Below are 70,323 nucleotides of genomic sequence, written 5' to 3'. Positions count from 1 at the left end.
CATAGGAGTAATACTTCGTCCAAAAATGGTGATAAACATTAAGGGATGAAGGAGAGGGTCAATGCATTAATGGTGGTGGCAACTTTAATTAATAGCAGGAATCGCCTTTCAAGCTGCAATGAACCCACCTGGAGGGGTTTGGCAAGACGATTCTAAAATTGACTCTGGTATTGACCCTGTTAACTCTTGCTTATTATCTTGATCATATGTTTGACCGTGTAACTGAAGATTTGGATAGTTATATAGAAGACAACTTGCAATATTCTAAAGGGGGACAGTATTCTAACATTATAAATTTAGTTGGTTCTCTTACGAGTATTATTAGTTTTGAAAACAATATGTACTCCGGTTTGGCATATAATGGTTTAATTTTGGAAGATTTCGCGTTTAAAGATATTATTTCACACTACTACATCGGTGTGTTTCGCAGTTGCACACCCTTGCTATGTGGATCGGGCGACAAACTCAGAGGATTTTTTTCTTCGATTTCAATTCTTAAATTCAATTTTTTCAGGTGATTTTCGTGAATTTATTTCAATAATTGGTGGTTTATTGTGCTGATAGATTCAATTTGTTTTGTTGTTTGTTTCTGATCAAATAATGGAATCTGGTTTGAACATGAATAAAAGTGGGTTTAGTTTTTTTTCTTCTGAATTACGGGAAACTAGAGTTGAAGATAAAATTTCATCAGAAATTCCATCTTTATACATTTCGGATGAAGATATTGATAACAGTTTGGATGAATGCAAAATTTAGTCTTATTGGGAGATCAGATTTTGTGAAGGTTAAATTTGATTTTGTAGAAGAAACACTTAGAAAACAATGGAAAACTACAAGAAATTACCAACTGATCCCTCTTGGAAAAGGTTTTTTCATAATCAAGCTTGAGAATGAGGTGGATATGAAATATATTTGGAATGGTTTTTGGAGGGTGAACTCACAAATTCTTAAGCTGAGATTATGGGAACAAAATTTTAACCCTGCTGCTCAGAAATCTACAACAGCTTTTGTGTGGGCAAATTTTCCTGGTTTGGGGATTGAGTACTGGAAGGAGAAGATTCTAATCTCTCTAGGTGATGCTATTGGAAGAGCAATCAAAGTAGATGACACAAGTCTCAAAAGAGAGGTAGGATATTATGCAAGTGTGCTGGTAGAAGTGGATTTAGCAAATCCTATTACTCACCATGTTCTAGTAAAACCAAAGTATGGAAATTTTGAGCAGGAGGTGCAGATTCCAAAAGTACCCAGTTTCTGTAACCATTGTAAGGTGGTTGGACATATGATTTCTGAATGTAGAATTATGAGAAATGTGGCTGAACCAAATGGGTTAGAAGATGAGGGACAACATTTTATTCAGAGAACAATTTGGAAGACAAAGGAGAAGAAGATTCAAACACCAATTGGTTTTGATATTTGTCAGAATCCTACACCCAAGCGTAAGGAAAAGGTGGATGAATTCCCTCAAAATGAAGTCATGGTGAATTCAATTATAAACCTAGAGGTGTTATTCAATGAGGAAAGGAATGAACCTACAGTTAGTACAGGTAAATTTCATGCTTTACAAAATTTGATGAATAATGATTTTCCTCCTTTAAGTGTTAATAAAATCTTGGATGCTGCATCAAGTAGTACTTTTGTTCTACAAAAAGTTTTAGTGGAGACTGAGAAGGAGGTTGGTGTTCAAGAATTTGTTAAAAAGGTGATCAAACCAAAGAATATAAGTCTAATAACAACTAGAAAACAAACTACACAAAATTTGGTGAAAGAAAAGAAAGGGGTGAGGAGCCCTAAAGCTTCTCAATCAAATAGTTCTAATTAAGGTTATTTTCTTGAATGTCAGAGGCTTAAGGAGATTTAGGGCCAAAGAAAATTTAAGAAGTTTGGTGAAAAATTTTAGTCGTACTTTAGTTTGGGTGGTGGAGCCAAAGATTAAAGGGAATTCAAAGGACTGTAAATGTTTAAAATTACCAGGAATAAGCCACAAGTTAATTCATAACTCTGTCAATGAGGGAAAAGAAAATATACGGCTATTTTGGAGTGCATCAGTTACTGAGCCTACAATGGTGTCTATAACAAATCAAGTAATTACTGTTAATGTTGGAGGGGCTCTAATTTCTGGTATTCATGCTACTTCTCTGGCTATGGATAGAAGGGAGTTATGGACTGAACTCATAAATATTAGTAGTATGGATTTACCTTGGTTATTAATTGGGGATTTTAACACAGTCTTAAGTGTGGAAGAGAAAATTGGAGGGAGATCACCTTTAAGAGTTGAAATGCAAGATTTCCATGAGGTGCTGAATTTTTGTGATCTTGTGCAAGCTCCAAGTACTGGTCTTCAGTTCACATGGTGCAACAATAGGACAGGTGGAAAGAGAATTTTATGTACACTTGATAGAGATCTTTATAATGTTAAATGGATTGATAAATATCCAGGTTGGTGTTATCAGGTGGGTATAAGGAGTATCTCTGACCATAGTCCTTTATTGGGATCAAATGTATGCATTCCTAAACCAAAAAATGTACCATTTAGAATTATTAAAGTCTGGATGGAGCATAAAGATTTCAAAAGGGTGAAACTGAAGTTTGGAATGCTGACATTCAAGGTAATCCCATTTTTGTGTTTATGCAGAAGTTGAAATTTTTGAAGATCAAAATTAAAGAGTGGAATTGGAGTGTTTTTGGAGATGTCAGAGTAAAATTGGGTGAAGCAGAAAAATAAGTGTTGAAGGCAACTATAATTTCAGATAAAGATCCCAGTAATACTCGGCTCTTAAATAATCGTGTGGTGGCAAGGGGAAAACAAGAAATTTTACTGCAACATTAGCAATCAATATTACATCAAAAATCAAGAGTGAATTGGATTAAATATGGAGCAGCAAACACTAGATTTTTCCATACAAATATCAAAATCAGACAAGCCATAAATACAATATCAGAACTAGAAAGTGATAATGTGTCTATCATTAGTGACCAGGAGATGATTGCTTGTGCTTTGGAAAGTCATTTTAAGGAAAAGTTCAAATTCAAGGAAGTAGTTTTTAAAGAAGGTATTTTTGATGCTATCCCAGAATTGATAAATACTGAGGATAATAAGATGCTGGAGCAAATACCTTCAGCTCAAGAGATTAAGGAAGATGTTTTTTCACCGAATGCTGATAGTGCACCAGGCCCTGATGGCTTCCCAGGCTTTTTCTACAGATTTTCTTGGGATATTATTGGTGATGGAGTGATAAAGGCCATTCAATACTTCTGGAGGAAAGGTACCATACCTAGAGGTTTGAATTCAAATTTTCTATTCCTGCTTCCAAAAGTTACATGTGCAAGAAGACCAAACCAATTTAGGCCTATTGGCCTGAGTAATTTCAGATTTAAAATTCTTACAAAAATATTAACAACAAGGATGTATGGGGTGATGGGGAAATTGGTGTCAGAACACAAGGTTCTTTTATTAAGGATAGATGCATACAAGAGCAAATTGTTTTGGCATCTGAAATGGTGAATGAACTTGATACAAAGAGGAGAGGTGGAAACATTGGTTTGAAATTAGATATTACACAAGCCTATGACTCTTTAAGATGGAAGTTTCTCTTTGAAGTTATGAAGAAGTTTGGTTTTTCTCAAATATACATAAATTGGTTATATCAGTTATTCATGTCAGCAAGAACATCTGTATCACTTAATGGTGGCCCAGTTGGTTTTTTTGAGGTGAGTAGAGGTTTGAGACAAGGTGATCCACTATCACCTGTCTTATTTGTATTGGCAGAGTATGTTCTGATTAGAAGTCAAAGTAAAATGGTTGCAGAGAATAAAATAACTCCTATGGTTAATTACAGAGGTGTTCATCCTACTCAAATTTTGTTTGCAGATGATGTTTTTCTTTTCTTCAATGGTCATAAAAGTAATATACAAAAGGTAATGAAGCTTCTTAGTGACTATCAAGTTTCTTCTGGGCAAGTGGTTAATCCAATGAAGAGCAAGCTTTTTGTGGGAGGGGTAACTGAAGCCAGAAAGCAACAAATAGCAAATGAAATGCAGATGAGCTTATCCCATTTCCCTGATAAATATTTAGGTGTAATTTTAAAACCTGGTGCAGTGAAATCAAGTAATGTATGGGGGGTGGTGGAACAAATTCAGAACAGACTGGCAGGGTGGATTGGGAGAATGTTATCCTTTAAAGATAGATTAACTCTTGTTAAATCAATTTTGAGCAGTATCCCAATTTATAACTGTTCAGTTTACAAGTGGCCAATAAGTGTGGTGAAGATATGTGAAAGACTTATAAGAAATTTTCTATGGACTGGGGATCCATATGAGAGGAAAATAATAACTTTGAAATGGGAAGAAACCTGTACACCAATGGATGAAGGTAGTTTAGGAATCAAAAGAATTGAAGTAATAAACAAGGCATTATTAATGAAGTTTTCATGGAAAATACAGAATTCTGAGGCAGAATGGGCAAGGTTTATGAGAGAAAAATTTACAAATAAAAATGGTGTATGGATTACAGGGTACAAAAAATCATCTGTCTGGCCTGGTTTGAGATGGGTGATTGAGTAATTAAAGAAACATACTAGATGGATAGTTGGATCAGGTGAAAGGGTCTCAGTTTGGAATGATACTTGGGTAAAATAAAAGCCTTTGAATGAGCTTTTTATTGAAGATGAGTATATGTTACAGAATAAAAATATGACTGTTGCTGATTTGATATCTAATGGTGATTGGCTAATTCCAGCTAGGATGTTGCAATATTTTAAGGTGGAAGATTTTCCTGTTCTTTCTAGAAAACAGGATATGAGGGTGTGGACTGGAACAATGTCAGGAGACTTTACAGTTTCATCTGCAGTGGAACTGATTAGAGATCATTATCCAAAGAATTTATGGACAAAATCTTTACGGCGTCCTATTTTACATCCCACTACAACAAGCAATGTGTGGAAGATGGTGAGGGGGGTTTGTGCAACTGATGACAAAAGACAAAGAAAAGGTACTCATTTCACCTCTAAATGTTACTTTTGTAGTGAGAATACAGAATCTATAGAACACATTTTATGGTACTGTAATTTCAGCCAACTCATTTGGAAGTGGCTTGGTGGAGTTTTCTTATTCTGCAACCCTAGCTCTTATGAGGAGGTGATGAACTTGGCCAAAACTAAAAGTGATGTTTTGAAAGAATTATGGATTCTTTTAGTATCAATAACAATGATGGAACTGTGGTTTCTAAGGAATAGAATATGTTTTGATGAAGAAAAAGTTGACCTGTACAAATTTAAAGGTAGTGTGATTCAGTGCACTACAGAATGTGCAGTGAGACTCAGGAGTTACATGTGGGATTGCAGCTATGACTATATGATTTTCAAGTTTTTTGATTTGAAGATACAACCAATAAAAGTACAGAGAATTATTGAAGTAATATTATTTCTCCCAACAATAAATGAAACACTTATATGTTGTGATGGAGTTGCAAGGGGTAACCCAGGTGTTGCAGGTTGTGGCTTTGTGAGCAGTGGTGAACAGGGGGAATTTATATATGCTGAAGCAAAGTGTATTGGAGTAGCAACAAATTTCATTGTTAAACTGATGGCCATTGTGGAAGCTACTGAATGGGTATCCAAAACAGTAAGTTAAACTTGCTTATCAGTTCTGATTCACAAGCTGCAGTGAGTGCATATAGTGCTGGTAAACTTCCTTGGTTCCTTAAGGTAAGATGGAGTAGAATAAAGGAACAAATAATGAGTTTGAGGTTTGTATATAGCCTGAGGGAAGTGAATTTTTCTGCTGATGCTATGGCAAAAAGGGGGCAGGGCTAGAAAGAGGGGTAAAAGTTAGCTATACCACTAAACCTAGTTTCATCCCAGCTTTAGAGTCACCTGAAAAAATCTATTACAAATTTTTTTGATTTTTGTTTTTGCTAGGCTTTTTGGGCCTGGGTATACGTGGTTTAGTTTTGGTTTGTAATTTTTCTTTTTTTTTAGAAAATATCCTATGTAATTACTTTGGTGTAAATTTTCTCTTTGTTTAGTGATAAATAAAATTGATTAAGCAAAGAAAAAAAAAACCTTGCTTTTAACTGCCTCCCCACTGCCACCAAGTTAGATTTCTTGTTTAGTTGATTTGCATTTCAATAGGATGTATTGCCTTCGGGTATGTCTATATTACAAGCTATGTTTCCAGATTTTTATATGGAAGCAGATAATACTTTTACTATACTCCAAGTTATCTTCGGAGGCTGCTGCATTTTGGGAGTTGGTCTCTGTCATATACCCATATTGTTAGTCGGGTGCCCTTATCCTAGTTTGGGTGTGTTTATCCTATTCATGTGTTAGGCGTGTCCAATGGCCTTGTATTTGTAGCTCGACTGTCATTAGATACCTATGTTGAATTTATCCAATGAATTTTTCTTTTAAAATATCCTTCTATTATCTCTCAGTTCTTCCTTCTTACTTGAATCTCTTCTTGATTCTTTAATTCACCCCCTTTGTAGTGTAGATCACTACAAATAGGTATCAGAGCATCTTTTTCTGGATTTATGATGGCTAAAAAAATAGCCATTGAAGAACTTACTAGGAAGATCAATGAGCTTACTAAAGCTCAGGTTGATTCTAATAAGAAGATGAATGAACTCACCAAATATCAAAGTGATTCTTCAGTGAAATACGATGCAGTGATGAAATCGGTTACAGATATTAAACAGGCTCAGATTCGCTCTACTGCTGAGTTCATGAGTGCGACTAATGCTGCTTTTAATGCTCAAATGGACCGTTATATGGAAGTTTCATGTAGAAGGAGCTCAAAGCAAGCACTTCTAATGGAGTTTTGGGTCCTCTACCAACATGAAACCAAACTAATTCAGGTGATAAAATCTTACAACCTCATTATTTGTTTACAAATAAGGAGCAAAATAAATTTCAACAACCTAGACCTAAGATACAGTTTCCCAAATTTGATGGTACCAACCCAGATCGTGGATCAGGAAGTGTAGAAAGTTCTTTATTATGCCTAATATGTCAGACCATCAAATAGTTAATCTAGCTTCCATGTATCTAGATGGAAAGGTTGATGCTGATAAGCCTCATTATGTTTCCAAGTTGCACAAATCCATCTATGGACTTAATCAAGCCCCAAGGACATGGTATGAAAAACTTTATAATATTCTTCTTTCCTTGAATTTCAAGTCTTCTGATGTTGATCCATCTCTCTTTGTTCAAATAATTGGAAAGAGAATTATATTTTTTCTGGTGTATGTGGATGATATCATCATCACTGGTAATTCAACTGATTTAATGAGCTTAGTACTATTTGGGTACACACTTTCCAGTAAAGAATTTGGGTGCTCTACATTTTTTCTTGGGTCTAGAGGTTAAGAGAAATGCATCTGGCTTATTTCCCTGTCAACCAAGTATGCTTTGTATCTTCTTGAAAAAACTCAAATGGTTGGTGCCAAGCCTTGCTCTTCTCCAGCTCTTCTTATGGAAAATTGACTGCTACTGATGGTGACGTGTTGGATAATCCAACTGAGTACACATCCTTTGTTGGAGCATTGCAGTATTTGACTTAGACACGCCTAGAAATAAGTTTTGATGTAAATCAAGTGTGTCAATTCGTGCATCAGCTTACTACTGTGCATATGTGTGCTGCTAAAAGAATATTGTGCTACATCAAAGATACTATTGATCATGGTTTGTTTCAAAGGTCTTAAAGCTCTACAAGGTTTTAGTGATGCTGATTGGGCTGGATCACCAGATGATCGCAGATCTACTAGTGCTTTTGCATCTTCTTTGGCCATAATCCTATTTCATGGAGTGCCAAGAAACAATCCGCTGTGGCAAGGTCAAGTACAGAGGCAGAGTATCGTGCTCTTGCACACACAGCTGCTGAGGTTGTTTGGGTATGTCAACTTCTTCAAGATTTGCATATATTTCTACCTATCCCACCTTTGTTACATAGTGATAACACCAGCAGTATCCCAACTTTGTTACATAGTGATAACATCAGCAGTATCTCTCTTGCTTCTAAGCCAGTATTTCACCGTAAGTGATAACATCAGCTTGCCGATATTTTTACCAAAGGTCTTCTTGGTCCTAGATTTCAAATGCTCAAAGACAAACTTCATATTCACAACTACAAAGATCTTTGGAAGGTTCAGTTTGAAGGGGGGTGTTTGTCTATGTTGGACAGTCTGTAAACATGACTTTCTGTTGCTTAACTGTAACTATCACTGTCTAACGTGAGCGGTCTATTACACGTGTTCATTATTGCTTGGTCAGTAATTGTGTGGTGATGAGTGTCTTTAATGAGGTATTATGAATACCTCTTGTCTGTAAGTCTCTCTCTGTGAGTTTGTTTAATGAGAAACATATTATCTTTATCTTGAACCTGACATGCATATCCGGACGGATGATCACATAACAGATGTGCAAAATTTTCCATGTTGGGGGTATGTCTATACATTATATCAACAATTTTTGGGATGAATCCGAAAAATGTTTTGCTCTTAACTTTTAGGAAAGCTTTTTTGGCGATTCTAGCTCCATGAAAGATTCTCGTCGTTCTCACCCTTCCTCTTCTAGATTTGATCCTTCGACAAATGGCTACTGCTGTTTTTCCATGGGATTTCCTAAACATCAATTTCTTCTCCTAAAGTGATTCCCAGAACTACTACGGATAATTCTACATCTGGAGCAGAAACAACTAGGGTTTGTGCTAAACCTAGTTTTGCCTCCATACTGACAAACACACAACCAGAAGTTTGTGTAGATCAATTACCTAAACCTTGCCTTAAAGGTGATACCATATCAATCCGGATCTCGGAGGATGAATACCAGAAGGGGGTGGAAGATTGTAAAAATTGTTTTATTGGAAGATTAACTCTTCCAAAAGGGGCGGATCCTCTTAAAACTATGGATCTATACAACAAACTCAATCTTATTTGGCCTGTGAATATTCGATGGAGTTTATCATCATTAGGAAGAGGTTTCTTTTGATTCAAGTTTTCATTGGAAGGTGTTGGTATGCATAAGATGTTATGCAGTCAATATTGGATCTGCATAAGATGTTATGCAGTTAACTAAAACAAATTAAAGAAGAAACACAGTTTAACGTGGTTCGGCTATAGCCTACGTCCACGGGAGAAGAATGATTAGGGTTTCTTATTATCAATGGAGGTTTTACAAGAAGTGTATATATATATCCTATACATGCCACATATTCGTATAGATAGCAACATATCTAGAGAATATTTTCTTGCAGTGTAAGCCAATCATAAATAGAGAAACCAAATATTCTCCTTTGTTCCAACACTCCCCCTCAAGTTGGTGCGAAGATATCAATGGAGCCCAACTTGGATAGAATTCCATTGAATTGCTTGACAGGTAAACCCTTAGTAAAAACATCTTCCAGTTGCTGATGACTACGAACGAAGGGAGTGCATATTACTTTGGCCAATACCTTCTCTCTAACAAAATGACAATCCACTTCTATGTGCTTTGTACGCTCATGAAAGGTGGGATTTGATGCGATTTGTATCGCTGCTTGATTGTCACAAAACATCTTAGCTGGCTGAGGTGACAGCAAACCTAAATCTTTAAGTAATGCTCGCAGCCAAACAATCTCACAAGTTGTTGAATCCATGGCTCTGTATTCTGCTTCAGCACTTGATCGAGAAACAACATTTTGTTTCTTGATTCTCCATGTAACCAGATTACCACCAAAGAATATGCAGTACCCTGTTGTTGATTTTCGATCAACTGGACATCCAACATAATCAGCATCTGAATATGCTGTTATACAGTAGCTAAAAATTGAATAGGCTTCATTCTTTGTCATCAAAACTCCTCTTCCTGGTGATCCTTTTAAATAATGTAGAATCCTAGTTACTGCATTTAGATGTTTAACACGAGGTGTATGCATATAACGACTGACTAAGCTTACTGCATGTTCTATGTCAGGTCTGGTAACAGTGAGATAAATTAACTTACCTACTAACCTTTGATATGACCCAATATCACTTAACACATCACCATCATTATTAAGTTTGTTGCCAATTTCTGTAGGAGTATCACAAGGCTTTACTCCCATTTTTCCTGTAGCCTTCAGCAGGTCCAACACATATTTTCTTTGATTCAGAAAAATACCATTCTTTGAGTAAGCAACTTCTAATCCCAGGAAATACTTCAGTATTCCTAAATCCTGGATGTCAAATCTGGAATGAAGCATTGCTTTAAGATTTCTAATTTCTTGTTGATTGTCTCCTGTAATCACAAGGTCATCAACATACACTAGAACTATAGTTGTACCAAGATTACTTCTTTTAATAAACAAGGAAGAATCGGCAGAGCTCCTTTTGAACTTATTCTGGATGAGTACTGAACTTAGCTTTGCATACCATGCACGTGGTGATTGCTTTAAACCATATATTTCCTTCTTAAGCTTGCAAACCATATTTCTCTCTCCTTCTCGAGGGTGTCCAGGTGGTATACTCATATACACCTCTTCTTCTAGATCACCTTGTAAGAATGCATTCTTCACATCCATTTGAAAAAATTTCCAATCTTTATTAACTGCAAGAGACATAAGAACACGAAAAGTATTCATCTTTGCAACTGGTGCAAAAGTTTCTGTGTAGTCTTCTCCATATATCTGAGTAAAACCTCTTTCCACTAATCTTGCCTTATAACGCTCAACAGTTCCATCACTTCTGTATTTAATTTTGTACACCCATCTACATCCAATAGTCTTCTTTTCGGGAGGCAACTTGACAATACTCTATGTATTATTTACATCTAAGACACGTAACTCATTCTCCATTGGTGCACTCCATTTTGGATTAGACTTTGCTTCATTATAGTTTTTAGGTTCTTTATGACTGAATATAGCACTTAGAAATGCAGAGTGTGAAGAACCTACATGATCATAAGTTAAATGTGCTTGTATAGGATACGCAGCGAAATGATATGTAAATAAATCTTTGTATTTCTCTGGAGCCTTCTTCTCACGACTTGAGGTTCTGAAATTTGGTACCACTGGTTGTGGAACCATAACCTCAGTTTCTGGAACTTGATGCGGCACATCTTGTAGTCCTGTATTATCATCAGTAACATTCACATTATTGTCTGAAGCTTCTTCATGAACTGCTTCATTATGCACATCCAACACTTCAGTAGGTAAGTCCACTAACTCTACCCCATCACCATTATCTCTGTGGGAATATGTTGCAGTAGGTATCTCATTAATAACTGGAAGTGGGGCCAAATATGTATAACACTCCCCCTGAGACCGACTGCCAGAATCACACTGAAAATAAGCCACTGTTTCATCAAACACAACATCACGAGAAATCTGTAGCTTTCTAGTGGGTGGATGATAACAAATATATCATTTCTTTGTAGAAGAGTAACCAAAGAACACACACTTAGTTTCCCGTGAATCCAGTTTATCACGATGCTTTGCCTGTAAATGTACATAACACACACAACCGAAAACTCTAAGATGAGAATTGTCAGGCTGATGATGTTTTAAAACCTCTAATGGAGATTTGAACTCAAGCACATGACTAGGCAGATGATTGATCAAGTAAGTGGACGTCAGAGAACCATGAGACCAAAATTTCTTTGGAACATGCATCTGAATCATAAGAGCACGGTTGTTTCCAGAATATGACGGAGTTTCCTTTCAGCAACATCATTTTGCTGTGAGGTACCAACACATCTAGTTTGATGGATAATACCATGACTACGCAAATAACCTGGAATAGGGCCTTTGACAAACTCAGTTCCATTATCGGATCTAAAAATTTTAACATGTGCATCAAATTGGTTGCGGATCATACAATGAAATTCCACAAATACAGATGAAACTTCAGTTTTGGATTTGAGTAAAATAGATCCATGTAGCACGTGACCAATCATCTATAAAGATAACGAAATATTTATACCCATCATAAGCATCAATCGGAGCAGGACCCCATAAATCAGAATGAATTAATTCAAAAGGCATTGTAGCTCGAGTCACAGAGTTAGGAAATGGAAAACGAGATTGTTTAGAAAACTGGAAAACATCACAGACTTGAGACTGAACAGAAAAAGTGGGAAAAATCCTAGACAAAACACGACTAGAAGGATGTCCAAGTCGTTGATGATAAAGAAACTGCGGAGTTGATCTGTGAGTGAGACATGCCATGTCACTAGAGCGTAACAGGTACAATCCATGAGAAAATATGCCTCTACCAATCGTCTTCTTCGTCTTTCGATCCTGAAAGATGACCGAGGTAAGGGTAAATGTAACATCACAATTCAGAGAATTAGTGATTTGACCAACAGATAACAATTGAGTAGGAAACGAGGGAACAACAAGTGCATTAGATGGCGGACAATCTGGAAAAAAAATGCACTTTCCCACTGCCCAACACAGGAGCAGTAGAGCCATTAGCAACAGACACATTTTTATGAGAGCTGCGAATAAATGCATAAACCGACGAAGGATCATTTTCCATATGATCTGTAGCTTCTGAATCAAGAATCCAAATGAGACGGTTGGAAATAGGCGTAGTAAGAAAGGCTAGAAGATTACCTGAAGTATGGTTGGCCTTGCGCTCATTCTTATTACTCAACTGGTGAAAGAAATCCTTCAACTGGTCTATGGTAAAGGATGAATTGTCAGCTACAACATCTCGAGCAAGCTTATTGATAGACGCATTTATGTGTCTAATATAGCTCATTTGTATATATTGTTAGTGCTCAATTTTGTACTTATTTGGTTATTTTATTTATTTGTAGGTGTTTTTTGAAGAATAAGGATTTGCGGCGAAATTGGCTGAAAATGCGGCGTTTGGACCTCCGTTGATAGAGTACCGGAAGCGCCCCAGAAGTGTACCGGAAGTACCCCAGAAATACCCCGGAGGAACCCCGAAAAAAGTGCGGAAAATGCCCCAGAGGACATTTGCTATACGGACCCTTGATTTTGGATAAGGGGTAACCTAATTACTAAGGGGTGACCCATTTCCAGGCATCTGCTAAAGGGAGACCAGCCACAGATAAGGGGAGGTCAATTTCTCAAATTTAAAAGCAAATTTTGGCGGGAAAATGCATGCATCGTCTGGCAGATTTTGGTTCGATTATTGGAGGAGTTTTAATGCGATTAAACACCGTAAATCAGTTGGGATAATCCTGTTAGACCTAAACAGACCCTATGCAAGTGATTGGGCTGATCGAATTGGGCTGGAATGGCCGGGAGAAGTAATCAAAGTCTCAACAGAGAGACGTGCTCTGTTTCGAGTTCAGGAGATTTTTGAGAGATTTCTGGAGGACTTTGACGCTGGATTAACATGTACATGGTCTTATTCAAGTCTAGGGAAGAGTTTGGTAGCTATTTTATAGCTAACAGCACGTGAAAAAGCTCAACAGAAGCGACTATTCTCTCAACAGCGCAGAGAAGAAAAAGAAAGAAAAAGTCGGAATTTATACGAGATATTTGGGGTCTGTGGGATATATAAGAGTTGTTTCAAGTCATAAGAGGAGTTAGAAACCCTTAGGAGAGAGTTTAGAGTCCAGGAGAGCCGAGGAGAAGCAATTATAGAGGAGACAACGCTGCTGCTGCTGCTGCCATTAAAGCTTCTGAAGAACACGAAGAACAGACTCGCAGAGACAGTCGTTCTTCAGCAGACTTATTTCAACACCCAAGTGTCGTAGTTCAACAGCGTTATATATGTATCGTTTATAAACGACAGTGGTCATCTTTGTAACAGTCACGCTGTAACGTTTATACAGCGTTGCAAACTTCTCTTTATCACCATATTCATCAATAAAAACACCTATTAAGCAATTTTGAGCAAGTTTTTGATATGAGGAGCTAAACCCCTTAGCCAAGGCGACGGAGGAAGCCATTGGTCCTTATTTATGGTATAATTCTAACTTTATTATTTATTTGCAATATTATTATTTGATTATTTGCATGGGATTGAATTGAAATATTAGTTCTTATTGAATAGTTGTGAATTAATTTGATGAAGCATGCTGGGTTTTAAATACTTTTGATGTTTTACACTCGTTGATTACAACTATTACTTCAAGAATATATTTGAGGCAAATATTAGAATTATTTTTAAAGATAGAATTGCATGATTTTTATTTAGAGTTTATCAATTAATGGATCAATGGTGGAATCCTAGTCTTGGTATTTTTCTCCAAAAGTTTGAACTATTTTATTTATTTGCATGTTTAATTTAAATCTATAAAAATTGTTTTCTTCACAAGTCTGAAAAGACCCAGTTTTTACCACTACTACAATCACTATTTAAAAACCATCACTTATTTTTGTCAAAATTATCTTTAAGATGAGGATAAATATCCCAACAACGATCCTTGGTTTGACCAGTTTTATTACAATGATCACAATGAAAAAATTCTCTCTTACCCTTAGCACGAGAAGTCTTGTCCTTATCAAATGGCATGGCTCTTCGTTTATCATCTCTAGAGCTCAGAAGAGCACTGGATTCAGCAGCATCCAGGTCTACAATGCTTTTAGAAACAGGATTCATAACTTTCTTGCGTGTCTCTTAACGTTGCACAGTCGCACAGACACTAGACAAACTTGGCAATTCAGCACTCATGAGAATAGTGCTTCTAAGAGATTCATACTCTGATGTGAGGTTACTGAGCACATCAAAAAATTTATCCTCCTCAACCCTCTTTAAGAGAATTTTGGCATCAGTTGTATGAGGATGATATGTATCCAGTTCATCCCACTTCCTTTTTAAATAACCAAAATGCTCAGTAAAACCTTTTGTACCTTGTGTAGCCTCAGCAATCTCACGCTTCAGCTCAAACACCCGAGCAGCATTATTCCGTAAGCCATACAGACTAGCAACAGACGTCCACAAATCCTTTGCAGATTCTGAAAACGAGAAAATTTCCGAAATATGTGGTTCCATCGACTGGAGAAGCCACGTGCGAACCAGTTGATCATCTGCAATCCAATCTTCATACTTTGGATCTTTAGCATCTGGACAAGTACTATTCTCACCAATATACCCAGACTTTCTTTTACCCCCAAGAGCAAGAGCAGCAGCCCTAGACCAGCTGACATAATTGACATCATTCAGCAAGACAGAGGTTAAACGCGAACTAGTATTATGATCTGATTGTGCCATAGTAAACACACAGAGAAACGAAACTTGATTACAGAGAAACGGCCAGGATCGTTAACGATCCCCTGATACCATGTTGGTATGCATAAGATGTTATTCAGTATGCATAAGATGTTATGCAGTCAATATTGGATCTGCATAAGATGTTATGCAGTTAACTAAAACAGATTAAAGAAGAAACACAGTTTAACGTGGTTCGGCTATAGCCTACTTCCACGGGAGAAGAATGATTAGGGTTTCTTATTATCAATGGAGGTTTTACAAGAAGTGTATATATATATCCTATACATGCCACATATTCGTATAAATAGCAACATATCTAGAGAATATTTTCTTGCAGTGTAAGCCAATCATAAATAGAGAAACCAAATATTCTCCTTTGTTCCAACAGAAGCTGATGTTCTTCGTGTTCGACCAGCTGGTGCAGTTCATCTAAAACTTGACATGATGCATCTTCGCACTTGGATACCTGATTTCAACCCTATGAATCAAAATCAGACGCTGGCTCAGGTATGGATCAGAATATACGATTTAGGGATTGAATATTGGAGAAAGAAAACTCTATTCGAAATTGCTAGTGTTGTTGGCACTCCCATGAAGGTTTATAATGCCACTTTAACTAAGCAATTTTGTCACTATGCTCGTGTATTGGTTGAAGTTGATTTAGATGAGACTTTACATGAGAAAGTTTTAGTGGAAAGGGGTGGATTCGCTTTCTTAGTTCCAGTAACGTATGAAAAGAAGCCTGCATTTTGCACACATTGCCGCGCAATAGGGCATGGGCTAGGAGAATGTAACAAGAGAACTGGAAATGTTTCTTTGGCTCCGGCCAAGGCAACTGAACCTAAAAAACCTTATGCTCTTAAAGCACCACCTGCTGGTGTTAAGTCAATTAATAAAGGTGGTATCACTAACTTTAATGATGGCGATAAATCTACCAATAATGTTACAGCTAGCGTTGCCACTATGCAACAGCCAAGTATCAGTGAAGTTCAAGAAATTTGTCATACAAACGTTGAAAGGGATGCTACTCAACTGGTTGGTGATAATTCCAACAATGAGGATGCCAATACAATTTCTGGACAGGAAAAAGTTCAGGAAACTCTTCCTTGTACCGGTGGATTCGAAGCAAACTTGGTGGGGGTCGAGGGGAACAACACTACTTCTGCGACTGATCTTGTTGTTTCCACTCTGGAAGTTGGTGCCACTGTTAGCAACATGGAAAAGGAAGCGATGGTTCCTAATGTTCCATCTCTACAAGGTGTTACGGCTATTGATAGCACTTTGGAGGCTATCATCGACTCAGCGATTCGGGAAGCGACTGATAAATTAATAGATTCGGCTGCTGAGGTAATTGTGAACGAGAATGATGATGACAATGTCAGTGTACACACTATCAGTGAAAGTGATAAGGAAGTGCCTGACGATAACCAATCAAGTAAACCAATCTGTATTCTGACTCATCAGTTTGTAGTAATTTGGCGAGAGTCAAATCTGATCACTATCCCTTGTTATTTGAATTCACAAAGGGTGACAAGACTTTTGCGTCATCTTTCAAGTTCCTTAGCATGTGGTTACAACACCCAGATCTCAGAAAGCTAGTCCAGGAGGAATGGCGAACAGTTTTCTATGGTTGTCCTATGTACGCTCTGATGCAGAAGTTAAAACATCTCAAAGGTGTGTTGAAGGCTTGGAATAAAAACGTATTTGGAGATACTAATCGAGCTGTGGACAAAGATAATCATGAGCTGGAGGTCATTCAATCGAAAATGGTAGTTGAGGATTACTCAGATGAGCTTAATATACAGGAATTGGAAACTTCCAACAATTTTGTGCAAGTTCTGAATATGCAGCGTACACATTGGAGGGAAAAATCAAGGCTGCAATGGGTTGCTGATGGCGATGCTAATACAGAATTTTTCCACAAATATGCTAAGAGTCGTGCATCCACGAATAAGCTCTCTCACTTGAAAGTTGATGGGAATCTGACAGTTGACCATGATGTTATTTCAGAACATATAATTGGATATTTTAAAGATCTCTATGATGGTAATTAAAACTGTGTCGAAACTGATTTTATTGATAAGCATGTTGACTCTTGTATTTCGGCATCAGAGAATGCCTCGCTTACTCTTACGCTTAATATGCAAGAAGTTAAAGACGCAGTTTTTGGTATGAACGCTAGTGGTGCCCCAGGTCCAGATTGTTTCGGTGGCATCTTTTTCACAAGCTTTTGGGATATTGTGGGTGAAGATGTGCTTAAATCAGTTCAATTCTTTTTTGAAAATAATTGGTTAGTCCCTAATGTGAACCCAAATCACATTGTGCTGCTTCCTAAAGAGTCCGGAGTAGATCTAATTGAGAAGTTTCGCCCTATTGCTTTGGTAACTTTCACTTCAAGATAATAGGTAAGGTTTTGGATACCAGATTAAGCCCTATAGCAAGCAGAATTATCTCTCCACAACAATGGGCTTTTCTAAAAGGAAGGAGCATTTTCGAATGCATCGCTCTGACATCTGAAGCTATCAATTTATTAGATCACAAATCTTATGGGGGTAATATGGCTTTAAAGTTTAACATCAAGAAAGCTTTTGATACTTTGGACTGGATGTTTTTATTAAAGACTTTGAAAGCCTTTGGTTTCTGCTCTAAATTTGTGGACTGGATACATACCATTCTGCAGTCGGATAAGCTTTCTATAATTGTAAATGGTAAGGACATGGGATACTTTAGCTGGAATAGGGGTGTTCGCCAAGGGGATCCGTTGTCTCCAGTTTTATTCTGCATTGCTGAAGATGTACTTAGTCGTTGGATTAGTCGGCTCCTGGATGAAAGACTAATTCATACCATCTCATCTCCTAGAGGTACAATGGCTCCTTCTCATATATTGTACGCTGATGATATCATGGTATTTTGTAGAGGTACCAGACGTGACATTGACAATTTAATGGGTTTGTTCGAAGATTATGGTGCTTGCTCTAGGCAAATAATTAGCACCTCTAAATGCACATTATTTACGAGTAAACATATAATTTCTAGAGCTACCCTTATTGCTGGTCACTATGGTATCCCTATGGAATCTCTTCCATTTCGTTATTTGTGTGTTCCTATTTTCCAGGGTAAACCTAGAATGAGGTTCATTCAGTCGATAATGGATAGAATTAAGCAAAAATTTGCTACCTGGAAGGGCAAGTCTCTTTCTGTGATGGGTAGAGTGGAATTAGTGAAGTCTGTAATAGTAAGCTCCTCATTATATAGTTTTCACGTGTATGAATGGCCAAAAGCCTGTATTCATACTCTGGAAAGCTGGATGAGAAATTTTATTTGGTCCGGTGACATTAATACTATGAAACCTACCACGGTTGGTTGGGACAAAATGTGTTTGCCTACTTCTGAAGGTGGCTTAAACATCAAGTCTTTGGTAAGCTTGAATCATGCTACTCTAATGAAAACTACTTGGAAAATCATGACGGGAGACACATACTGGTGTTCGTTTATTAAGGCTATATTTTTACTAAGTAGTTCTTACAAGAAACGTATATTCGTCGTCAATGGGAACGCATTAAGGTTTCTATTTTTTAGCTAGTTGGAGATGGATCGAAGATTGACTTCTGGCGAGACAATTGGTGTGGCGCCTTGGGTTCCTCGATAGTTGACTATCTAGAGCTTGACGTCACCAACATTCAAAATATGGTAGCTGATTTTATAGTGAACGGCAACTGGGTCATCCCAGATTACATGCCATAACTTCATGGAGAGACGCAACAAAACATCCATGAGACTCCTTTTGCTTTGCATACTGAGGATAAAATGATTTGGACGCATAGCAATACAGGTGGAGTTACTATGAAGACGGCGTTTGAGTTTTGTAGGCCTAGAAGACCCATCGATATTGATTTCTCAGATCTTTGGGATATTAAAACACCACCCAGGACAGGAGAGCTGCCGTTGTTTGGAAGTTATTACATAATCGTGTACCTACTGATGATATAGTTCTCTTTTCAGGAATTAATTACTTCGGAAAATTTCTGTAACCTCTGTACAATACCGAATTATGGCGAAACTCAAAAACATTTGTTTTTTGAATGCTCGTACGCAATTGGTCTATGGAATTGGTTGGGCAGTATTTTCAATGTGCTTCTAGATGCAACTTGTTTTCGAGATATGTTTGTGTTGGAACAGAGAAGAGTATTTAGTTTCTCTATTTATGATTAGCCTATACTGCAAGAAAATATTCTCTAGATATGCTGCTATCTATATGTAAGATATGTGGTATGTGTAAGCTATATATAAGTCTTGTAAAAACTCCATTGATAATAAGAAACCCTAAGTCGTTCTTCTCCCGTGGACGTAGGCTATAGCCGAACCACGTAAATCTGTGTTCTTTCTTCTACCTGTTTAATTAACAACATGGTATCAGGGGATCGTTAACGGTCATGGCCATTACTCTGTCATCAAGTTTGTTTTCTCTGTGTGTTTCCTATGGCACAATCAGATCATAATACTAGTCCGCGATTAACTTCTGTTTTGTTAAATGATGTCAATTATGTCAGCTGGTCCAGGGCTGCTGCTCTTGCTCTTGGGGGTAAAAGAAAATCTGGGTATATTGGTGAGAATAGTACCTGTCCAGATGCTAAAGATCCAAAGCATGATGATTGGATTGTTGATGATCATCTGGTTCGCACGTAGCTTCTTCAGTCGATGGAACCACATATTTCAGAAATTTTCTCGTTCTCAGAATCTGCAAAGGATTTATGGAAGTCTGTTGCTAGTCTGTATGGCTTACGGAATAATGCTGCTCGGGTGTTTGAGCTGAAACGTGAGATTGCTGAGGCTGAACAAGGTACGAAAAGTTTTACTGAGCATTTTGGTTATTTAAAAAAGAAGTGGGATGAACTTGATACATATCGTCCTCATACAACTGATGCCAAATCTCTCTTGAAGAGGGTTGAGGAGGATAAAATCTTTGATGTGCTCAGTAGCCTCAAACCAGAGTATGAATCTCTTAGAAGCATTATTCTCATGAGTGCTGAATTGCCAAGTCTGTCTAGTGTCTGTGCGATTGTGTAGCGTGAAGAGACACGTAAGAAAGTTATGAATCCTGTTTCTAAAAGCACTGTAGACCTAGATACAGCTGAATCCAGTGCTCTTATGAGCTACAAAGATGATAAACGAAGAGCCGTGCCATTTGATAAGGACAAGAACTCTCGTGCTAAGGGTAAGAGATAAGTTTTTCATTGTGATCATTGTAATAAAAGTGGTCACAACAAGGATCGTTGTTGGGATATTTACCCTAATCTTAAAGCTAATTTTGACAAAAATAAGCTTGCTCGAGCTGCTGTAGCTGATAATTCATCCTTCACCATAGACCAATTGAAGGATTTCTTTAACCAGTTGGGTAATAAGACTGAGCGCAAGGCCACACATGCTTCAGGTAATTTACTAGCCTTTCTTACTACGCCTGTTTCCAACCGTCACATCTGGATTATTGATTCATGAGCTACATATCATATGGAAAATGATCCTTCGTCAGTTCATGCATTTATTCGCAGCTCTCATAAAGATTTTTCTGTTGCTAATGGCTCTACTGCTCCTGTGATGGGCAGTGGGAAAGTGAATTTTTTTCCAGATTGTCCGCCATCTAATGCACTTGTTGTTCCATCGGTTCCTACTCAGTTGTTATCTGTTGGCCAAATCACTAATTCTCTGAATTGTGATGTTACATTTACCCCTACCTCGGTCATCTTTCAGGATCGAAAGACGAAGAAGAAGATTGGTCGAGGCATATTTTCTCATGGATTGTACCTATTACGCTCCAGTGACATGGCATGTCTCACTCAAAGATCAACTCCGCAGTTTCTTTATCATCAACGACTTGGACATCCTTCCAGTCGTGTTTTCTCTAGGATTTTTCCCACATTTCCTGTTCATTCTCAAGTCTGTGATGTTTGCCAGTTTTCTAAACAGTCTCGTTTTTCATTTCCTAATTCCGTGACTCGAGAAACAATGGCTTTTGAATTAATTCATTCTGATTTATGGGGTCCTGCTCCAATTGATGCTTATGATGGGTATAAATATTTTGTTATCTTTATAGATGATTGGTCACGTGCTACATGGATTTACTTACTCAAATCCAAAACTGAAGTTTCATCTGTATTTGCGGATTTTCATTGTATGATACGCAACCAATTTGATGCACAGGTTACAATTTTTAGATCAGATAATGGCACTGAGTTTGTCAAAGGCCTTTTTCCAGGTTATTTGCGCAGTCATGGTATTATCCATCAAACTAGCTGTGTTGGTACCTCGCAGCAAAATGGTGTTGCTGAACGGAAACTCCGTCACATTCTGGAAACAACTCGTGCTCTTATGATTCAGATGCATGTTCCAAAGAAATTCTGGTCTCATGGTTCTCTGACGGCCACTTATTTGATCAATCGTCTTCCTAGTCGTGTGCTTGAGTTCAAATCTCCATTGGAGGTTTTAAAACATCATCATCCTAGCATCTCTCATCTCAGAGTTTTCGGTTGTGTCTGTTATGTACATTTACAGGCAAAGCATCGTGATAAACTGGATTCACGGGCAACCAAATGTGTGTTCTTTGGTTACTCATCTACAAAAAAAGGATATATTTGTTATCATCCACCCACTAGAAAGCTACAGATTTCTCGTGATGTTGTGTTTGATGTAACAGTGGCTTACTTTCAGTGTGACTCTGGAAGTCGGTCTCAGGGGGAGTGTTACACAGATTTGGAACCACTTCCAGTTATTAATGAGATACATACTGCAACAGATTCCCATAGAGATAATGGTGGTGGGGTAGAATTGGTGGACTTACCTAATGCAGTGTTGGATGTGCATAAAGAAGCAGTTCATGAGGAAGCTTCAGACAATAATGTTAGTGTTACTCATGATGATACATGATTACAAGATGTGCCGCATCAAGTTCCAGAAACTGAGGTTATGGTTCCACAAGATCACCAACCAGTGGTACCAATTGTCAGAACCTCAAGTCGTGAGAAGAAAGCTCCAGAGAAATACAAAGATTTCTTTACATATCATTCCGCTGCGTATCCCATACAATCACATTCAACTTATGATCATGTAGGTTCTTCACACTTTGCATTTCTAAGTGCTATATCCAGTCATCAAGAACCTAAAAACTACAATGAATCAAAGTCTAATCCAAAATGGAGGGCACCAATGGAGAATGAGTTACGTTCCTTAGATGCAAATAATACATACAGTATTGTCAAGTTGCCTCTTGGGAAGAAGACTGTTGGATGTAGATGGGTGTACAAAATGAAATACAGAAGTGATGGAACTGTTGAACGTTATAAGGCGAGATTAGTGGCAAGAGGTTTTACTCAAAGATATGGAGAAGATTACACAGAAACTTCTGCACCAGTTGCAAAGATGAATACTTTTCGTGTTCTCATGTCTATTGCAGTTAATAAAGATTGAAAATTGTTTCAAATGGATGTGAAGAATGCATTCTTACAAGGTGATCTAGAAGAAGAGGTATATATGAGTATACCACCTGGACACCCTCGAGAAGGAGAGAGCAATATGGTTTGCAAGCTTAAGAAGGCAATATATGGTTTAAAGCAATCACCACGTGCGTGGTATGCAAAGCTAAGTTCAGTACTCATCCAGAATAAGTTCAAAAGAAGCTCTGCCGATTCTTCCTTGTTTATTAAAAGAAGTAATCTTGGTACAACTATAGTTCTAGTGTATGTTGATGACCTTGTGATTACAGGAGACAATCAACAAGAAATTAGAAATCTTAAAGAAATGCTTCATTCCAGATTTGACATCAAGGATTTAGGGATACTGAAGTATTTCCTGGGATTAGAAGTTGCTTACTCAAAGAAGGGTATTTTTCTGAATCAAAGAAAATACGTGTTGGACCTGTTGAAGGCTGCAGGAAAAATGGGAGTAAAGCCTTGTGATACTCCTACAGAAAATGGCAACAAACTTGATAATGATGGTGATGTGTTAAGTGATATTGGGTCATATCAAAGGTTAGTAGGCAAGTTAATTTATCTTACTGTTACCAGACCTGACATAGCACATGCAGTAAGCTTAGTCAGTCGTTATATGCATACACCTCGTGTTAAACATTTGAATGCAGTAACTAGGATTTAACAGTATTTGAAAGGATCACCAGGAAGAGGAGTTTTGATGACAAAGAATGAAGCTTATTAAATTTCTAGCTGCTGTATAACAGTATATTCGGATGCTGATTATGCTGGATGTCCAGTTGATCGTAAATCAACAACAGGGTACTGCATATTCTTTGGTGGTAATCTGGTTACATGGAGAATCAAGAAACAAAATGTTGTTTCTCGATCAAGTGCAGAAGCAGAATACAGAGCCATGGCTTCAACAACATGTGAGATTGTTTGGCTGCGAGCATTACTTAAAGATTTGGGTTTTCTGCCACCTCAGCCGGCTAAGATGTTCTGTGACAATCAAGCTGCGATACAAATTGCGTCAAATCCCACCTTTCATGAGCGTACAAAGCACATAGAAGTGGATTGTCATTTTGTTAGAGAGAAGGTATTGGCCAAAGTAATATGCACTCCTTTCGTTCGTAGCCATCAACAACTGGCAGATGTTTTTACTAAGGGTTTACCTGTCAAGCAATTCAATGAAATTCTATCCAAGTTGGGCTCCATTGATATCTTCGCACCAACTTGAGGGGGGGTGTTGGAACAGAGAAGAATATTTAGTTTCTCCATTTATGATTGGCCTATACTGCAAGAAAATATTCTGTAGATATGCTGCTATCTATACGTAAGATATGTGGTATGTTTAAGCTATATATAAGTCTTGTAAAAACTCCATTGATAATAAAAAACCCTAAGTCGTTCTTCTCCCGTGGACGTAGGCTATAGCCGAACCACGTAAATCTGTGTTCTTTCTTCTACCTGTTTAATTAACAACAATTTGCTATTATTCGAGCTTACAATAGTAGTTACCAAATTAAGAAACTTTTATGGGCAACAATGATCAATTGTTTATGGTTGATTTGGTATATAAGGAATCGGTTGCGTTTCCATCATGATAATTAGTATTCAGCAAGCAGCTATGAAACTGAAGGGTTTAATTAGTGAATCTGGTAAGATTGGAGAGGGTCATATGAATAATACTTTAGATGATCTTTATATTCTCAGATTTTTCAAGGTTAAAGGCATAATAGCTCGTAAAGCTCCAAAGATTATAGAGGTGAATTGACAGCCACCTCTTTATGGATGGATCAATATCAATGATGATGGATGCTCGTTTGACAATCCTGGCCTTGCTGGTTGTGGGGTGGTGTTTCGTAATAACAATTGTCTAGTGGTTGATAGTCTCACACAATCGATTGGTATGGATACCTCAGTTTCAGCTGAGTTCTGGGGTGCCATCTTTGCATTTAGGATTGCTCGTTCAAGAGGATTGTCTCGTATTTGGTTCGAATGCGACTTGATGCATGTCATTAAAGCTTTATCGGACTATTCTCTAGAGCCTTGGAAACTAGCTGTTCATTGGGCAAATTACATGAAATTCTTATCGACTATACAATTTAGGTACTCTCACATTTATAGAGAGGGTAATGCGGTGGCGGATTCATTAGCAAATTGGGGAGCAACCACGGGATCTCATTGGTGGGACGAACCTCTTGATTTTATCCAATCAGCTGTGGGTGTTGACAGATCAAGTTTGTCTGTGTTTCGATTTTATCCAATCAGCTGTGGGTGTTGACAGATCAAGGTTCGTCTGTGTTTCGTGTTCGATAACTTGTAACATTTTTCTTTATCTTTTCTCTTTTTTATTTTTTTGAGGTTCTGGTCTAGTCCCCTCATTCTTTTCTGTTGCCTTCGTTACAAAATCCTCCTCTTAGGGAGCTTGCCTTAAAAAAAACAAAACATTATATCGATCTACCTCTGCAATCAACTTTGGTGGGGGTAATATAAATGTTATGAAATCCAAACCAACCTCCCATGTGAAATTTATAACCACATTCATATTTTATAGGTTAAAAGAATGGCTAGAAAGAGTAAATCTAGATTTAGATACGCTTTAGATACGCGATCATGATTAACCAGAAAGATGCATGTTATAAAAAGGAATTTCGAATAGATAGGTTTTGTCTATTGTAATGACTTTCTGCACCTACGTCTAAAAGAAAGAGTAGAAGGACGTGGCCTGTCATATGAAACAATTGCGGTGGTGTCCAGTTTAGCGGCAAATACTTGCATTTTCTTACTTTGCTACATATATTCGCCCCAAAAAAACTGTGCACTTGCATAGTGGCATTGCATTTTATGTTTACGACGCGGGGTTGGTTCATCATCTAGCGGGGTTGGTTCATCATCTAGCTAGAACACGTGAAAATGCATACATTAATTTTTAGTTAGTTTGGCTATTATTTTTTTTCACAAAATTGGTTAAAAAGATCAAAATCAATAATTTCTGGGTGAAAAAGACATCTAGGTTTTGATACTATTTAAATGGACAAAAATGTTAAAATAACCGGGATGTAAATAGTTTCATTTTACCCAATTTCAAATATTTTTTCTTATTTTTAATTTATATCAGGATGCATCCAGTTTTATCCTCGTTATTTTTTAAATTTAAGTCAGGATGAATCCAGTTTCATCCTTGCTATTTTTTTTTGTCCATTTCACCCGTAATTCTTTTTACTCATCCATTAAAACCATGTTTTAAAAATATTTGGACAAGTGACCCATTTTCCGTGTTTTTTTAGCCAAGTTGGTCTCACTACTAACCAGCAGTGTCAGATAGACATGAAAATCGAGGAATCTAAGCAGTAAGAATAACTCGCTGCATTAAAATCCAAAGACATCACATTTGAAAAAACAACGTATAGTACTACTGATGAATATATATTTGAAGAAACAGCTTATTCTGTCGATGAATTGTCATTACATTTTTGGCAAATATTCTCTCTGATAAGCACGTTCAATATGTTCTCTGATGTTTCAAAATACTAAAACATTTATAAGTTTTTAAACAAATTATTAATTTACGGTTTAATTCGAAAATATAAATAGATTTTTCTAAAACAAGTAAAGTGGTCTTTTACACTTTTTAAAACAAATAAAAATAATAAATTCCCTAAGATTTTACTCACAGGAAAAAATTAGATGACTTGATTAACATTAGTGCAATTCTGGACTATATATACAGCCACATTATTCTAGTACCTGGGTGTTCTACTCAAGTCTATCATTACACATTTAAATCTAGTTCATTAGAGATAAGCAGAATGAAAAAGAGGCTATTAGGAATGCCAAAGAGAGTTCTTGTTTACTGCCTGAAGAAATTAGATTCACGTCTTGAATTTAGATGAAGTATTTAGTTTTTTCGAGAGAACTCCATTGCACATTGCAGTTTTGTCTAATGACATAAAATTTGCAAAAAAAAATTCTATATCTGGAACCTGATCTTGCATCAAAACAAGACAACAGAGGGTGGACTCCCCTTCACCTTGCTTCAGCAAGAGCAAGTCTTGAGATGGTGGAATTGTTGCTGATGGCCAGATCTGATGTTTGTAAAGTTCAAGACAAGGATCAAAGAACACCTCTACATCTAGCAGTAATGAACAATCGAGTGGAGATCATGGAAGTACTAACGGAAGAAGGACGACCCATACTCGAAACACTTCTCCTAAAGAATGCTCAAAATGGTGAGACAATACTACATTTCTGTGTTAAAAATAATTGTAGTATTGAGACCCTCGACCTATTGGCAGACAAGTTTGATATTGCAAGGGCTTCAGATTCAAGTATTATTATCAACTCTAGAGATTATAATGGCAAAACAGTTCTACAACTTGCTGCGGAAACTGGAAAAATTGAGGTACATTTAAAATTTGTTTATTTATATATATCCTTTCAACATAATGTGTATCTTAAAACCGATAAACAGAGGTACAATGCATGTATCCTAAAAACAATTAATTAATTTGATTGTGTTTGCAGATGGTACAATACTTACTGGAAAGTAGAAATCTGAAACGTGAAATAACTGATGCCGACTTTGATGACGCCTTGAATGCTTTAACACCAAAAAATACGGATAAGCTACAAGCCATGTTTCTTAAGTATGTTGGAGACAGTAAGAAGCATAAGAGTAATACTTTTTTTAGAAAGGTTGATAAGCTTAAAGGGCAGAAAGAGAGGGTTAATGCATTATTGGTGGTGGCCACATTGATAGCAGGAATTGCCTTTGAAGCTGCAATGAACCCACCTGGTGGAGTTTGGAAAGAAGATTCTGAAGTTAAATCTTGTACTGAGCCCGTTAAATTTGGTTATTATCTTAATCAAATGTATTGGGTTATGGAAAACTTCCTTGCCCTTAAATCTCCAACACAAAATCCATGACAGGTGATAAGAAAACTCTGCATCCGGCCTTTGCCGTAACCAACATCAAAACCCTGATTCCTATTCTTCTTGACATCAAACAAGATGAATACTCATCCTGGGTTTTTCTCTTCGAACTACATCTACAAGCTATTTTAAATAATTTACGTTCCCACTCTTTAATTCAATGTAATAAACAACAGTCTACCAAACTTTGTCATTCTTGTCAAGTTAGTAAACATGTTCGTCTTCCTTTCTCTGACTCAAATTCTTTCACTTCTGCTCCATTTGATATTATTCATAGTGATTTATGGACTTGTCCTATACATATTGATACTGGTTTTCGCTATTATCTTATTTTGTTGGATGACTATACTAATTATCTATGGGTGTATCCCTTGAAGCTCAAATCTCAGGTCCACTCCAAATTCTTGGAGTTTCGGTCCTTTGTCAACACTCAATTTGAGCGAGATATCAAATGTTTTCAATCCGATATGGGACGTGAATTTGATAACTCTTCTTTTCATGATTTTTCTAAGAACTCTGGTTTAGTCTTTCGTTTCTCCAGTCCTCACACCTCATCTCAAAATGGGAAAGCGGAGCGTATGATTCGTCGTGTTAACGACATCACCCGCACTCTCATGTCCCATGCCTCTATCCCATACAAATATTGGGCCGATTCACTCCATATGGCCGTCTATCTCCATAACATCCTCCCTTCCGCCGTGCTTCACTTCGCCTCACCGGTGTCAATTCTCTATCAACGCCAACCGACGTATGATCACCTAGTACGTTTGGTTGCCTTTGTTATCCTAATTTGTCCCCCACCACTCCTCACAAGTTTTCCCCTCGGTCCTCTAGATGTGTTTTCCTTGGTTTCTCTCCTCATCATCGTGGCTATCGTTGCCTTGACCTAGCCACTAACAAAATTATCTTGTCTCGCCATGTAACGTTTGATGAAAACGTTTTTCCCTTCCGCACTTCTTTCGACCATCGCTCTCACAACCTCGAACCATCTACCCAATCCATTTCTCCTCATTTTCCACTCCCACTGGCTTACCCATCTCCTCCTTCTACCCAACCGTCATCTCACCACCTCTATACTCCACCTCACCGCCGTCCACGGCGACCTTCTTGCGCTGTCCCATCTCCACCCATCTCCTGTTCTCCCTCTACCTGTCCGGCTCTCCCACACACGGATACATTACCCAGCAACTCTGATTCCCCTGCTCAGCCCAGCGTTTCCCCCTCTTCTGCCAGGCCCATTTCTTCTCCCTCTCTTACCCAGCCCAACTCACCTAACTCTGCGTCTCAGCCCAGCTCTTCTCACTCTGCTGTTCCACCGTCTTCACCCGCTCCGGCCCAGCAAGCCCAACAACTCATCCCATCCCTTAACTCCCCCTCAAACCCAGCAGTACCTTCCCTGTCCGACAACAACTCCCCCCCCCCCCCCCCCCGAGCAACACTCCTGCTGCTCCCTCTCGCCCTGCCACTCGGGCCTCTCATGGGATTTTCCGTCCCTCCAACAAGCTCAATCTCCACGTTCAAACCCGAAACCACATCTCCACCCTCCCCAAATCTCACCTATATGCTCTTAGGGACCCAAAATGGAAGAAAGCCATGATAGATGAATATATTGCAATGTTGAAAACTCACACTTGGGATCTAGTGCCGAGACCTCTTGGTGCTCATATCATTCGCTCCATGTGGCTATTCCGTCACAAGTTTCATGCAGATGGCACTTTGGAACGTCACAAAGCCCGCCTTGTCGCTAACGGTAAATCACAACAAGTTGGTGTTGATTTCTTTGAGAAGTTTAGTCCGGTTGTTAAGCCCGCAACTATCCGCACAATTCTCACCATTGCTACCTCCAGATCTTGGCCCATTCACCAATTGGACGTCAAGAATGCCTTTCTTCATGGGGATCTTACTGAGACGGTTTATATACACCAACCTCCTGGATTTGTTGATCCTACTCACCCGAATTATGTTTGCCGCCTTCATAGGTCTCTTTATGGTCTCAAACAGGCACCTCGGGCATGGTTTCAGCGGTTTGCGACTTTCATCACTCAATGTGGTTTTCAGGGTAGTGTATGTGATCCATCTCTATTTATTTATCGGTCAGGACAGGACACGACATACTTATTACTGTACATTGATGATATCATACTCACTGCCTCTACTGATGTTCTTCTCACCAGTTTTATTGACATGATGAAACAAGAGTTCTGTATGACTGACCTTGGCTCCTTACATCATTTTTTGGGAATCACTGCTTCTCGGTCATCCTCCGGGTTGTTTTTGTCTCAGTCACTCTATACGAAGGACATCATTTCTCGTGCATCCATGACTGCCTGCAATCCAGTGGCCACTCCGGTCGACACCAACTCCAAGCTTAGCGCTACCTCTGGACCAGCTCTTAAGGATCCTACTCTATACCGAAGTTTGGCTGGGGCTTTACAGTATCTTACTTTTACTCGACCGGACATATCTTACGCGGTTCAACAGGTATGTTTATTCATGCACGACCCTAGAGAACCTCACATGCAGGCGCTTCGGCGTATACTTCGGTACCTCCAGGGCACTATCGACCATGGGTTATTTTTATCTGTATCCACCATTTCTGGCATCCATGCATACTTTGATGCTGATTGGGCGGGCTGTCCTGATTCACGACGATCTACCTATGGTTTCTGCATTTTTTTGGGTGACAACCTTGTTTCTTGGTCTTCCAAACGTCAGGCGACTGTCTCCCGCTCCAGTGCTGAAGCTGAATATCGGGGTGTGGCTAATGCCGTGGCCGAGACGACTTGGCTCCGGAATTTACTTCTTGAGCTACATATACCACTACGACGGGCTACTATCGTTTATTGTGACAATGTGAGTGTTGTCTACATGTCGGGTGATCCGGTTCAACATCAACGCACCAAACATGTGGAAATCGACATTCATTTTGTTCGTGAACGCGTCCGTATTTGGGACATTCGGGTGCTACACATTCCATCCGAAAATCAGTACGCTGATATTTTCACGAAGGGTCTTCCTAGACAATTATTTCTTCGTTTTCGTACTAGTCTTAGTGTTTGTTCCTCTCCCGCTAAGACTAAGAGGGTGTAATAGATTATATTCTACCATATTTAGCGGACCAAGGATATTCTCTTTAATAGAGATTATTAATAATAATATATATATATGGTCCCTTCTCCCACAAGGAGGGCAAGGAAGTTTTCCATAACCCAATAAAATCTTTAATATTCTCTTGTTTACTTGATGTGCATTTCAATCGGATGTATTGCCTCTGCTTATTTGTCGGTATTAGCAACTACGCTGCCAGATTTTTATACCGAACCGAAACACACCTTTATAAAAGTTCAAGTATTCTTTGGAGTTTGCTGCATTTTGGCAGTTGGGTCCTTCATTTGGACTTTGGTATGGAAAATAGATAAGCTCCGAAAGAGAAAGAGGCACCAGCACGTTGGATTTATAAATTACCTCAAAGAAATCTTCCACATTATGGACGCCAAGGATGCAGGAAAACTGATTTTATTTCTTGTTAGTTACTTTGGTTTTCGTCTTCATGTATTTTTTTCTTATGGTGTTTGGTCCTATATCAACCACTTTTGGTATTAAACCAGAATCGCATTTTGGTTTGAAACCATGTGTGTGTGCTGCAACTCCATAGTCCATAACTGAATATGGGATTACTTTTGGTGGATTCCGGCTATTTAAAATTATTAATTGTACTATGTACTGTACTGTTTTATACCATGTTTGGTTGTTCTCTAAAAAGTTTGTTCTATTTATTTATGTTCTACTCCCTTGAATCAATTAATGATCAGGTCTGAGAGCAAGTAAAACAAAATGATGGATATCTTTATAGTTTATAGCCACAGCCCTGGTTTAGCGGTTCATGTCTGAAATTGCAGAGCTAGACCAAATTTCATCTCAATCTGGGAAAGGTTTGTGGATAATGCTCGTCGGGATAATCCCTCTACTGCTAGATTCATTTTCTCTTTACAAGAAAACCTGACTTTTAACCTTGACTTATGACCAGCCATACGGCCATGCCGGGCCAAAACTAGTCTCATAACAAAGAGGTAGGTCCTCTTTTGGTGCAGTTCCTCTAATGCAGTTCGTATTTCACCTGATGAACGGTCCCTGTACTCAGATCGGGAAAAAACAATAACATTCAAATAGTACACAGGGTACCTCTGACTTATGAATCAGCCGAGTCAGATCAGTGCATTATTGGTTTGCATTCAAAGAATATGGTTGAACCCTGACTTATGGCTGAAATTTACCAAGAAAAATCGTTTGAACTACCGCCACACAATTTCATTAATTGTCAGTCTTTCGTTAGATATATATCCTTCATCTATCTATAAAATTCTTTGTTCCATTGACCAAAAAAAAAAAAAAGATAAACAGTTTGCCAATTCATTAGAGAGAAAAAGAAGCTGAAAATGGAGAGGCTATTAGGGATGTCAAAGGAACTTCTTGTTTACTGCCAAAAGGTATTCTCTTATAATGATTCACGCCTTGATAATCTAGATGAAGTATTTACAAGTTTTTGTAGAACTCCGTTGCACATAGCAGCTATGAGGGGTGACATTAAATTTGCTAAACAAATCCTATCTTTGAGACCTGATCTTGCTTTGAAACAAGACTTGAATGGATTTACTCCACTTCATCTTGCTTCAGCAAGATTCAGTATCAAGATGGTGCAACTGTTGTTAAGGGGTAATAGAGGAATTGATGCCTGTATAGTTCAAGATCAACATGGACGAACGCCGCTACACCTAGCAGCTATGCAAGATCGAGTTAGGAACATGAAAGTACTAATGGAAGAATGCCCAGAAGCGATTCACCTAAAGAATGATCAAAATGAGACTATTCTTCACTTTTGTGTTAAAATTAATACTAATATCAGTACCCTTGGACTGGTAATAAAGAAATTGGTTCTTGCACAACCGTCCGATCTGAATCATATATCAGTCAACTCCAGGGACAATGACGGCAACACAATCTTGCACCTGGCTGCAGAAACGGGGAATAGGAAGGTAAGTATGCACATTTGTAATTCTTTAGTTATGATTCCTGGAAAAATATAACCGTATGCTGTGACAAGTGTATCTTAACTTTGTTCGACTTAATTGTGTTTGCAGATTGTTGATTATTTATTGAACAACAACAATATAAGAATTGACACAAATGCCGTAAACAATAATAACCTCAAAGCTTTGAGTATGTTATCACCAGCCCAAAGGGATGAATTGGAGATTGGATTTTATGATAACAGTCTTGAACAGCGTGCAGTGAAGCATGAGCATAAAACTAATTCCAAAGATGGTGATATCAAACATAAAAAGCTAAAAGAGAGGACAAACACAGCAATGGTGGTGGCTACATTAATAGCAGGAATTGCTTTTCAAGCTGCAATGAACCCGCCAGGAGGGGTTTGGCAAGATGATTCAAAAGTTGACTCCGGTAAAGACCCTATTACCTTTACTTACTACCTTAATCGAATGTATGGATCTACGATCACATGTAGTTTGGATTCTTACTTACAAGAAGGCTGCAAAAGGGATGGGGTAAGTCCTAATAATGGTAGTTATTGGGTAGAAAAGGAGAAACGTTATTCTGGTATTAGTTTTGTTGCCCCGAATAGTACAAAAAATAAAGCTACTGCTCTAGATCATGCTAGAATTTTTGTCTATGATCTAATGTCTACTATTTGGTGGGAGGAATCGCCTTCAGATTTATACATGATGACCAAGGGATTAATATTAAGAGATTTCAACTCTACTAAAGTTGTTTCCAACTACAGTAGTAGTGATAGTGAAAGCAATGGTGGTAATTTTTTCCCTTATATAATGCGGTACGCTGGATATCCCATAATGGCTTATTCACACCCAGCTATGTACATGATTTACATGACTAGCAGCGGTGTTGCGTTTTTCGTATCTCTGTGTATAATTTTATTGGCCACATGTGGGTTTATAAGCGATACGTCTCCTACTCAGGCAAGATTTCTTGGAATGTTGATGTGCATTTCAATCCTATCTGTCAGCCACAGCTATGTTTGTCTTATAGTAACTTTGCTGCCAGGATTTTATACAGAAAGGTTAGAATTCTTGGTATTTTGTTCATACACTGCAGTCTGCTGCATCTGCGGATTTTGTTTTTACATTTGGAGTTTGATATCTAAGGTGGTTAAGCTACGAAAGAGGCACCTTTTCGGAATTAATATCCGTGATGCGATATGTGTTTGGGCACTTTGGGACAAAGATTCTATGGTTGTGGTCATATTTGCAATTTCGACAATGTTTTTCGTTGGTTTTTCATTAGTCTTGTTATACACTAGCTTTATGGTTACCTTTTTTGGATCCTATTTTAGGGATTTTCAGATTATTAATTAATGTGTAATTATAAGAACATGAAAATTAGTTTTGTTTGGTGATAATGATGTTGAAGAACAGAAAATCGTAAGCTAAGAGAAAGAACTTTAAAGTTTGTGAATATGGATTGAAAAAAATTAAATACTCCCTTGTATGGAGAAAATTTATTATTATCTTTTCAGTTTTACTAATTTTTAGGCTAAAATGAAAAATTGATAGTGTTTTTGAGGAACATAAGTAGCACACTATATCATCCGTACGTTGGGCTGTTCAAGGTTCTCATATTCACAACTTTAAATCGGGTACCGAGTTGGTCTGCTAAGGCTAAAGCGGAAGACTTTTTAATCTGAGAAATTAACACCGAAGAGATTCGGTTGTGTCTTGTAGAATTAGAGAAACGAAGAAAGAAGAAAAGAAAGAAGAAACCGGTCGCTGCCAATCACATTTATGAACTACCGAAAACCCCATCGTAATTAATAGTTCAAGAAGCCAATATCCAATGGAAATTGGATTAATTGTCCAAATATTTTTAAAACATGGTTCCAATAGACAAGTAAAAATTAGTATGAGTGAAATAGACACAAAAAAATAGCAAGAATGAATATGGATTCATCCTGGTTTAAACTTAAAAAATAGTGAGGGTGAAACTGGATGCATCATCATGTAAATTAAAAATAAAAATAAATATTTGAAGATGGATACATCATGGCTATTTTTACATTCTCGTACCTTTAAACAATATCAAATTTTATGTGTCTTTTTCGTCCAAAAATTATCATTATTAGATTAGTGACCAATTTTGTGATATCTAAATGGAAAACTAGATCAACTGTTAGCATCCCAATTGAACATATAGGACGCTAGACACACGATGCTAGCTTTATATTACATCCCCATTCGATGTTTCTTTTGTGAGGAAGACTCCAGCATTGTAGCATTCTTCTCTTTCCACGATGACCAAATGGTTGCATATAGCAGAGCGAGCGTCCCTACCTGATAAATAAAGGATGATTCGTCCAAGATTAAAATTTCTGTACTATTGCTTCATTCATACTCCAAGATATTTTAAAGGGCGGCCTTTGATCAAATATAACCACACATGCCTTCTAGTGCACACTGGAAAAGTAGATGCTCTGCCTTTTCCTTTTCCTTGTTGCATATCTTGCAAACTGTGTCTGCCACAAATACATGTATAAGAACTGCCCAAGAAATCAGCATCTTACCCCCACAAGTGAGAAACATAAGTACAGCATTCCAAATAGATCTCTATATACTCCACAACTGTAGCCAACCTTGACTTGGAAGATCTCTATAGCCGTTCTCAAAACCGGAGTAAGAAAAATCAGCCGATCATGTGATAATTCTAAATACTGTTAATTCCCTAAAATATAAATTTTTAAGCAGTATAGCATGATGGAAGTGTTTTATCTTTTGTTCAGACAGCTGGGGTTAATGGGACCCCCGCAAGATGGAAATGTTAGGTATCGCCAAAAGCGATTTTTATCACATTTGACACCGATACAGTACAAAACTACCAGCCATTGTTACAATTAATTAAGGTCACCAGTGGATGATCAATAACTGAAGACTGGATTATATGAGCACACTAGTTATTGTATATAGAAAAAATGCTAGCTTTTGTATATAATAAAAAAATAAATGGAACCTAAAAGCATCAAAACTTAGTTTATTAATTCTTTTGGCATCGAAGAAGACTTGGAAAATATACGTATTTTTTTAAAAAGATATTTTTACACAATTTAAATACATAAATAATTATTTTAGTTTGATTATAAACGTGTTACACTCTTTTCATGCAAGTGTTTAAAGCTTGTGTGTGGTTGCATTGCAAAGGAAGAATAATCTTTTTCCTTATTTTATCGAACTGGCTGTATTAAAGAATATCATTCCGATATGAAAGCTGCTCAGGGAGGAGCATTGTGAGAATACCTCATTTGGACAGATTCTAAAGCTTCCCTCCTCCTGTAATATCCACTATATTTAAGACTCGCACAGTAACTTAGGACTCGCACATTATACTAATCAGAGAAAATAGAGGGAGGAAAATGTGGAAACAAGTTGAAAAGATGTTCTCCAGCGGAAAAGACTCGCGACTTAGTAACCTAGATGATACATATACAAGTTTCTGTAGAAGTCCCTTACACATAGCAGTTATGTCTGGTGACATCAATTTTGCAACAAAAATCCTATCCAAGAAACCTCATCTTGCATTGAAACAAGACTCAAATGGATTTACTCCACTGCACCTAGCTTCCGTGAGAACAAGTCTTCCGATGGTGAAAATGTTGCTCAAGGCCAAACCTGGCGCTTGTATCGTTCAAGATGAAGATGGAAGAACACCTCTACATCTAGCAGCTATGAAGAATCGAGTGGAGATCATGAAAGCACTAATCGAAGAAGGACTACCCGAAGCAATTCACCTAAAGAACGATCAAAATGGTGAGACCATACTACATTGTTGCGTTAAAAGTAACACTAATGTGAAAACTCTTGAGATATTGACAGATTACTTGGTGCGTGCACAACCTCCATACCCAAATTTTGTATCTATCAACTCCACAGACAACGATGGCAACACAATCTTGCACCTTGCTGTGGAAATGGGGAATCTGAGGGTATGCACCTTAACTTCTAATTATTTGATTCCCTAATAAAATATGTTCTCGTCTGATCCACTTATCATTATGACATAGAGCATTGGGATATTGATTGACTTAATTCTGTTTTGCATGCAGATTACGGATTATTTACTGCTTAATAGATATGTAACAATTGATATAAATATCACAAACAAGAAAGGCCTCAAAGCCTTGAATATGTTATCGGAAGCTAAAAAAAGTGATTTAAAATTTGGGTTTTATGATTTCCACGTACGCCTCGACAAGCATAAGAGTAAGACTTTGTCTAAAAATGGAGATGAGCATGAAGGGCTTAGAAAGAGGGTTAATGCGTTAATGGTGGTGGCAACATTGATAGCAGGAATCGCCTTTCAAGCTGCAATGAGCCCACCAGGTGGGGTTTGGCAAGATGATTCTAGACTTAACTCAAATACTGACCCCGTTACTTTTGCTTATTATCTTGGAGCAATGTATGGCTCCTATGTGTCCGGTGGTTTGGAAGAGTACATGGATATCAACGTGCGAGATGGCCTAATTTCTGACAATAGAGGAGGATATTTTAACATTAAAGAATTTGTGAAAGATTTAATCAATATATCCAGTGGCGGCTATGCGGATATGATGGAAAAAGGCTTAATTCTGGAGGATTTCGGATTTACTGATGCTATTTTGAACTACAACAACAGTTTGAATAGCAGCACCAGCACAGATGAGTTTTTCCCTTATTTAATACGATATGCTGGATACCCTATACTAGCTTATACATTTCCGAACAACTACGTGATTTACATGGTTACTAATGGAGTTGCGCTTCTTGCATCTCTGACTATTATAGCTTTGGTCGCATGTGGGTTTATGATCGAAACAACTATCAACCAAGTCCGGTTTCTTGTTATGTTGATGTGCATTTCAATCACATGCATCTCCTTCAGTTACATGTCTATATTAGACGCTATGCTGCCTTTTTATTATGTTGAACAACGACGTACTTTTATAACACTCCAAGTATTCTTTGGAGTCGGCTGCATTTTGGGAGCTGGGCTCTTCATTTGGACTTTAATAAGGGAAATACTTAAGCTAAGAAAGAGAATGTGGTACCAGCATATTGAGTTTATTAGTTATCTTAATTACCTTGAAGCGTTCGTCTTCAGTATGGATGCAAAGGCTGCAGCAGAACTCATTTTATTTACCGTTGGTTACTTTGCTTTACGTCTTAATGGATATATTTATTATGGTAGTTGGTCCCACGTCCATCCGTTATTGTATTAAAACAGAGTCCTGTTTCGGGTTACAGACAATGTGTGTGCATGACTAATTTTATCAAAAGCTAGAATAAATAAGTTTTGATGGGCTCCGGAGATGTTCACTCCGGGTGGTTACAATGGGCTATTGTTTCCTATGGTGTTTCTTGTTTGTGTTCCATACTTCGATTGGTTGTGCTTGTTTATAACATTTTGAAAATAAATATATGTACTAGATGATTGTAGTAGCAAGTATGTAGTATACATATCCAGCCAAGTTATTAATGGAGTTGCACTTCTCGCGTCTCTGACTATGATAACCTTGGTCGCGTGTGGGTTTATGCTATCAATCAAGTTCGATTTCTTGTTGTGTTGATGTGCATTTCAATCGGATGTATCACCTTCAGTTATTTGTCTATATTACAAGCTATGCTGCCAGATTTTTATATCGAATCATATGGTATAATACTCCAAGTATTCTTTGGAGCCTGTTGCATTTTGGGAGTTGGTCTCCTCGTATGGACATGGGCGCAGAAAATAGTTAAGCTACGGAAGAGAAGGTGGCGCAAGCATGATTACCTTGAAGCGCTCTTCTTCACCATGGACGCAAAGGCTGTTGGGAAACTCATTTTATTTATGAAACATTATTTAAATACCCCTCAAAATTCGTCTCTTAAACTATATCCTTGTACAATTTTTAAAAATACCCCTACCTTCAAGCAACTAGCACAAATTACTTTCAGAAGTGGATGCAACTTTATACAAGTTGATTCCAAAAAAATTATTTTCTACCTTTCAGAAATATTTGTGCAAGGTCAATAAAAATGGAGGATATTTATAATGATCCCACTTTTATTTACTGTTAGTGTAGGTAAAGAAAACCTATTCGCCACGTGTAGAGCTGAGACAGGACGAATTCAACGAATGAACCTCGTCAGAAGGTAGTATCACCAGATCTGAAGACAAAGCATTTAATGAGAGGTCAATCAGTTGTTAGAAAAACTTTACTGAAAATTGGATATGCGAAGAAGCGACTACGAAGTAATATCAAGAAGATAACCCACGAGTAAAAGCGACGATACAAAGGAAGACTTAGCGAAGATGAATGATTCGTCTAGTTCAGCGAGGAAAGAATGCTCGAGTAAAGTAACACGGTTATAGACAAAGATAAATTGTTAGACAAGAAACTAGGACAGCTGTACCGACAAGTCATCGGGGTTGTCGGCGAAAGAGAGGGAATAACTTTATCGATTATAGGATTGGCGAAGTAAAAAGGGAAACATGTGAATTGTGTGACTAGAAGTAAACATGAATTGTACTCCACTTCACTGTTTGCCTATAAATAGGAACGTCAGGACATTGCAAAAGGGGTTGAGTTTGTGATAACCAGTGAGATCTTATTGTAAGAGAGTGGTGAGAGAGATTAAGTTAGGGTTTGTGATTGTCCTTTGTAATCATCATCCTTCCGATAATAATAATAATAGTTTTGATTCTAATCTTAGGATCATGTCTTAGAACTTGAGTTATAATTCATTTGGGTGTGCCGTAGGATTTCATGCAGTTACATTTTAGCGCCTAGAAACATGGAGTTGGGTTTTGAGAGTTTACTCTCACCTGAGATTTCAAAAGAAGTTTAGTTTTGAATTTTCATCGTATGATTTGCTGATAAGTCATCTCTCTCTAGTGTTCATCTTGATTTCATGAATTCTAAGAGTTTTACTTATACTTAGTTTCGAGATCTAGAAATATAACAAAACCTTTTGGGAACTCTATTATGGTTTTCATCACTTAGAAAAGAGGAGTTTATTTCAAAAGATCATAGCAAATTTGATTATAGTATTCATCATCAGTTGAAGTTTCATAGGAAAATCAGTGAGCTGGGTAGCTCGGTACAGTACTGAAAATTGAAGTTCAGTCAGAAGATATCATCTAAAGCTTTCGGATGGTGAGAGTGGCAAACAGAGCTAAATACGTAATAACATCAAGAAGAAGTAAACGTGTGGAAGAAAGACGAGGAGGAAGAATGGAGATAGGAGAAACTTCGGCTGCAGTAGAAAGGCGTGGTGTAACTCAACAACAGAACGTTAACCCCAGCAAAAAGGATTACCTAGAAGAATCGGTCCATACAACTGATACTGATACCGCAGAAGACGGAGAGCAGGTTCACGAAGGAATGGAGGAGAATGTTTATGAAGAGAACATGACAATGGAACAATTAAGAGAAAGAATTCGTCAGCAGAGGGAGAGAGATTTGGTGGAGAAGCCAATAAGACTCGCAAGACAAAATGCAGACTTAGTGAAGGAAAATCGTATGCTCAACGAAGAAATCTCAAACAATGATTCACGAAAAAGAACTGGTGATTCTGACTCAAGGACAAGTAAGAGCTCTTCGAGAAGGAGACATTTACGCATAAGGGACAATGTACTCAATACAGTTGATGATGAGAAAAGAAGAGGGCGAAGAAGACGACCCCACCGAGGGAACACTGAGGAAAGAAGTTTGCGAAGAGAAATAGAAGAAACATGGAGAGAGGCAGAAAGGAGAGAGGAGGAAAGAAGGGCAAGACAGGAAGACGAAGCGAGGTATGAGAATGAAGCGAGACAACCTGATGGAGGGAATATAAACCACATGGTGCTGAACGAATTGGTGATATGAGAATCTTGATAAACAATTCACGAAGAGTAGGACGGGTGAAGTTAGAAGAAGCATAGAAGTTACCATTCACTTATGAAATATTTCATGCAAGGATTCCCGCGAGGTGTGTTTTACCCGCATTTGGAAGCATATTCAGCGGTACCGAAAATAAAGTGCAGCATCTAAAGCAATACATCAAAAGACGGCAAATGAATGATTTGGGCTGTCCTCAAGAAAACGTAAACCTAGACAAAAATTCTAGCATGTCTATATTCTCCAATCGGGTACGATGAGGAAATGCTAGAACTGTCCATTGCGAAAAATTCTAGCATGTCTATAACTCCGATAGATTAATGGACCATGAGGAAAACTCTCACTCTCAAATTCATTCATTTTATAAAGTAAAGCAACTGTCCATTGCTAAAAAGAAAATGAAATGATAAACTTAGCGAGGAATTATCTCGAGCAAAACCTTGAGTGAGAAAAAGCAGGTGCTCATTTTCCCAGATACATCCAAATTCTAGAAAGATTGTTTTCCTGCAGGTCAGATCTCCATTCGAGACTTTTTCCAGGAAATCCTTCAGGAAGTCCAATAAGACCCAGAAAGAATACAGTACTCGTAGTCAGCGAACGTTAGATTAAGTATAAAATGAGTTATGAGACAACTATCCTTTATCGAATCTCAAATAAATAAAAAACTCACTTGGACGGAATCTCCTTGACAAAAATAATTTGTTCGATCCTTTGTCAATGGAAGAATTTCTTCAATTCACTCCTGTACTAAGTTCTCAATTTTCAACATCTGCTGGTGCGAACTACGTATCAAAGAAATTGTCAAATTCAAAAAATGACATATGGCCAAGCAATGGTCGCTCCTACTATTATTTGTATACATAAGCTTATCCTCGATGATGGCGAAAATCCTTGAGCTGACTATTGGTTGATAGCAATTTAGGTAGCCCCAGCAGTGTTGACAGATGACCATTCAGAAGATATTTGAATCATTAAAATAACTCATGTGACCGAGCCAGGCCGGCAGTGCAATTCCTTGTGAACATTACTAAGTCAACTATCCCATTCGTCCATAACCATAAGAACTGGTATCAGTTGCTTGATCTTCCGATATTTCAAGCTAATTAAAGAGAAATTTTTTGATGGGGGCGTTTTTTGAAGAGGGCATGGGGACAAATGATGATATGCTCATGATGTTCATAATTATCTGAGAATAATAATTTAGTTTTTTGTTTAATCATGTACGTTGTATCCGATCATTCGATCTTCTTCATCTACTTGTTTCTTCTTTCTAATTTATTGATCACCATACAATACACAATTGCACAGCCACACCCAGATTTCGTTTATCAGTATTGTTACGGAGATAATTACACTAGAGGCAGTACATTTCATACTAACCTCAACCTTCTTTTTCCTTCAAGCATCAAAAGTAGATACTATAACGCCACCGATGGCCAAACCCCGAATACTGTTTACGGGTCTTTACAGTGTAGAGGTGATATTCAACAAGATGAGTGTCAAAGTTGTATTAATTTTGCTACTCAAGATTTCAACAAAACGGGTAGATGTCCAAACTCTAAAAAGGCAATTATTTGGTATGATAAATGTATGCTAAGGTACTCAAATGAGTATTACTTTAATATTATGCAAGAATCTCCAGGAGGTTATCTTTGGTATTCTGGTGATGTTTCTAATCCTAATCAGTATAACCAAGTTTTAGGTGATTTAATGGATGATTTAGCAGGACGAGCTGCGTCTAGTTTTTCTACTAATTTTGCTACTGGAAATAAAAGTATTAATAGTTTTCAGAAAATATATGGATTAGTAGAGTGTAGTCCAGATATACCATCAGGAAGTTGTAATCGATGTCTCCGTGGAGCTATATCTGAATTACAAAATTGTTGTCATGGGAAAAGTGGTGCAAGAGTTATTAGACCTAGTTGTGATTTAAGATATGAATTAGACGATCCTTTCTTTGAATCTCCTATTATCACTCCTCCACCATCACCACCTTTATCATCTACTATACCTCCGTCGTCAACGAATACAACCGTACCAAATGGTAAGTAGTACTCCTTTGTTCTGCACAAAACAAATCTACAGCAAAACTAATTACGAGTAATGATTTCATGCTGATTATTTTATTTTTATTTTTTTTTTGCAGAAAATAGGAATAAGTCATCAAAACTTACTATCAGTATAGTTGTTCCTTCAGTTATCGCAGTACTTTCTGCCATTGCCATAGGGTTCTTCTTTATCAGGAGAAAACAGTCACAGAAAAAGAACTTTGGCGGTCCTGAAGATGTGGATAATAAGACTCCAATGAATGAATCTTTACAGTTCGACTTCAGTACAGTAAGTGCTGCAACATACAGTTTCTCTGAAGCTAATAAACTTGGAGAAGGCGGATTTGGCTCTGTCTATAAGGTACGAAAACCTTTAAAACACTTGCAGATTGAAACTTAGAATTAAACTACGAACAGGTGATTGTTCATAAATCTTTAGTATGGCTTATAGCGCGTTTGGATACTCATACAGAAGTAGCTTTTTGACTTCTAGAAGTCAAAAAATAAGAAGTCAGTTTGGTATAGAATTTCAGAACGACTTCTAAAATCAGAAAAGTCGACTTTTTATGAAGCAAAATATCTGGACTTCTGACTTCTACTTCTGGAGAAGCCAGAAGCAGAATTGTATCCAAACGCGCTAAGCCAGTTTCCACTTCTTTTCTTAACGTTTAATGTCCTCAGGGTACACTTTCTGACGGGCGAGATATAGCTGTTAAGAGACTGTCGAAATATTCCGGTCAAGGTGGCCAAGAGTTCAAGAATGAAGTTACATTGGTAGCTAAACTTCAACACAGAAATCTTGTGCAGCTTGTTGGTTTCAGCTTAGCTGGTGAAGAAAAACTGCTCATCTATGAATTCATGCCAAATGCAAGCCTGGACCGATTCTTATTTGGTTTGTCTGTTATTCTTATTGTATCAAATAAAATAGTAGGAGTTACATGCAGATGCTATAGATTAAAATGGTGGTCTAAAAGTTTGTGTTTCTGGTCGGATAAATGTGTAGATCCAATTAAACGTAAACAACTGGATTGGGAAAGACGATACAAGATAATAGGAGGGGTAGCAAGAGGTCTTCTCTATCTCCATGAGGAGTCTCGGCTTAAAATCATCCATCGGGATCTCAAAGCCAGCAATATATTATTAGACAAGGACATGAATCCTAAAATTTCAGATTTCGGCATGGCTAGGCTTTTTGTGCTTGACCAAACTCAAGAGCGTACAAGCAGAATAGTTGGAACGTAGTAAGTATAACTTCAAACTTTTGACCATCTAATTGTTCATAACTATATCAAAACAGATTTTGATGTTCCTAATTCCTATATCTTCGGGTGTTGGGATTTTCAGTGGTTACATGGCTCCAGAGTATATAATGCATGGTCATCTCTCAGTGAGATCGGACGTTTTTAGTTTTGGTGTCTTAGTTTTAGAGATTCTTTGTGGGCTGAAGAACAGCAGTTTTCATCAATCAGATGTAGCTCAGGACCTTTTAAGCTATGTGAGTATCAATAAGTCTTTTTTGCGTCCAATCGACTTTTGTTTATGCAATGGACAATAAAACGGAGGACAAACCAATTTAATGCAGGTATGGAAACATTGGAACAACGGATCTGCTATAGAAACATTAGATCCAACTTTGAAAGACGCATGTTCTAAAAATGAAGTGTATAGATGCATCCATGTTGCATTATTATGTGTTCAAGAAAATGTTGCAGATAGACCCACAATGCCCATAGTTGTCCAAATGCTCAACAGCTACTCGGCAACCAATCCCGCTTTACCTTTAGCACCTGCGTTTTTTGCTGGTCGTACGATAGGCAACAGTGAAGCGGCGACATGGAGCAGGAACGAAGTTTCAGTTACTGAACTAGACCCTCGATAACAATTACCCCACTCCATTTCTTTCTAGAGTATACAATATCTTTTTCGGTTATCTTCTTCTTTTCTAATTTCTATTTTAGTGAACACTCTATAAGACTATACCTTCTTCTCTTCAAGAATTGGAGATTCAATTCTGACACCGATACTTAGAAAATGATAAGTGATTTACAGAACATTATTATTTTTAGTTTGTACTGAATTGGCCAGTGTAATACCCAGAAATGGTAAGAGGTACAGACATTGATCCCAATACACAGTACTGCCAGAAATATGCTTTGCATTTTCCGGATTTATTATTTTTATTTTATTTTTTTGATCGAGAAAGGGGGAACTTTATTGCAGAGATAAGAAAGAATTACAAATGCAAGAGCAAAAACAAAAAAACAAGAAAAAAAGGGATACAGTCCATTGTATGAGATGGAAGTAAAAGAGAAGCAAACTCTTAAGTTACTATGTTAATGAAACATACTCTCCCAAGAGAAGACACGCCAATCAAGCCTAAAGTTAAAGTTTTTGTTGAAGGCAGAACTCCAAGCTAAAATTGGAAGTGAGAAAGAAATTTCTCATCGAAAATTCTTCGATTGCGTTCATTCCATAAGGCCCATATCACGGCAGCTGATACCATATCCATACTTCTTTTGCTGGACCTAAAATACCTTTAGTTGACCAAGTTTGAGCCAGGAAAGACCAAGTTGCATTTTCCAAAATAAACAACTTACTTTTATAGGAAAGACTATTATTAGGATGGCTTACAGATAACCAAGACAGTTGCCCTAAATTTTTTCAACATCGGCCGGTGCTATATGCGTCTCAAAGAATTTGTCAATCAAATGATTACAAAATGGAATATAATGAGATGGTTGGATTTCTTTCAAAAAAAAAAAAAAAGTTGGATGAGACGGGGCTCACAACTCACAACTATCTGTCATTATATTTGAATTATAAAATAACTCATATTTCATATTTCTCGAAATGCTACTCGCTCCTTGAGAAAATTATCATATTTCTCGAGATTACTTTGTTGTATACTTGTATATGGAAAATTAAAAAACAAAAATCAACGCATTTGTTTGCACTATATTTCTAACCACCTCCTCCAAGAAATTGTCAATGAAATGAATACAAAATGTCATGTGGCCAGCAGGCCAGGCAATTAGTTTAAATGTTGATGATGACAGAAATTCTTGAAAACTTAAACCATCGAATCTAGATATTTTCTTTTTAAATGTCGCACCTCTTACCGCGACCTTCCCAACCCTTTTGCGACATTTTTAAACTCACAATAAGCCAATGCGACGATGTTACTACACCTACTTTAATATAACACAAAGAACTAATCAGTCTCTAATTCAAATTATTTATTTATATAACGATTAATTGGAAGGAATCTCCTTTGACAAAAATAAAATGAATAAGAAATGGCATGTGGCTAATAGTTTGATTTTCTAATTAACTTGTGAAATCAGAGTTCATGTTACATAGTGCAGTACATTGATCAGAGAGAAATAGAGGGAGGAAAATGGAGAGTTTATCCAAATTATGGAAGATGTTTTCTAACGAAGAAGAATCCCGTCTTTATACTCCGGATGAAACATCTACCAGAGGGAGGAAAATGGAGAGTTTATCTAAACTATGGAAGATGTCATTCTCTAACGAGGAAGACACCCGTCTTAATAATCTAGATGAAACATTTACTAGTTTCGGTAGTACTCCATTACACATAGCAATATTGTCTGGTGACATCAAATTTGCAACCAAAATCTTATCTCAGAAACCTGATCTTGCATTGAAACAAGACTCAAATGGATTTACTCCACTTCACCTTGCTTCTGTGAGAACAAGTCTCCGGATGGTGAAATTGTTGATACAGGCTGAACCTGGTGCTTGTATAGTCCAAGATGAAGATGGAAGAACACCTCTACATCTAGCAGCTATGGAGAATCGAGTAGATATTGTGAAACTACTAATGGAAGAGGGACTACCCGAAGCAATTCACATAAGGAATGATAATGAAACAATACTACACTTATGTGTCAAAAATAACACCAAGTTGAAGACTCTTAAGCTATTGATAGGTTACTTGGTGCTTGCACAACCTCCATACCCAAATTCTGTATCTATCCACTCCACTGACAACGATGGCAACACAATCTTACACCTTGCTGTGGAAATGGGAAACACGAAGGTATATTGGGCATAAACTTAAATTTTCTTAGTTAATCTTTGATTCCTTGATAATAACTTCTCGTCTGTACAACATGCGTACTGTTTATTGATTAACATAATTGTGCTTGCAGATTACAAATTATTTATTGCTGAATAATAATGTAAGAATTAATATGAATATCGAGAACAAGAAGGGCCACAAAGCCTTAAATATGTTATCGCAAGCAGAAAGGAAAGATCTAAAATTTGGATTTTATAGTTGTCATATACGCCACGACAAGCATAAAAGTAAACCCTTTTCTGAAGATGGTGATCATGAAGGGCTGAAAGACAGGATCAATGCATTAATGGTGGTGGCAACATTGATAGCTGGAATCGCCTTTCAAGCTGCAATGAACCCACCAGGCGGGGTTTGGCAAGATGATTCTAAAGTCAACTCTAGTACTGACCCTGTTATTTTTGCTTATTATCTTGATCATATGTTTGGCCCCTCTATATCTGGTGGTTTGGATAGCTACATAAAATACAACTTGCGTTATCCCGCGAGTGTTACTCCCGGTTATTGGAATTTTCGAAGCTATAACAGTACAATTGAAGGACAAAAACAGGGAATCAATCATTTAATTGAAAAGTTGGTGAAGAATCTAAGAGAGACTTATCTGAATGATTTTTATTATAGGCAAATGACATCAAAAGGTTTAATCTTGGAAGATTTCTTGTTTACTGATGTTGTTTCATTTTACAACCGCAATGCTACGAATAATACTAACAGAGGTGGGTTTTTCCCTTATTTAATACGCTACGCTGGAACTCCTATACTGGCTTATACATGGCCGAATCACTATGTGGTTTACATGGTTACTAATGGAGCTGCATTTTTTGCGTCTCTGACTATTATATTTCTGGCCATGTGTGGGTTTATGATGGAAAGATCTGTTACCCAGGTTCGAATTCTTATTGTGCTGATGTGCATATCAATCGGTTGCATTGCATCTAGTTATTTGTCTATATTAGTAGCTATGATGCCAGGTTTTTATGTTGGAATATCTATTTTTGTTATATTCCAAGTATTTCTTGGAGTCTGCTGCATGTTGGGAGTTGGGTACTTCATTTGGACTTTGACATGGAAGATAGTGAAGCTGCGAAAGAGAACCAGGCATTACCACATTGGAGTTGTTAATTACCTTAAAGCGCTTTTCTTCAGTATGGACGCCAAGGATACAGGAAAACTGGTTTTATTTATTGTTGCCTACTCTGGTTTTCGTATTAATGGGTATATTTATTATGGTAGTTGGTCCCATATTAACCCGTTTTTGTATTAAACCAGATTCCCGATTTTGGGTAAAAACCGACTGTGTACGTACAACTGGTAATTACATTTTCACTTGCAGATCTTCTGATCCAGACACAATTTTCTCTCTTCAACTTGGTAGTCTACGTTTTCGTAATGCTAAGTCTGTGGCACAGTGGGATAAATTTTTAGACAGCACAGCAACCGAACCAGGGGTGCTGAGGCGTGTCCCACCACCACTAGTTTAAGAAGCCCAAGCCAAATTTACTTTCTTGCTAAATTTTCAACATTGGCGGGCGCTAACCACCTCTCAAAAGGACAGTCTATCTGAGATGTTCCAGAAACTTGGTGATTATTGTCCAAACATGTTTACATACTTCCCGTCTTGATAATCCAGATGCAGTATCTACTAGTTTTTGTAGAACTCCGTTACGCATAGCAGCGATGTCCGGTGACATAAAATTTGCAACAAAAATCCTATCTATAAAACCCGAGCTTGCATTGAAAGTAGACTCAAATGGATTCACTCTGCTTCACCTTGCTTCAGCCAGAAAAAATCATCAGATGGTGAAATTGCTGCTCAAGGCCGGACCTGGTGCTTGTATAGTTCAAGATGAAGATGGAAGAACACCTTTACATCTAGCAGCTATGAAAAATCGAGTTGAGATCATGAAACTACTACTGGAAGATGGAATGTCGGATGCAATTCACATAAAGAATGATCAAGAAACTATACTACACTTATGTGTTAAAAGTAACAGTGCTGTCGAGACGCTTGAGCTATTGGTCAACAAGTTGATGCTGCTTGCACAGACTCCACTCCCAAATTCTATATCTGTTAACTCCAAGGATAGTGATGACAAAACAATCTTACAACTCAGCTGCAGAAATGGGGAAAATTGAGGTAAAAAATTAAAATCATTTATTTTAATTTGACAGTGTGGAAGGGCCGGTCTATTTAATGCATAGAGTTGCAGGTAATTTAAAACCTATTAGCCTATTGTATTTGCAGATGATGCAGTATTTACTACAAAGTAGTAACATAAAATTTGAAGTAAATGATGTGAAGGAAGCCTTAAAAATATTATCACCAGCTGAAAAGAATGATCTAAAAATTGGGTTTCCCGAGTACTCCAAACATGGCAAGAAGCATAAGAATACAACTCTATCTAAAAATAATAATCAGCATGGGCATAAAGAGAGGTTGAACACGTTAATGGTGGTGGCGACATTGATAGCAGGAATTGCCTTTCAAGCTACGTTAAACCCACCGGGGGGGTTCTGGCAAGATGACACCAAAATTGACTCTGGTACTGGCCCTGTTACATTTACTTATTATCTTGATCGTATGTTTGGCTCTGCTATAACTGGCAATTTGGAAAGTTACATGCAAGACTACTTGGAGCATACTGTAATACGTCGTAATAAAGGTAGTGATGAATACTATTTTGTTTCCTGGAATGGTGCACAGAAAAAGATTAAGGATTTTATCGAAGCTCTAATGAATTCTCCAGATTTTTCTAGGATAAGTAGAGGATTAATTCTAGAAAATTTCAACTTGACCAGTGTTGTTTCAAACTACAATAATAGTCTTGGCGGCGGTGTTTTTTCCCCTTATCTAATACGCTATGCTGGACATCCTATATTGGCATATACAAACCCGACGGTCTACACATTTTATATGAATACTAACACTGTTGCATTTCTTTTGTCTGTGATGCTAATTTTATTGGTCCCAAGTGGAATTATGGACGATTATCAGTTTCGACCTCTTGTTGCGCTGATGTGCATTTCAACCTTGTGTATCGGAATCAGTTATTGGGCTATTTTATACACTATGACGCCAGGTTTTTATGTTAAAGAGCCTACAAAATATTCACTCTATGGATATTTTGGACTCTTCAGCTTCTATGGAATTATCGTCTTCATCCAAATCTTAATATCTAGGATGGATAAGCTGAAAAACAAGCACTTAATTGGATTTAATTACTTGGCAGCACTTGTCAGTATGAACCCAGTTACTGCAGGAAAATTGATCATATTTATATTTGGTTACTGTGTTACCAATCTTCAAGTATTTTATAGCTTTAAAGAATTTGTTTTGAAGTGAATGGCGCAAGACTCTTGATGTTAATGTCTGGAGTCCCACTGGAGTACCATACATGTTTTTTTTCCAGAACAAAGGAATTATTGAAGATTTTGTGGTAATTGACAATTCTTCTGATTATCAATTTTTGTTGTTGTTTGTATACGTTTGGAGAATAATCATATAATGATGTAACATTCTTCAGATCAAATTTCATGTTTGTTCTATTAGCATATCAGCCTCTAATCATGCTTACTTTACCTTTTAGCTAATACATGTTTTTCGTAAGCTGATATGTTTAGTTCATGCTAAGGATCACATATGCCACAACCACAAACATCAACGTGAAATACTATATGTTTAAACATGCTTCCTACTTAACTCTATCATTTTTAGATACAACTACTTCATGATCATACGTGTTGCATACTTAGGATCAAAGTATTATACAACCACTATGTGACAAACAAGGAATAATAGAGAGTAGGTATACCTGAATTTTGCTTACCGAAGAGCAGGCAATGTCTGGTCCAAGATCTCATAAGTAAGGTTCACAAGCACAGGTCATTAAAGGTCGATATGTGTCCGCGTTGTTTTGAGTCTAAGAACAAGAGATCTTTCTCAATCAATCCCTTTGCCCCTCATTCTTCGAGAATCAGAAAGATCCTTTTCGAGTTTGAATTTGTTCGTTTGGAATCCGACTAGATACCAGATACCATAGGAAAATTACTTTAGCTGGATGCATTCATCCACAAAAAAAAATCCCCCTATTCTGTCAAGTGCCTGTGTCAGTGCAAAGTTAAAAAAACAAAAAACTGATTCAAGAGGGTTGTAGTTCACTCACAGCGTTTGTTTGTGTTCATAGTAAAAAATGTCAGCAAATTCAGTTAATTCAATAAGCTTCAGATCATAGGAAACTAACGACAACCTTGCTAGGGTGCGCCGCACTCATGTTGGTTCTAGCAGGTTGCTAGCACCCCGACGCAGGGGCGTAGCCAGGATTCGAGAAATGGGTAGACAAGTTAGAAGTTACCAATCAACACATATTTTAGAGGGTGCGACAGGATTAAAATGACTAAATTAGTTCAATATTGGTCTTAGGAGCTCACATTTGAGGGGGTGCAATTGCACACCCACCTCTGCCCACGTAGATATCATGATCCAACCGTGATAGGCCGTGGGATCCATTTCACGTTGAAGTGCTAGCACTAGGAAAGCATCAATGCCTAGTTTTCACCCTTGTCCCATGATACAACCCATAATCCCCCAACAAAGTATACACATTATCTTCCTACTATCAGCACAAAGAAATGCTGCGAAATTTCGTCAAATCTCAACAACCAGATATGAGCATCCACACTAACTATGGCTGCAAATTCACTCAAATAAAACAATACATAACACAACAAGGCCATGGATATCCCTCCAAGCTCAGTTTTGGACCTCTACTCTTATTTGTAGTGAGAATGCCAATTCTGCATCAAAAGTGTTTGAAACAATGACTGAACCAGATGTTATTTCTAAATCCCTAAATTCTCTTCCAAAATCTAACAAAACTTGATAAATCACAATAAGGGTTTTCTCCAAAACTTATATTTCCTTCACCCATTTCAAAATCTCACCATAAAAACACCAAATCAACATGAAATTTCTATAAGCACGGGAAACAAAAACATAAACCCTAAAATATGACATGAAATGGATACATACCTGCGGAGACAATCCTGCATTGAGATGAGAGTGAAGAAGTAGCTGTTGTAGTTGGAATTGGGAAATTATGCATCAAAATAGACACAAAAGAAGGCCTTTATAGGAATTAAAATCCAATTCACCACCAAAAGAAGGCCTTTGTAGGAATTAAAATCCTAGGGAAGCTAATCAGTACTTATCCAAAAAAAGTCAAGGCACAATAAATAACGACCATAAAAGAAAGAAAAAGATATTCTCTATCTTAAAAGAAAGTATTAAAAGCACACTAAAAGTGTGATGCGGCGGAAAAAACGGGACAGTTACACGGTTTTCCACCCATCATTCCTTGAAAAGTTGAAAAGAAAATGAACAAAAATACGAGGGTAAATTATCCGATGGCCACGTGTCAACATCTCAAGGATGGTTTCATGATAAGGTGATAAGATGAAAACATCGAATCATTTTCTATAAAGGTGATTTCGTCTGAATCGAGACACTTGCTACATCGTTACATGAATGACGCGTGTGAGGAATGGTCTAATCGACTCAGGCGGTCAAGTCTAAAAAAAAAGGACTGCATTTAATGAAGAATCAGAGGAGACGTGAACAAATCTACATTGTATCAGGAGACTCGGGTGATCTATACTATAACCCAAAGGTGATGCAGCACGAGGTTCCCAAAAAAGAGCAACACGATGACGTACGAAGCGAGATTCTGAAAGAGGACCAAATAGACCATCACGAGGGATAATATAGAGCTCGTCCGAAGTAAGAAGAAGATATACGACATACTTCATTTATTACTAATAATGGTGGTGATTACAAAGTAATGGGGAAAATGAAAAGATGAAAGAATGGTGATGAAGAGGAGTGTAAGTGCGGTGTAAATCCACTGTATATTTGTTTCATAACAAAACTAATTACAGGCTTTTGATTTAAATATCCTAGCGTTTTTAGGGGCGACTCAAAAGGAATTAGGGGGCACTTTTTTATTCTCATCCATTGAAGGAGGTTAAGGGATGTCTTAAAAATAAAAATTGTCTATATTGTCCTTCACCTTTATACTAAATCTAAACCTATATCCTTTATTTTCATAATCATATCATTCCACTTCTTCTTCTCTTTTCCACCCATTGAAATTTTTTTCCATCATTTTAATTTTGATTGAAAACAAAGATCATCGATCAAACAAATGTTATGATTGATTGTTTAAAATTAAAACCCAAAATTCATTAACCTTAAAGTTGAAACTTAGAACATCAAAAAAAAAGGAGTTCAACAAACAAAACGAATAGATGATAGTAGTTGTGATTCAAAATTAGGATTTGATTACTTGAAATCAAAAATTTGATCCGAAAATTTTCTTGGATTTACAGTAGCAGAAACATAATCGGTAGATAACTATCTATTTTACCTACCGATTATGGTTGATGTTCTTGGATTTACACTAGCAGAAACATAATCGGTAGGTAAATTGATCGATATCTACCGATTATTCTTGATTCTAAAAATTAAATTTCTCTGTACAAAAAGTTACGAACAATCGATAGATAATGAACACCATTAACTACCGATTGTGAAAGTAGAAAATTTTGAAATTTTTGTTAAGTTTTGAAAATTTGAATTTGAGGCCATGAACACAATCGGCAGATAATAAGCATCACTTATTAATACAATTCACTTCCGATTATGGTAGTACTAAAATTCGAAAATTTAGTATATTCGGAGGTTAAAGTAACACACTTTACTACCGATTATGGTAGTACCAAAGTTCAAAAATTTAAGGATTTTGGCAAAATCATATATTGGTGCCAATATACATTCGGAAGTCAAATTTACTACCGATTATGGTAATACTAATATTCGAAAATTGAATATATTCGGAGGTTAAAGTAACACACTTTACTACCGATTATGGTAGTACCAAAATTCGCAAATTTTAAGATTTTGCAAAATCACATTTTGGGGCCAATATATTCGGAAATCAAATTTACTACCGATTATGGTAGTACTAATATTCGAAAATTGAGTATATTCGGAGGTTAAAGTAACACACTTTACTACCGATTATGGTAGTACCAAAGTTCGAAAATTTTAGGATTTTGGCAAAATCTCATTTTGGGGCCAATATACGTTCGAAAGTTAAATTTACTACCGATTATGGTAGTGCTAAAATTCGAAAATTTAGTATATTCGGAGGTTAAAGTAACACACTTTACTACCGATTATGGTAGTACCAAAGTTCAAAAATTTTAGGATTTTGGCAAAATCATATTTTGGGGCCAATATACATTCGGAAGTCAAATTTACTACCGATTATGGTAGTACTAATATTCGAAAATTGAATATATTCGGAGGTTAAAGTAACACACTTTACTACCGATTATGGTAGTACCAAAATTCACAAATTTTAAGATTTTGCAAAATCACATTTTGGGGCCAATATACATTCGGAAATCAAATTTACTACCGATTATGGTAGTACTAATATTCAAAAATTGAGTATATTCGGAGGTTAAAGTAACACACTTTAATACCGATTATGGTAGTACCAAAGTTCGAAAATTTTAGGATTTTGGCAAAATCTCATTTTGGGGCCAATATACGTTCGGAAGTTAAATTTACTACCGATTATGGTAGTGCTAAAATTCGAAAATTTAGTATATATTCGGAGGTTAAAGTAACACACTTTACTACCGATTATGGTAGTACCAAAGTTCGAAAATTTTAGGATTTTGGCAAAATCTCATTTTGGGGACAATATACATTCGGAAGTCAAATTTACTACCGATTATGGTAGTACTAAGATTCAAAAAATGAATATATTCGGAGGCTAAAGTAACACAATTTACTACCGATTATAGTTGTACCAAAGTTCGAAAATTTAAGGATTTTGGCAAAATATCATTTTGGGGCAAAATATACATTCGGAAGTTAAAGTAACACACTTTACTACCGGTTATGGTTGTACCAAAGTCAAAAATTAAAGGATTTTGGAAAAATCTCATTTTGGGACCAATATACATTCGGAAGTTAAAGTAACACACTTTACTACCGATTATGGTTGTACCAAAGTTCGAAAAAGCAAAAAAAAAAAAAAAATCCCTCAAATTTTTTTATCACCCGAATCCTGCTCGAACTACCGAATATCGAAGGGTAATTTTGTCATTACAAAATATGGGAGATAAGGGGTGAACACAATTTAGGATTGGGTGACCTTTTTTATCTTATTGTTGGCCCCTAATTCCTTTTGAGTGGCCCCTAAAAACGCTAGGTTAAATATTTAAGGTTACGTGTGATCGCACTAGCAAAAAGATGTTATATTTATAGCAGGTGTCACCGAATACTCCGTAGGTTTCGGTGGAAAGAGCTTCAAAATATAAACTAATAATAGAAACGTAAACGTAGAATGTTTAAAGTTGAAACCAATCCTATTTAAAGCTTTAAACTGGCTTGGTGCATTCACCAACCTTAACTTTATAATTAAAAAGGGATAAATAAAGTTCCCCTTCAAAGGAAGAGGAGGATCTCCTCACATTTTTATTATTATTATATCTCACATATTGAACATCATTGTTGTAAATAAAAACCAAACCATAACAAATTTGAATATAATATTTTGAGCATATATTACCATTATATGGCTATATGTTCCTATCGAAAATGAGCGTATCCCGAAACGTATAACACCACCATCTACTATTTTGAAAATGAGCCGTTGAAAATCAATTGATTTTTGGCCGCCGAAATTAAGACTGGTAGATTGTGAGGTTTTATATTCCGGAATGTGCTCATTTTTGGTAGGCATATAGAACTTAATAAGTGAAACATATCCTCAAAATATTAGTTTCAAATCTATTACGGTTTAGTTTTTATTTGCAAAAATGACGTCGAACGTGTGATAATAAAAATGTGAAGGGATCCTTCCTCTTAAAGGAAATAATCTTTTACAAACAAACCTATTATAGGGGCTCCGAATTTTTAGTCTCGAGGGCTCAAAAAATGAGAAAATGAGGTCATTGAATAGTAATCTTTAAAACCCCTTATCCTATTAGTTTTATTAATGGATAAAATACTCTTAATCAATTAGTTTTTTGATGAAGATGCAACCATAATTACATCATGATGATCATCTACAAAAAAAAAAATCTATTATCTTTTCCTTCTCTTTTCATTCATAGATCATGATGAAGATCATGATCATAATTTCATCCTGATGAAGATGATGATTATTAAAAAAAAAACCTATGTTTTTGCTTCCCCTCTTCATCTTCTCCACCCCGATGAAGATGAGGATCATAAAAAGAAAAAACTAAGAAAATCCATCACTTATTTTTTTTCTTTTGAAAACAACAAAACTAGAACCGTAAGTAAATCTATGATTGAGATTATGTATTGGCCCAACCGTAGGTAGAAATTACGATATGGAAGTATGAATGTTTCAAATCATAGATTTTTTGAACCCGGAGTCTACAATTTGGAAGTTAAAAACTCCAAACCGTAGATGACTTACGGTTGAGAAACAACACCGTATACAAAATCAGTTAAACCTACGGTTTGGAAGTATGAATTTTCCAAACCATATAGAAATTTATTTAAATCTACAATTTGGAATTATGAGTTTTTCAAACTGTAAACAGCATCCACAGTTTGGAATTATGAACCTACGGTGGGAATTCAAGTTTCAATTTTTTTCACTTAAGAATTAACAACCGGTTTGAAAAACAAACCATATACAAAGTCAGTTAAACATATACAATATGAGTTTTCCAAACCGTATGCAAATTCAGTTAAATTTATGGTTTGGAATAATGAGTTTTTCAAACTGTAAACAATGCCTACGATTTGGAAAATAAGAACTTGAAACCGTAAACAGTTTTGAAACTGCTTTTTTAAAAACATAATTCGACCAAATCTACCTGTTCATGCAATAAAACCAATTAAATAAGATGAGTTTATTTTATTTTTACCTTATTACAGTCATCGCGGGTAGAATAAGTGGTGTTAATCGATGATGAAATATTTTGAGAATTGACGATTAATCGAAGAAATAGGCGATGAAAGTGATGAGGAAGAAGAAGAGTGAACAGTTATAGGAGAGGAATGAAAACCAGATTTCTTCTCTATTGAGCTAAGGGTATTTTGGTATTCTCTTGTAAATTAAATCCCGACCCTTATCTTCGCCTAGAATATTTGAATCCAAATGAACCCTCAAACCTATTTTCTTGGAATCCCTTTAATAGGTATTTTTGCAAAACAAAACAAAAAATGAATAAATCCAGCCGTAAAGCCTGCCTATATTTCCACTTATTCAACAAAACGACCCTATTACTCGCTGGACAGGACTATTAGCGCACGCAGTTATCCAAAATTCCCAGTAGGACCCCACAGGATTATTCGTCCTTTAGATGACCGAAAGCTCATCAGCACTAATTTCCCCTTTAGACGCCTGAAAGTCCTTTTCTGCGTCTCTTCCACTGACGATTACGCCTATTTGATGATGCCAAGAATGGAGAAATAATTAATGATTAAAGTGGAAGATTATTAACTTTTTATAAAATATATAAATTTGCATTTTAAAGGGAAGAGAAAACTATGATTCCGACTGGAAAGCTGCCTGCTTTCAAATTTTGATCGAAAAAAATAGTAATGAGTCATTTGGATAGAATTTTCTAGAGAACAATAATCTGTTTCTTTGTTGATGGCAGAGTTCTTCTAATCCAGAAAATTAAAAATACGCAAAGAACACTGTTGTATTGAAGGGGGACTAGTTGTCTCTGTATATGCAACAAGTACTACATAATCTCAAAGTATATTGATAAGAGAGAAATAGAGGCAGGAAAATGGAAAGTCTGTCTATAATGTGGAACCAACTTCAAAACATGTTCTCTAACGAAAAAGACTCGCGTCTTGATAATTTAGATGAAACATTTACTAGTTTTCGCAGAACTCCATTACACATAGCAGCTATGTCCGGTGATGTCAAATTTGCATCAAGAATTCTTTCTAAGGTAGAGGGTCTTGATCTTGCATTGAAACAAGACTCAAATGGATTTACTCCACTCCACCTTGCTTCTGTGAGAACAAGTATTCCAATGGTGAGATTGTTGCTGGAGGCCAAATCTGATGCTTGTATAGTTCAAGATGAAGATGGAAGAACACCTTTACATCTAGCAGCTATGAAAAATCAAGGAGAGGTCATGAAAGTACTAATGGAAGAGGGACTACCCGAAGCAATTCACCTAAGAAATCATCGAAATGGGGAGACCATACTTCACTTTTGTGTAAAAAACAACACTAATCTGAAGACTCTTAAGCTATTGGTAAACAAGTTGGTACATGCGCCAGTCCCCGAGCAAAATCCAAATCTTATATCTGTCGACTCCACGGACAACGGTGGCAACACCATCTTGCACTTTGCTGCGAAAATGGGTAATATGAAGGTATATATGCACTTAAATTGTCAATCTATGATTCCGTAATAAAATGATGAAATTCTCATTTCAGCATATCAATATCACATAAAACATGTATTGTAATAATATTGATTTAACTTAATTATGTTTTGCAGGTTACAAATTATTTGCTGCTGAATAGCAATGTAAGAATTGATATAAATGTCGTAAACAACAAGGGCCTCAAAGCCCTGAATATGTTACGGCAAGGTGACAGGAATGATCTACAATTTGGATTTTATGATTACCATGTATACGACAAACATATGAATAAGACTTTGTCTAGAAAAAATGATCTCGAGGGACGGAAAGATAGGGTCAATGCTTTAATGGTGGTGGCAACACTGATTGCGGGAATCGCCTTTGCAGCTGCAATGAACCCACCAGGTGGGGTTTGGCAAGAAGATTCTAAAATCGACTCTGGTACTGACCCCGTTACTTTTGTTTATTATCTTGATCAAATGTTTTCCTCCTCTATATCTGGTGGTTTGGATAAGTACATAACAGATAGCTTGCAGTACCGTGCAGTTAGTAATTTTAGTAGAATTGGAGAAGAAGAAGTAGGAGCTTATCCTATCATTAGAGATTATGTGAATACTCTGTGGAATTTATATTTTGATGATCCTTATTATTCCAATATGATAAGCCAAGGTTTAATATTGGAAGATTTTATGTTTAGAGATTTTGTTTCCTACTACAACTACAGTACTGGGACCGGGAACATTGAATCGTTTTCATCCTACAAAAACAGTACTAGGAATGGAACCCGTGTCGGTTTTTTCCCTTATTTAATACGCTATGCTGGAACTCCCATATTGGCTTATACATGGCCAGACTACTACGTTATTTACATGGTTACTAATGGAGTTGCGCTTTTTGTGTCTCTGACTATAATTTTTCTGGTCATATGCGGGTTTATGATCGAAAAATCTGTCACCCAAGTTCGAGTTCTTGTTGTGTTGATGTGCATTTCAATCGGATTTATTGCTACCAGTTATTTGACAATATTGGCAGCTTTGCTCCCAGGTTTTTTTAACATCTTTAATGGATATTATGAAATTTTTGTGCTCCAAGTATTTTTTGGAGTCTGCTCCTTGTTGGGAATAATTTGGTTCTTCGTTTGGACTGCATGGAAGATAGCTAAGCTACGGAAGAAAATGAGGCACCACCATATTGGAGTTATTAATTACCTTAAAACGCTATTCTACAGCATGGATGCAAAGACCGCAGGAAAACTGTGTTTATTTATTATTTCTTACTGTGCTTTTCGTTTGAATGGATATCTATATAATAATTTTAGTTGGTCCTATATTAACCCATTTTTGTATTAAACCGGATTCTGGTTTTGGGTTAAAACCATATTGTTGCCACAACATGGCTATATCTTTCCATGAGTTCCGTGTGTTTAGAATTAATTGACCACTGTTTTTTTCTTGTTAGGAGACTATTGTTTGTTACCATGTTTGTGGACAATTTTTTTTTTTTGGAGTAAATTTATTAATTTCATAGAATCTAGATTAAATATATCAGGGATGAAAAACATGAAAAAATACATACATTAAGTATTACAAAAATAAGAACTTTGTAATACAGTAAAGGTATCAAAAACATGATTTTCATATAAGAAACTGATGATATTGAGGGGATGCCATTTGAATTCTGATTCTGCCATTTGAAATCGTATTTTTCTTCTTCTTCTTTGATAAGATTGAAATCTCCCATGAAGAGAGAGAAACATGCCCAATACTGGTGAAAAGACGAGGGTACCCAAATATACCTCAATCTAAAACTTTTCCACCTATAAGTCCTTTTTCGAAAAGTGACTGTCTACAGACTGAGTCGAGACAATACAACTAATCGGTTCACACTTCGTGTGATCGTCTACGGATACGATATTGAGACAATACGACAACAAGATAACTTGTGTGATTGACTATGGATATAAGATCGAGACAATACAACAACGAAGTATGTTTACTTGATAATAGGTCCGGACTTAACCAAACACTAGGGATTGTCTATCAAGTAGAATAGGAGTTAACGTTTGTGAAATTTACTTTAAATTATAATAACAACAATTATAATTGCGGAAAATAAAAGTAAATGACACAGCAAGATTTTGTTAACGAGGAAACCACAAATGCAGAAAAATCCCGGGACCTAGTCCAGAATTGAATACTTTCAGAATTAAGCCACTATACAAAATCAAACCAACTTCGTATAGTTGAGACCAAGCAACTAAACCTATAGTTCACCTAGTTTCCTTAGTATCCATACGCCTCCAATTTGTTAATAAGTCACGCACTTGGAACAATTCCTTTGGTTCGTATTCCAAACAGTAAAGGAACAAAAAATATGTTCGGTAACAACTCTTTTCAAACAACGTGATTTGAGTCTGACAAAGGATCTTCCGTTTAACCAATAAACTCCTTTGTCGGGTCCTTAGATCAATCTCTCAACAACTAACGAAGTAATTGTTAGACTATGCAATCAATACTATTAATCACAAAGAAGTGTATTGATACTGATCTACTCAACTAATCAATCCAATCTATCACAAGTATTGTGCACACCAAATATTATGAACCCAAAAAGTCTTCTTGTCTTCAAATCTTCTTTAATCTTCAATCAGCACCTGCACCCAATCAACTTGAATCTCTTGTGATCAATCACACACAGAACGAAGTCTGTTAACGTTGTATTATCATAAGACGTCTTTAAAACTACAAACATTCTAAAGATCCTCGTATAAGCTTCGATCTAGTTTGAGTGAATCTTATAGAAGATTCTCAAGCATAAACAAACTAGGTGCAATCAAAGTTCAACAACCGTTAGTAAATCAAATAAATCGAAAACTAATAATAAACCGGAATTATCTAGTTTTCCAACAACGGTACTAATAGAGCTTCTCAATCCCAAAGAAGTCTTTAAACTGAGCGGCTTGTAAGAGATTTCTCCTAATTATGTTACTTTCCTCTCCGAATAGGCGGCTCCACCAGTAACAACACAATTAGGTAGTTTTGCTGGATCTGAGTATTAGTTTGCTAGAAATGCAAACTTCAATATTTATAGACAAGGAACTTTGGACACCAAGGAATCTCCAAAACCCGAATTTTCTCAAAGATATGCAATAAACACAAAATCGATTTTCATAATTCCTGGAAATGCACTGTCCAAATATTGACTGAATCCCAATAGAAAAATCTATAATCAGCAAATGAACATTACTAATTATTATTTTCTAAAGATGTGCATTTAATTGCTGGAGATTAAATAGCATACAAAAACTAAGAAACCTTAAATAAAAGATTCTCAATTTATTTCGATCCTGGGATTCTCCTTTAGCTATTAAGGAATATCTTTGAAAAATTAATGATAAGAGTTACTGCACATATTCAAAGTATGTCAACATCTTTTACTTTGTAAGTCCTTTTTCATACTTACGATCTTGGAAACGATTTGCCACACTTCCAAACAAGTTTAGAATTGGTTCGTCTGAATTCCAAGAACTATGTGATTGATTATCCTATCAAATCACCAATTATGGATCCCTTGGTTCTACGAAAACAAGTTCGGTTCTACCTCCATGTGAGTATTGTGCATAGTCACGCTAGTTACCAATATTCGGTTGACTAGGTACTAGGATCGGTTCCCCACAACTTATGGTAACTACCTGTATTCGGTTGCACATGTCCATGGGATCGGTTCCCTCAAAACTACAAACTTGTTGCACATGTTCATAGGATCGGTTCCCCATCTACTAAAAACGTGTTGCACCTCTTACAAGGATCGATTCCCTCTTGCAACTTTTTTGCACCTCTTACTATAATTGGTTCCCCAATAACTAGATAAAAGTTGTTATTTACAAGGCATCGATCATACTATCTTGAGTGATTACTTAAGATCTAGTTTCACTAATAAAAGTCATACCAATACATAAGTCAGGCATTGTGAATAGTTTTACCAAGATACATAAACAAGTTTGTGAGCGGTTATACTACACACCACTAGTGGAAAATGAGGTTTCTAGGACCCACATCCGAGACCCTCAGTGACGGTAGTTGGACCCTTGACCACACATAGCGGTCTCTGATATGATAAAAAAATGGAAAAATTTCGAGATGACTAATAGCGGTCTCTGAATAATTACTATTTTGCCCTAAATTTGCTGCCGATCTCACGACCCATGAAAACCGATTTAGATGTGATAATATTTTATTACTTGATCGAGGATATAAAAACCTCTTTCTTTCTCTCCCATTTCTCATCTCACTTTCTCTTTCTTCTTCTGCTCTCTGACTCTCTCGGTCTCCTCCTCCTGCGCCTCTCTTACCCATCTTCTTCATCCTCACCACCAAATCGAAACTGGAAAAAAAAAACCATAAGAAATCAATTAAATCATTGCTCTTAAACCCAACCCCTTTCACCATCTTCTTCATCTCCTACAAAAAAAATCATTGAATTCTCCAATAAAACCTGGAACCACAGACGTAAGCAAGTAGAAAGAAAACCATTGTTCTTGAACCATCTTCTTCTTTTCATCTTTGCGTTAAGGTTGTAACTAACCTATCTACTTTTATTTTGTTCGGTGGGTTTCGTTTTGTACAACTTTTATTCAGATTTGAAATGCAATTAGGGTTTCTATTTGGGGGTACTGTTATAGGGTTTCTGTAAATTGTGTTTGTAGAACAATCGTGTCTATTTTCTTTGGAAATCGCTCTCTTTCTTCTTCTAATTGTTGTTTTTGTTTTCAATTTTTAGTTATAAAGATGGGAGAATAATCCTGTTAAAAATGGTGAGTTTTGTTGTTGAATCAACATATTTAGTAATGTTAGTTTGTTCGTTTTATGATTATTTCTATTTTGTTACTTGTAATTTTGATTTAAATGGTTTGATTTTGATTTATTTTGGGGGGGTTTCATGAAATTGAAATTTAACTTATTTTGGTTTATGTAGGAAAGTACAAGTCTCAAGAACAAATTATGCACCAGCTCACTATGATGTGATAAACAAAAGGGTTCACAAAGCATGCAACTTTACTGACTATGTTGAAGATATCCCAGGTTTGTTTTTATCTTTTATTCTCCTTTAATTTTAGGGGTTTTCTTGAATTGATGGTGATTTTGCATCAAGTTGTTTGTTATTATTGTGAAGGTGCTCGTCCAAATGAATTTGTACTATGTTTGTCTGATGAATTAACTCTTTTGTGAAGTTCGGTTTTGTAAGTGATAAAGTTCTCAAAATTGCAGTTGTGAGGACTAGTAATTGAAGTACTTAGTTTGGGTTTGCATATATCTGACATAGTGACAAGGAAGTGTTTGGTCATCATTTTTTTTATTATGAATCTGTGTATTTTTGAATCTAATAACTGGTTGTGATTTTGTTGCAGGTAAGGTTCTCACGGATCTTTTGTTCGTGCTAGAAAAGTGAGGAGAAACTCCAAAGGTAACTATATATGACAGGGATATTGTTGCTCTCTCTGGTGGTTACACCTTGGTAAGCGTGTCTTATCAATTTTTTTTTTCAAGAGTCGATTCTTTCGTTTTTTTCTGGTTGCATCACAATGAAATGATATTTGAATTTTTGTATCATCTTCTCACATTTAAGATATTTACTTACCGGGTGTTGTTCAAATTTATTAGGGAAGGTGCCACAAAGAACCCTCTGGATTTGAGGGGCCCTGGAAAACCAACCCCCTAGTATTCGATAACTCTTGCTTCAAGTAAGAGGTAAGTTTAATATGGTTACCGATACTAATGTTGGTTTGTATAATTTTTAAGTTTAATCAGCCCCCTACTGGATTATGTTAAGTTTAATATGTAAGGTAGTAGGATATATTGGTTACCGATACTAATGTTGGTTTGTATAATTTTTATTTGACTTCTCTGTTGAGAGCTTCTAAATGGGGAGAATGAAGGCTTAATCCAACTGCGAACTGATAAGACACGCTTGACAGATCCTGTTCTTGGTCCCCTTATTGAAAAATATCCAGAGGTTTGTATCATGTCATAATCCAGTAGCATCCATCACCATCTTTCCTAAAAATGATCATGGATAATTAATTTATTATAAATCCATAATTTAGAAAACGTTTCAGTTAAATTATGTTGTGTAATGGTTTAATTGCTGGTATGATATGTCTCTTTCTATGCTGTTATCACATCCATGAGACAGATCACATTGGTTTTAAATGCTTGCTTATTTGGTTGCAGTATTTAACCAATTAAACATGTCTGTTGAAAACCAGGTAGCATCAAAGAAGCAAAATCCAACAATATTTTTGAAGGCTTGAGAGTTACTAGAAATCAAACCTGAGGATGCTCTACATATTGGGGATGATCGTAGGAATGATCTTTGGAGTGCTAGAGGATGAAGGTTGTGATGCTTCACTGTGGGGAAGTGATGTTAACTCTTTTAAGGAGGTAAGAACCCTTTGTTGCCATCATCTATATGTAGATTGCTCTAATAGTTACAAAACATCTGACTTAATAAAGAACTAGCTAATTTATCAGTGATGACATAATGAAGTGCCCACCTGGGCAGTAGCAGAAGTAACATTACATGGAATGTGTGTTACTTCAAATAAGCCCCACGTAATATACTGTAAATTAAGAAGAAGATATCACTTAGGAAGGTTGTTGATGATACCCAATTAAGACTTTTCCTTACAGTGGCATTAGGAGTGTGGTCTTTGTCACTCTTTCAAACCATGTTGCTGACATATAGCATCTCTATCAAGCATTCAATTAGACTGGATAAACTATTATCTTCAAATTTCTTTAGATGTTACTGTGAATCTTTGTTTAAATCTTAATGGTATTCTATTTCTAGTTGTTCACTAGGATCTGGAATTGATTCGTTCAGAATGAGGTCTTCTTTATTTTAGAGGTTTTCTTTGTAAGTTCTTAATGTGTTCTGGTTTATTTAATTTAGGGCCTGGATTGAATTTAATCTTTTATTGTGTATGTTTATGCTGACAAATCCACTCCACTCATTGCAGGTTTTAATTAGTTTTTTGCAGCCTTTTGACAAAAGTGAATCAGTTCCCATTATGCTCAAACTGAAAGTACATCAATTTTTCTAATTCATTTGATGGTTTTTCTTATCATTTCGTTGTAGTACATACTTAGTGGAGTTTCTTCTTTCTTGCACTTTTATCTTTCCAATTTGTAGGAGAAAGATTACCACCCTGTTCAATCTCAAAACATGGAGCTTGCAACGAATAGGTATGTTCGAGATACATATTTCATACCCTTTGACCGTTTATCTACTAAATTAGTAAATTACCTAGTTGGTTGGTGCTAAATGCAGTATGAAGTCTACAATGTCGAAAATGCAATCTCATCTGCTATAGGTACAATGAGTGATAAAGAGGATGATAATATGTCAAGAACTAAGAATCCCCTGTAAATGCTCTAAGTTCTTGTTTATTTTCTGGAATGTGTTGTTATAGGTATTTAGATGAAGTATGAAGTCTGCAATGTTAATAAATGACGTCTCATTAGCTATTGTTACAATTAGTGAAATATGGATGAAAATATGGCGAGAACTAAGAATCCCTTGTCAATGCTCTAGTTTTGGTCACCGCTTAGAAGTCTTGTGAAATATGTTGCTGCAGAAATATGATGTATGCACGGTGTCTTCAACATGATGTCATACTTTTGTTTGAACCACTTACAATCTTTAATATATATGCTGGTATTTGCATTCGTTTCATGACCTGACAGTGTTTAGGTTCCCTTTCTTTTAAAACTTAAGGATGTAGTGTCAAAATGCATGTGTTAAACTACTGAATTAGTTTCTCAGTCTCTTAAAAGAGAATCTATGTGATTTTAGGTCTTCTAAATCGTGCTTGATCAGTCGAGCAAGGATTTATTTTGACCCCCTAATGCTTTAAGGCTTTCACTAATGCATTTTCATCATTCCAGACATTGTAATGCACTCCACCACCAAACTTATATCTAGGCACGCAGATGTCATGGCAGGAGTCCTTGTTGTCTCGGGAGAAAGGTATGGGTAGAATGTTCATTCACCTTGTGTTAAGTAATGTCATATACTTCTTATATTAACTCTAGCAAGCATGTCAAGGATCGGAAGGCTGAAAACTAGTGTTTCTTTTTGAGTACAGGTCTTAAATTCTCTGGATAGATTTCACCCACCTCTTTGTAAGCTTTCTAAACCTCAAATGCACATTTTATGTTAACTGCTCAGTATGCGTACAAGTCCATTTATACTCCTGATGGGAAAAATAGCCAGTACACACGAGTTGCTTGTATCTATATTATTATGTAGTTATAGTAAACATATGTTCTAAGTGCCTTGTGAGTAAACATGTATTGTGGTGTTGTTGATGGTGTTGTTTATTTGCACGTTCTTTGTCGTATGTGAACCAGGGATACAACACATGGATGCTCTACTTGATATCATTTATGAAGTATTGGCTAAGTTCATCGTTATTGGAGGAGCTTATCGTTTTGTTGTTTAACATGTTGTCTTAGCTTATTGTCTATTAGTTTAGCATCTTGTTGTTAGAACTTACTAGCTAGATAGCTTGGACATGTATTGTCTTGAGCCAGGATTTCATCTTTTTTGTGTAATTTTAATCCCAATGGATAAAATGAATGAATGAATGTGGAATTCTCAAGTTTGAGTTTAAATTTGGGTTTCATTTGAGTTTACTTTGAGTTCCATTTGACTTGACTTTGTTTGAGTTCCATTTGACTTGACTTTGAGTTCCATTTGACTTCACTTTTCCTTAACTTTGACTTGACTTTGATGCAGTCAGATTATTTCAGATTTAGCCATTCAGGCATTTCAGCAAATCTGAATCTATATTTTTTATATTATAATTTAAATCTGAGACCCACGGCTAAGGGTTTGTACATCGTGACCCTTAAAATCGGTCGTTATTGTGAGACCCACGACTAAGGTCCGTACAAAACAGAGACGCTTTATCAGAGACCCCACCAGAGACAGTTAGAACTGGTCGTATAACTCGTATATATGACTTGTCATGACGGTCGCGGAACTTCTGTTTTCCACTAGTGCACGCATATTTGTAATTCAAAATAAATTTTCAATTAATAATAATATCAATAAGCCTAGCGATTTCCCTTTCGATTCACAAAACAAGTTTATGAACTTACTTCCTTTAAACGAATCTAAAACATTGTTCCCTAGGATGAAATCTTCACTCATACCCACACATAATCACAATAGCATTCATATGATCATGTCGATGTCTTATATACAAATTTTAATGGTTAAGCAATAAACCTCGTATTGAATTCCTTAATACTATGTCTAACTAGAGTTTCATACACAGCTTCGCAGTTATGTTTTCAATATGCACGACTTGAAAGATATGTTAGGGAAAGAAACAGTTCAAGTCAAATATTAGTAATCTCAAGAGGAAGGATGATGATGTCGTTCTTGCTCCATACTTCTTCATATTCTTCAAGTCTTCATGTAATACTTGTAAGTCTCATATCCTAACACTTTCAAGCTAACATATACGAAGTTGACTGTAGTATGTAATCAAGCGACTCTTTAAATGAGTTTTGATCCACTAAAATATGACAACCAAACTTGACATAAAAACGCTTGGTGGGTTCAACCAAGCTATGCTATAACAATCTCCCCCTTTATCAATTTTAGTGATAAAACTCTTACATCATATGGATAAATAAATTATTAAAATTCATTATACACATACGCTTGATTCAAAGTTCAACAACACAACACCTGCATTATATTCAATCCTTAAATGTCACTGGTGACATTATAATAACAAAGCTAATACTCCCTCTAAAGGTAAGATAGGTATATTTTCAATCTGCACGTCTTTGTTATTCCCATGTAGTTCCTCATAACTACATGTCATATGGTATGTTACTCCTCCTTAGTCTATGCTTTCACTCTCTTTGTTAGAATAAACGTTTTAGCACAAATGCCCTTTCCCTTAGTGTTACTTACTCACAACAAGTCAATATTACTTGTTTACTCCATATATTTCTCCCCCTTTTTGTCACAAAATGACAAAGAAACGAAAAAAATAAAGGACTAACCGAAAGGATCTTACAAATCTCACAAAGAGAATTTTCAAACCTATAAGAGTTGAGCACAAGGGTTTTATACACCATTTTAGATAACTAAAATCAAAACCAAAACTACAAGTAATTTGGTTTTAACATGTTATTTAGGAAATAATTTCCCGAAGAAATTTTCCCTAATAGTTTAGCATATCAAAAATGGACTAAGCAACTTAGTTCTTTTGCTAAACTGATTGTACAAGAACAATCGCTTGTTCGATAAGACCAAAATAATAAAGATCAGAATTAACTTTATTTTTCTCATCATGCGCTAATTATTCTCAAAAATAACTTAGATCTTTCACTTGTAAACAAGACAAATACTAGGTTAGTTAACTAATAATTCTTATTAAGGCATTCGGTTAGACTTTAATAACGGAAACCTCCATATTTGATAAGTCTAACTAAGATCCGAAAAACTTAGTTTCTCTTATCCGGAAATCACTTGGACTAAACAAATGATCCCGAAACACTTTTGTTAAGCCATAAACAATCTATACAAACCAAATAAATTTACTTTCATAATCATTTATCTTAACCGGAAGCAATTGAAACAAACATAGACATTATAGCACTGCAATTGCACCGAAATTTTGTAAGCCTAAACAATTCATACCAAACAATAACGAAAGATAACAATAATTTTTCTTAACCGAAAAAATTGAATCACAATCAAACATCCATTCACAAATAATGGAATAAATATCAATTGTACCGAAATTTTGTTAAGTAAAAGCAATAAGGATATAAAATAAAATCTTGCTTTTCTTAAACAGGAAAACAATTAACTAACAATATTGTTACCTAAAACTCCACATCCTCTTCTCCCCTTAAGATATGTCATTAAGAACAAGTACACTTAGAACTCTCCCTCGTTAAAGTTGTCAACCTCCCGCCAAAACAAAATAACAACAACAAAGAGCAACCTTTACCAGAGAAAGGTTGAAAGCCAGTTTTAACTACTCAATGCAAAATTTGAAACCTCGAAACACATATGTTTTTATGCTAAACCAAAAGATTCAACATATTGTGACTTGTTCACATATTGTTTCTACAAGAACCCCTCATGATCGTTTGATAAAGGCTACCAACATGGGCTAAAACTTAATCCAACCATAAGGGTTCACACATTATGAGATCGAATATCAGGGTAATAAAACCGAAATCAAACATCCCATAAACATACATAACAATAAAATAAATCGCTCAAGCATAGGCTATGTAACCAAAAATTATCACAAGAAATATTATAAAAAGTAATTTTATTCATAATAATAAGATAGTTTTATTCATAACAGACTTTACAATTATTGAAAGAAATCAAAAATCGAAGTCTATTTTTAATTCCAAGAACATTTACGATGACTAAGAGATTTTTGACGCTCTTCTTCAATTTTCGATTCTTGGTTCCAAAACTCTGATTCTAATTTTTAAATTCCTTTAATTTCTGGATTTTTTTGAGCAGCAAAGCCAGCTGTTTCTGAAAACAGTCAAGTTGTTTACCAATATTTTCTAGATGAACTAGAAGAGACTTGTTGTTGGAATTTGTTGAAATTATTTTAACAACCATTTGACCTATAATCTTATTAGAGACAGCCGTAATTCTTCTCATGTCATCGAAGTCATCTCCCGTGATGAATCCGCAAATCTCTGTAATTATACAAGGAAAACCTATATGCCTCTTTATTCCTGAGGAAGTAATAGAATCTAAGATTTTGATCATTTGACTGACAATGATTCCACAGATATCAATTTGAGAATCTCCTTTTAATAGAAAATAAACAAATTCTGCAAAAAATTTGTCCCAAACTGATGAATCACCAGTGCTTGCAAATAGGGTAGCTAATGCAAGTTTACCGGATACCCTTAGGTGGAAGGGTATATCTTTTGTTGGTAGTCTACCATTTTCCCATTCCATTGACCTTCCAATGAGTTGTGTTGAAATGGTACCGTGCTCAATTGTTTTGCATTAACAACACGAATCAGTCAATTTTTCTGTGAATCATCGATGTAACCCTAGATTTAAGTTGAATTAATCTCTCATAGAATTTTTGACACTGATTCACAGTCTTGGGAATGAAAATATGGGTTATCATCATCTAAGGTATTTTGTTTATCCGTTTTTCTCTGAATCGTAGTTTTTTCAACATTTGGGGG

The 70,323-nt window shown here is 36.5% G+C and overlaps 9 protein-coding genes and 1 long non-coding RNA gene across 12 annotated transcripts; 8 read left to right on the top strand and 2 right to left on the bottom strand.

The window, feature by feature from the left end:
- Nucleotides 1–8,617: 8,617 nt before the first annotated feature.
- LOC113345901 (uncharacterized mitochondrial protein AtMg00810-like) lies at nucleotides 8,618–10,215 on the bottom strand. The gene is made up of 2 exons (XM_026589550.1): nucleotides 9,986–10,215; nucleotides 8,618–8,726 (listed from the first exon to the last, which is right to left on the bottom strand). The coding sequence occupies exons 1-2, from the start codon at nucleotides 10,213–10,215 to the stop codon at nucleotides 8,618–8,620; spliced, it is 339 nt and encodes a 112-aa protein (XP_026445335.1).
- Nucleotides 10,216–19,843: 9,628 nt separating this feature from the next.
- On the top strand, nucleotides 19,844–22,066 carry LOC113345900. The gene is made up of 6 exons (XM_026589549.1): nucleotides 19,844–20,183; nucleotides 20,265–20,360; nucleotides 20,448–20,576; nucleotides 20,676–20,924; nucleotides 21,237–21,526; nucleotides 21,695–22,066. The coding sequence occupies exons 1-6, from the start codon at nucleotides 19,844–19,846 to the stop codon at nucleotides 22,064–22,066; spliced, it is 1,476 nt and encodes a 491-aa protein (XP_026445334.1).
- Nucleotides 22,067–26,668: 4,602 nt separating this feature from the next.
- On the top strand, nucleotides 26,669–27,537 carry LOC113345899. The gene is made up of 2 exons (XM_026589548.1): nucleotides 26,669–27,013; nucleotides 27,136–27,537. The coding sequence occupies exons 1-2, from the start codon at nucleotides 26,669–26,671 to the stop codon at nucleotides 27,535–27,537; spliced, it is 747 nt and encodes a 248-aa protein (XP_026445333.1).
- A 4,391-nt stretch (nucleotides 27,538–31,928) lies between these two features.
- Nucleotides 31,929–34,035, top strand: LOC113345821. The gene is made up of 2 exons (XM_026589490.1): nucleotides 31,929–32,576; nucleotides 32,682–34,035. The coding sequence occupies exons 1-2, from the start codon at nucleotides 31,980–31,982 to the stop codon at nucleotides 33,933–33,935; spliced, it is 1,851 nt and encodes a 616-aa protein (XP_026445275.1). The 5' UTR covers nucleotides 31,929–31,979; the 3' UTR covers nucleotides 33,936–34,035.
- Nucleotides 34,036–35,951: 1,916 nt separating this feature from the next.
- LOC113345838 lies at nucleotides 35,952–38,118 on the top strand. The gene is made up of 2 exons (XM_026589504.1): nucleotides 35,952–36,550; nucleotides 36,671–38,118. Exons 1-2 carry the CDS (start codon nucleotides 35,981–35,983, stop codon nucleotides 37,820–37,822), a joined length of 1,722 nt encoding a protein of 573 aa, XP_026445289.1. The 5' UTR covers nucleotides 35,952–35,980; the 3' UTR covers nucleotides 37,823–38,118.
- A 3,386-nt stretch (nucleotides 38,119–41,504) lies between these two features.
- LOC113345834 (putative receptor-like protein kinase At4g00960) lies at nucleotides 41,505–44,440 on the top strand. The gene is made up of 6 exons (XM_026589500.1): nucleotides 41,505–42,506; nucleotides 42,609–42,871; nucleotides 43,192–43,402; nucleotides 43,514–43,751; nucleotides 43,855–44,005; nucleotides 44,093–44,440. The coding sequence occupies exons 1-6, from the start codon at nucleotides 41,681–41,683 to the stop codon at nucleotides 44,387–44,389; spliced, it is 1,986 nt and encodes a 661-aa protein (XP_026445285.1). The 5' UTR covers nucleotides 41,505–41,680; the 3' UTR covers nucleotides 44,390–44,440.
- Nucleotides 44,441–45,851: 1,411 nt separating this feature from the next.
- On the top strand, nucleotides 45,852–47,908 carry LOC113345835. Its single transcript, XM_026589501.1, has 2 exons — nucleotides 45,852–46,573; nucleotides 46,686–47,908. The coding sequence occupies exons 1-2, from the start codon at nucleotides 45,908–45,910 to the stop codon at nucleotides 47,874–47,876; spliced, it is 1,857 nt and encodes a 618-aa protein (XP_026445286.1). The 5' UTR covers nucleotides 45,852–45,907; the 3' UTR covers nucleotides 47,877–47,908.
- Nucleotides 47,894–51,826, bottom strand: LOC113345841. 2 transcript variants are annotated; one of them, XR_003358316.1, is made up of 3 exons: nucleotides 51,642–51,826; nucleotides 50,425–51,406; nucleotides 47,894–48,726 (listed from the first exon to the last, which is right to left on the bottom strand). It is a non-coding gene; the product is annotated as an uncharacterized LOC113345841 (long non-coding RNA). The 2 variants fall into 2 exon arrangements; XR_003358315.1 differs by having other exon boundaries at nucleotides 48,174–48,726; nucleotides 50,425–50,714.
- On the top strand, nucleotides 48,608–50,412 carry LOC113345839. 2 transcript variants are annotated; one of them, XM_026589505.1, is made up of 2 exons: nucleotides 48,608–48,749; nucleotides 48,858–50,412. In XM_026589505.1, exons 1-2 carry the CDS (start codon nucleotides 48,702–48,704, stop codon nucleotides 49,953–49,955), a joined length of 1,146 nt encoding a protein of 381 aa, XP_026445290.1. In that variant the 5' UTR covers nucleotides 48,608–48,701; the 3' UTR covers nucleotides 49,956–50,412. The 2 variants fall into 2 exon arrangements, with proteins under 2 accessions (XP_026445290.1, XP_026445291.1); XM_026589506.1 differs by having other exon boundaries at nucleotides 48,714–48,749; nucleotides 48,842–50,412.
- A 5,408-nt stretch (nucleotides 51,827–57,234) lies between the features above and the next one.
- Nucleotides 57,235–59,514, top strand: LOC113345836 (transient receptor potential cation channel subfamily A member 1-like). The gene is made up of 2 exons (XM_026589502.1): nucleotides 57,235–58,063; nucleotides 58,192–59,514. The coding sequence occupies exons 1-2, from the start codon at nucleotides 57,464–57,466 to the stop codon at nucleotides 59,404–59,406; spliced, it is 1,815 nt and encodes a 604-aa protein (XP_026445287.1). The 5' UTR covers nucleotides 57,235–57,463; the 3' UTR covers nucleotides 59,407–59,514.
- The last annotated feature ends 10,809 nt before the right edge of the window (nucleotides 59,515–70,323 follow it).

The sequence above is a fragment of the Papaver somniferum genome, unplaced genomic scaffold (assembly GCF_003573695.1).
Source record: "Papaver somniferum cultivar HN1 unplaced genomic scaffold, ASM357369v1 unplaced-scaffold_84, whole genome shotgun sequence".
In the NCBI taxonomy this organism is placed as follows: domain Eukaryota; kingdom Viridiplantae; phylum Streptophyta; class Magnoliopsida; order Ranunculales; family Papaveraceae; genus Papaver; species Papaver somniferum.
Note: the sequence above shows the minus strand (reverse complement) of the source record. Positions and strands in the feature narration are given on the sequence as shown.

Bases quoted from the DNA above. Each gene is read 5' to 3' on its own strand.
- LOC113345901 (XM_026589550.1), bottom strand. From the start codon at position 10,215: ATGCTTCATTCCAGATTTGACATCCAGGATTTAGGAATACTGAAGTAT. The intron at 8,727-9,985 runs GTTAGTAGGTAA...TGTGTTTGTCAG, and splicing joins GATATTGGGTCATATCAAAG to TATGGAGGCAAAACTAGGTT.
- LOC113345900 (XM_026589549.1), top strand. From the start codon at position 19,844: ATGGAACCACATATTTCAGAAATTTTCTCGTTCTCAGAATCTGCAAAG. The intron at 20,184-20,264 runs GTCTGTCTAGTG...AAAGCACTGTAG, and splicing joins CATGAGTGCTGAATTGCCAA to ACCTAGATACAGCTGAATCC. The intron at 20,925-21,236 runs GCATATTTTCTC...TTATCTTTATAG, and splicing joins GAAGAAGAAGATTGGTCGAG to ATGATTGGTCACGTGCTACA.
- LOC113345899 (XM_026589548.1), top strand. From the start codon at position 26,669: ATGGTGGAATTGTTGCTGATGGCCAGATCTGATGTTTGTAAAGTTCAA. The intron at 27,014-27,135 runs GTACATTTAAAA...TTGTGTTTGCAG, and splicing joins CGGAAACTGGAAAAATTGAG to ATGGTACAATACTTACTGGA.
- LOC113345821 (XM_026589490.1), top strand. From the start codon at position 31,980: ATGGAGAGGCTATTAGGGATGTCAAAGGAACTTCTTGTTTACTGCCAA. The intron at 32,577-32,681 runs GTAAGTATGCAC...TTGTGTTTGCAG, and splicing joins CAGAAACGGGGAATAGGAAG to ATTGTTGATTATTTATTGAA.
- LOC113345838 (XM_026589504.1), top strand. From the start codon at position 35,981: ATGTGGAAACAAGTTGAAAAGATGTTCTCCAGCGGAAAAGACTCGCGA. The intron at 36,551-36,670 runs GTATGCACCTTA...TTTTGCATGCAG, and splicing joins TGGAAATGGGGAATCTGAGG to ATTACGGATTATTTACTGCT.
- LOC113345834 (XM_026589500.1), top strand. From the start codon at position 41,681: ATGTACGTTGTATCCGATCATTCGATCTTCTTCATCTACTTGTTTCTT. The intron at 42,507-42,608 runs GTAAGTAGTACT...TTTTTTTTGCAG, and splicing joins GAATACAACCGTACCAAATG to AAAATAGGAATAAGTCATCA. The intron at 43,403-43,513 runs GTTTGTCTGTTA...ATAAATGTGTAG, and splicing joins CCTGGACCGATTCTTATTTG to ATCCAATTAAACGTAAACAA.
- LOC113345835 (XM_026589501.1), top strand. From the start codon at position 45,908: ATGGAGAGTTTATCCAAATTATGGAAGATGTTTTCTAACGAAGAAGAA. The intron at 46,574-46,685 runs GTATATTGGGCA...TTGTGCTTGCAG, and splicing joins TGGAAATGGGAAACACGAAG to ATTACAAATTATTTATTGCT.
- LOC113345839 (XM_026589505.1), top strand. From the start codon at position 48,702: ATGACAAAACAATCTTACAACTCAGCTGCAGAAATGGGGAAAATTGAG. The intron at 48,750-48,857 runs GTAAAAAATTAA...TTGTATTTGCAG, and splicing joins CAGAAATGGGGAAAATTGAG to ATGATGCAGTATTTACTACA.
- LOC113345836 (XM_026589502.1), top strand. From the start codon at position 57,464: ATGGAAAGTCTGTCTATAATGTGGAACCAACTTCAAAACATGTTCTCT. The intron at 58,064-58,191 runs GTATATATGCAC...TATGTTTTGCAG, and splicing joins CGAAAATGGGTAATATGAAG to GTTACAAATTATTTGCTGCT.